The sequence below is a fragment of the Lissotriton helveticus genome, chromosome 9 (genome assembly GCF_964261635.1).
Source record: "Lissotriton helveticus chromosome 9, aLisHel1.1, whole genome shotgun sequence".
NCBI lineage: Eukaryota > Metazoa > Chordata > Amphibia > Caudata > Salamandridae > Lissotriton > Lissotriton helveticus.
In genome coordinates this window covers 307,409,467-307,481,555 of record NC_136070.1, presented here as the reverse complement: position 1 = coordinate 307,481,555, position 72,089 = coordinate 307,409,467, and positions in this window count along the sequence as shown.

Below are 72,089 nucleotides of genomic sequence, written 5' to 3'. Positions count from 1 at the left end.
CATACCATATACTCTTAAGTGCATTATGAACCTCGCGGTTAAATGCTATCTTTGGTTTGGCTTTATCAAAACATGTAGAGTAAGGTGTCATACGAATTGGAATACTACCCCCTCACCAGTTCTGGCGACGGGGGTAGCATTCCACCCTTCTAGAGGGACACGACATGTACCTAGCCTGAACCCCGGTTAAAGTTAAACAGAGCCTCAGCATCACAAAATAGATGCTGCCACCACAGACACAAGTCTGACCTCCTGCTGCTGGGAGTCCTTCCAGCGAGGGCAGCTTGGACAAAGGGTTTCCTGTCTTGGGAGGTGCTAGCACCACCCCAGACAGGATTTTGTGTATTGGGTAGGACAGGGCTGAATAGAATCAGACATGCCTGGGGCACACAAGGTGTCCCTGTGCATAGGCCAGTTCAAACCGGTGCTGGGGCTTTCCTGCCCCAGTCCTGGCGTGAAACTGGACAAAGGAAAGGGGGTGTAACCACTCCCCTTCCTGGTTCCACCCAGAGGAGGGACCTAGTAGGTGATCCGGCCCCCCAGATTCGAATAAGAGTGGGAGCTGTGTCCTGAGACTTCAGATCATCCTGAATCAACTTGAAATACAGAAGAAGACTGGACTTCGACATTCTGCTGCACAGAAGATGGAAGAGAATCTCCCTTGTGGCCAAGGAGTGACCACCCTGTGAACACAGGCACCAACCAGCAACTCGACGTCTGCTTTGCCGCCGCCTCCCGCCGGAGCCCGAGCCCAAAGCCTGACAAGACCCAGACTCCCAGACTTCTCACAGCCCGATCCACAGTCCCTGCAAAGAAGGGACCCGTGGAGGTACCGAGAGACGTGGGACCGGACCTCTTGGAAGACCCCTGAAACGCTGACTGCGCAGCATCAGAGGCACCCTCGACGCTGTGCTTTGGGGTTTGAGAAGCCCCAACCTCGAGCAGCCCTTGCACCGAAGATGAGCCCCCCACCATCTCCACGATCTGCGTGGGGCCCTTTTGCACTGTGCCACTCGACACGCCATCCCATCCACTTGCCACGTGGCTAGCGGCCATCTTGGTGACAAAACCTTCAACTTACACTGCGGGTCTGGTTGCTCCAGACTTGTCCTCACTCCTGTAAAAGGGAGCACCTGCTCTGACCTTGCTGGTCCGAGTAACAAGCCTTTTTCGATTCCTGTGTGGCTTGCATTAGCCAAGGCCTGTTTGCTCCAATCAAGTTGCCTACACCGCCAACAGCGAGAAGCCTGCGTGGAACAGCTCGTGATTGACTCCTGGACGTCCTCAACCCCTCGTGTCTACGTGGCTGCAGAGAGAAGCTACACCTCGACGCCTGTTTGCACCCGACATCGCCTATTTCCAGTCTGGTTCCACGGTAGTCACTGGCTAGTGACTTTGAACATTGTCCCCTCTGCTTTCAGGTCTTCACCTCTTCATATCCACCCTTGGATCCACCGGAACTCTTCACATCGAGCCGCCTGCAGCATCTTCAGCTCCAAGCACCATCGACCTGCGTGACGAAACCCGACACTACTTTGACCCTGTGCACCCGCTTCCTGTGGGTGAGGTAACTCAGCAACGCTGGTGTTCCCACACTGGTACACACCTCTAGTGTCTGTGTCTAAAGTTTCATCCTTCTAGGTCACTCGGAAGGTTCCTTAATAACTAACTTTGTAACTTTTACGCACCATTGACATTGCATTGGTAAAGCGTGCACTTTCCGCACTGCACCCGAGTCCCGCGGGCCTTTCCCGACTTCTTCACTGCTAGTCCCGAACAGCTCCAGCGATTCCCCAGGCCCTAGGCCTCTTCACTTTCCCCATAGTGGTGCTTATACCACTATTTTAGTATATGGTTGAGGTGGCCCCTAGGGCTCATCCATAATTGTGCAACTTTTGTGTATTTAAACTGTGTTTTGTTTTAACGCATGTGCTTCTGTGCTCATAAAGAGTATCAGGGTTATTTGTAGAAATAAATCTATATATATTTTCAATATATATCTGTGTGGTGTCCTTTCATTTGGTATTCAAGGGATTTTGTATGGTAAAACAGCTTGCTTCACATGCCTTTACAGAGTTTAGCCTAAGACTGCTTAGTCTATGCTACCCCTAGGATAGCTTGTCTATAAGGTTGACTTTACAACCTGCACCATAAGGGTTGCTTGGCATGGTACAAGGTGATCACTAGAACTACTGAGCATCATATACCAGGCCAACTTCTCACATTGGTATGGTACGGAATGGTACGCGGTTCCACGGTTGGACATTTCTACATCCCAAGCTAGTGCACTGCTACCTCAATACAGTTCGGTCACTTGGGATCCAATGACTTGGGCATCAGATGCTCTCTCAATTCCATGACCCAATGGGCTTTTCTATGCACTCAATCCAATCCCATGGATAGGCAAGGTCCTTCAAAAAGACCAGTCAGAGAATGTGAAGGGGATTCTAATTGCACCTTGGTGGCCATGTAGACCATGGCTTCCCCTGTTAAGGGCCAAGCAGGACATTCATTTTGCAAACTCCTGCTGGTTCATTTGCCCCTTCAACTCCCAGTCCTATCTCACAAACAACTGTCAAGTTTGCATCTGACAGCATGGAAGTTGAAAGGGCAGCATTGAGAAAGGGAGAATGTTCTACAGAAGTGGCACATGACATCCAAACTTCTAAAAAAGTTTGAACTGTTAAGGCATAGTCCAACTAATGGGCTCATTTTAGGAAACTGTGTCTTTGTAGAATATGAATCCACTATCCTGCGATCCAATTTAAATTCTTGAGTTTCTGAGAGATGGCTCTTTATTGGGTTTCGTTCCAGCGACCTTAGCAACACAGTGAACAGTGATCCGAGCCTTTAGAGAAGTGGAGTTGGATCACTGGTGACTAACCTTTAAAAGTGTTTTCAATAAAAGAAACCAGTGACCTCAGTAGCAGAATGGGATTTATCAGTTTTCTTAAGTGCTTGCAAAAATCACCCCTTGATCCTCTAGAAACTGCCAAATTAACATTCCTAATTGTGATAATTTTTGCTAGTACGTTGGAGGAATTTTTCTCTTTTGTGCTTGATTACCATCCAACTCAAGGTCCTTCCAGATCTAGTTGTTTTAAGACCTGACCCAAAATTTAGGCCAAAGTTCCAAATAAATGTTATCTGATTCAAGAAATAATTATGACAATCAGAGATGAGAATTCAACAGATTACATTCCCTTTAGATGAGAAACAGGCCTTACAAATGTATCTTTTGCGAACAAAGACTTTAAAGAGACCAATTCACGTTTTGTATTGCATGGAATGTTTAACAGAGGTAAAACAGTTACAGTAAAACTATTTAGTAGGTGGGTCAAGCAGGCTATATCCCAAGCCTATGTTTCAGGAGGTTCAGATGTCCCTGTTGGGATTAAGGGAGGTTCCACTAGCATTGTGGCTTACTCATGGGCTCAAGCAGTTGGGATGTCTGTCCAAGAAATTTGGAGAGCTGCTATGTGCTCTACTCCAAACACTTTTATTTCTCATTATCGTTTGGATTTATGTAATGATGAATCTGCTAATTTTGCTCTTGCTTTCCTTAAAGCAATAATGATGTAATTATAAGCTAACATAGGAACATTTGAATAAACTTCCGACTTAGCAGCATTTTGGTGCTGACTTTTTTTGTTGGGTATATCCTCACTCTGTAAAGACCGTGATGAGGAGAACATACGGGGGAAATTATATCATTACTTTCCGGTAAACTTCATTACCTCAAGTTCATGTGTTCCTCCACAAAGTCACATAATATTCTCCCTCCTAGATGGCACCAACAATATGCTTTAGCTTTTTTTTTAAATGCGTTTATTGAACAGCTTGTAAGATACAAAGACAAGCCCCGTGGTGCGGGACCTAAACAACAATCAGTATACATGAGTTGCACATGAAGTGTTTTTAAAGCAGTAAAGCATCACCCCTCAACTTCCCACCGCCCACAACCCGCCATCCCCCCATGGCACTGTAGATAGTACTTTGACCCCATAGCAACATATACTCAAATACGGGCAGATCACAACTGCAAACTAGTCCCACGATTAAATACAGCAGAAAAGTCAACTTATATCAATTATTGTGTATCAGGGTTACTTAAGAGATACAATGATATAGGGGCCCAGAAATCCTTAGGGCGTGAAGACTTGGGAAGCTCCTCAGCGTAAGCCTCCAATTGTTTTCTACAATATAATAAGTCCTGGATCCACATTTTTAGTGTAGGGGTAGATTTAGACCCCCAGCATTGCGCCACAGCCCTCTTAGCAAATAAGGTGGAGACAGCCACTAGTCTCCGGTTACAGGGTTTAAGATTGTTCACCCAACCTAATAAACAGACATAAGGGGAACACAACACAGGTTCAGATACAACCTTTGTAAGCACATCAGTATCTTTTGTCCTGAATTTGTATATTCCCGCACAGGTCCATGAAAGGTGCAGAAAATCAGCATCCCCTTGCCCACATCGCACACAACAGGCATTATCCTGCAGACCAAAACCCTTCAGCTGTAGTGGTGTGTAATATAACTGGTGCAAACATTTCAAGTGGATGATGCGGAGGTTACAGTTTGCCGTCAAGCCGCCAGTCAGGGAACAGCAGAACTTCCACACCTCCGGCGACATGGTGTTTCCCAATACCGCCACCAATTTAGTACATGAAGTGGAGTCAAGAGGTTCCCTTTCCCTATGGGAGGCATGGTACATTTTTGCGATCATGCCCTTGCATTCTACCCCTGCAAGCACTACACGCAGTGCCATCAGTGTCTTGGGTTCAGCTGGATAATTTGGGTAGATGGTACGAATCACCTGCCACAACCTCACATAAGTGAACCCCAACATGAACCCCTGGTTCTGTCCAGCCTGAACGTCAGAAAATGACCTGAAGTGACCGTGTTTATATAAGTCCTCCAAGTGTGTAGTGCCAGCCGCACCCAACGCCATCAGAGAAGCTGGTTCTCTTGATAGCAGAGATATCGGGATGTGCAGCAAGCAGAAGCGTTGGGGTATACAGATATGGCAACTGTGCATGGGCTGCAAGCATCTTCCACGCCCATGTTGTGCAAAGCGCGGGGTTGATTTCAGTCCTAGGACCCCCTCCCCCAACAGACAAGGTGGTCGCAGCCAGAGCTCGTGGAAGAACGGCATCCGCCTCAATTGCTACGTGTGGTTGGAACCGCTGAGGGAAGTACCAGAAGTGGGTAAACTGGGCCTGCGCACAAAGATAATAGAGCCACATATCAGGAGCTTTGAAACCACCCTTCTCGAATGGTAATGTCAGCACCTCCCAGCTAAATCTAGGTTTCTTACCCCCCACACAAAGTTCAGTTGTGCTGACTGATGCGAGTTAAACAACGCAAGATTAAGACGGATGGGAATATTAACAAAGAGATAGAGTAGTTTGGGCAGAATCAACATCTTGACTACAGCTATACGATATGCTAAGGAAAGCGGGAGCTTGGCCCATCTCGCTCTCTGGTCAGTAATCTTGGTGAGGTCACGCCCATAATTTTCGGAGATCACCACATCAGGATCTCTATGCAGCCAGACCTCTAAATATTTCACATGATCGGTTGACCATGTCAATGGGAAATCCAGATCAACTCTCTGCATACTGGCCGTCAGTGGAAACACCACTGACTTCGCCCAGTTAATGCCCAGCCCTGAATAATGCTCAAATTTGACATATTCATGAAGTAGTTCTGGGAGGAATGTTGTGGGCTCACGAACGTACAAAAGCATATAATAGGCATACAGCGAGACCACCAGTGGCCGCTGTCGAAAGCGCAATGCAGCCTGCGTGTGGCGCTGTCTAAGCTTACAGGCCAGAGACTCCAACACAAGTGCGAAAAGCATCGGCGACAGGAGGCAGCACTTCCGCTTTCAGCGTCTAATTGGAAAAGCGTCCGAAACTCAACCATTTACCCGTACACCCGCCGCAGGCGCCTCATTTAATAGTTGTTTCCATCGCATAAAAAAGGGTGGCAGCCCCATGTGAAGTAGGACAGTGAACATATATTGCCAGAGTAGGGAATCTGCATCGAGCAGCACAGTGACCGCCTAAAAATCGTCCTCAAAATAATGTAATGTGGAGAATATAGTACGTAAGTTATGTGCCGTTGTCCCGGCAGGTATGAAGCCCGATTGATCCGGGAGAACCAGATTAGGAATAAGGGGTTGGATCCTACTGGCTATCATTTTCGCCAAGATTTTGGCATCTATATTAATAATTGAGAGAGGCCGGTAAGAGTCACAGCGATTGGCAGCTTCATCTGGCTTGAGAAGCATAACTATGAGTGCCTCCTTCAACATGGGAGGGAGTGTTCCACTATCGTAAGCTTCGTCTAAGTATGCGTTAATGTCTGCGGCCGACACCTGCAAACGGTCCCCATAAAGTGCGGAGTAGAAGTCAAGCACCACCCTGCTAATTGCAGGGGTATCATGGTGTGCTATCCCTTCCTCATCCAATATCTCTGTGACGTAGTCCTGGCTTCTGGGAGCAGCCAGTTTCTGAGCAAGCGAGCGGCTAGGCTGGCCACCCTCCCATAGTAGTGAGCCGTGCATCATTTCCTGGTCAGCAGTTTCATTATGTTCGGTTACCAAGTTTCGGATAGCGGCGAGTTTATCCGGTTTTGGGCATATTCACGCTCTAGTGTTGCAATATCTCCAGCTAGCTTGTTAATGCAGTGGTGTAGATCCTTCAGGACACCCGCCTGCGCTCCCATACAGACTCCCCTGATAGTAACTTTAAATGCCTCCCATAGGACCCCTGCACTATCCACTGAGCCCTGATTTTATTTAAAGAAATTACTGATTGCTGCACCCACCGTGCACCTGAAAACCTGGTCAGTAAGCGAGGATGGCTGCAACCACCAATGGAAAAGGGGACGTTCACAAGCGGGGACCTGCATCATCAGAATCACAGGGGAGTGGTCTGACAATGTTTTGGCCAAGTGACGTACATCCACGGTCCAAGTTCATGCCATCGCCGAAAGGAGCCAATAGTCCAGGCGAGATGATGTGTCATGTAGCAGGCGCCAAATATCATGAATTGCTCCCACATCCAGTAGACCTAGCAAAGCATCAGTTGACTGTCTGTGTCGCGCTGCCCCACTACCCAGTCTGTACAGCTCCAACTTCCAAGCAGGTATTGAAATCACCCCCCAGATCAGTTCTGCAGGAGGAAAGGGCGATATGCGGCGCCAGACCTCAGCAAAAAAGAAACAGTTGTCAGCATTTGGGCCATAGACATTCACCATAAGGATTTCCACTCCACCAAGCTTACTGTGGATCAGCGCGAACCTGCCCTGTGTATACGTTTTGGTGGTAATTACAGTGAATGGTAGCACTCTTTTAACCAGAAGCATCACCCCCCTAGCATAGGAAGAGTAAGGGGAAGCCACCCTGAACCCAGCCCAACGGGCGCCTAATTGTTTTTGCGAGTTTTGAGTAAGATGTGTTTCTTACAAGAACGCCACCTGGTTGTCCAGCCTATCCAGATGTGCCAAAACAGACCATATTTTCTTGGGACTATTTAAGCCACGCACGTTCCAAGTGATGAACCTTATATCACCACCAAGGGAAAGGCAAAATCAAATTGAAGCAAATATAGAAGGTACAATTTTGAAAACAGGCCATGGGAGTAGATAACAGTACGACAAAATCAGTGGCCAGCAGCTCCAACCTGCCAAAGCCATTCCTCCCCTGAATGAAGAGCCCCAAAAAGAGATAACAAACAAGTCGCAACATGTGGGGTACACCCATTTGGGGAACGCCAGAGTGCTACTAGCCTCCTGCAGAGCAGGAGGTGGCTGGTCAGGTCTAAGAAACGTACAATAGAATGCTAAGCCATTAACTACAATCGCACAAGAAAATAGCCATGTAAAATAGAGCTATGCATCACAGGACATTGGCAGCACATACCCAAGACATTACCATGACTGACAAAAAGTGAACCGTAGTGGAAACAGATTAGGTAACATTGCACTACCCCCCAGGAGTCTACTGATCTTCATCTTCAGATGCGACCAATGATTCTCGACGTCTCTTCTTCAGTTTCTTCACATGCTCCATCGATGCTTTCGGAGTGGTAAAGATCTTACAGTTGCCCTCTTGGCCAATTCGAAAACGAGCAGGGCAGAGCATAGCATAAGGGACACCTTCAGATTGGAGGAATTTCTTGACAGCCTCAAACTCCCTGCGGGCTGCCTTGACAGCTACTATGAAGTACGGGAAAAAAGACAAGAGTTCTATGGTGATCTATAGTGCCCTTCTCGCGAGTCAGGCGTAAAATTCTCACATTATTTCTGCGAGACCGGGCCTCAATGTCTTCATTCTTTGCCTTGATTAACTCAAGGACCTTTTCCTTGTTGAGTGTTTAACTGGAGACTTCAGTAAGTCCATCCTCGATAGCCGAAACTTGCTGCTCCACCTCCCCCACCCTCGTATTCTGTTTTTTAAGTTGTGTGGACATGTGGTCCAATCATTAATTCAAGGCAGCCATTGTCCCTTCTATAGCTTGGAGGCTGCACTGCAGGGCCTGGAGAGCGGATTCCAGTGTAGAGTTGCCCTCCCAGGGGGATCCGCTTCTAAGTCCGAGGCCGCCTTTTGCTGGATCTTGTTGGATTTGCGGGCCTCAAACATGAGGCAAGGTTGTGATTTATCCATTCTACCCATATTGAGAACAGAGTGATGGAAGTTCGCACACAACGTGGAAGAGCAGGAGGTGTAGTGAATGATACCACTTCTATACCCGGCCAAAGGGTCCCAGACCGCAATTGAGTGCAAGTCCCAGGAGATAACAGCCAGACTGACCCACAACACTCACGACACTGCAGACTGAGGTCAAAGTCACATGTCACTTACAGGTGTTGTTCTGAGTAATCTGAGAAGGAATGCGCTATTGGCATCTAGCTCACGTACATGTGCAGGCTTGCAACACAAAGGAAAGGAAAGGAAATCACTTATCCCGCAGTAGATCACCAGTAGCAGGTATCGGTGGGCTTGAAGATGGGAGTCCACTCCACCCACGCCCGCACCACTAGGCATGAAGAACCCAAAAAGCAGCACCTGGCCCCCGCAGAGCTTGGCATAACAAGCACATGCCAATGATCCTGGCTCTTCCACACACAGTTATGAAGGGTAGAGGCGATGATGAAATGCACCCTCAGAGGCGCAGAAGTAGCATGCATGGTCACACAGAGCCAGCAGCCATGGGGTCCGCACAGCTGGATGTCAGTGCTAGGTAGGTGGCAGCCGTCAGTGTGTTGGTGACTCCCGCACTGGTAAGCCTCAGCACATATAGTGCAGACTAGGCCACTGCGCATGAAGACTAATGTGGAAAGCACCAATGCTTATTTCTCACACCAGCATCGTGCAAGCTGCAATGTTATAGAAAGGGCAGCAGTGTATCACAGCCTCCCCCGACCGGGAGGCCTTGCTCAGGTCAGTGTACACTGTCTTGACAGACTGCCACCAAACACGAGCCGCAGCTGCCACATGCGCACCCACCAGCCACAGCAAATCAGTCATTCTATATTACTATATTAGGAAAAGCTAATAATCTCCTCCAAAACTGCTCATTAGAAGAGAAAAGGAAACTCTCAGACTCTATAAATCTTAAAACATTGGGGGGTAAAAAGATACCCGACCGAACCTCCTCAGTTTCCGGATGCCTATTCACCGCCCTAATAGAAAGTTCTGGCATTTCCTGACGTAGGCGTATTTTACGCCGAAACGCACCCCGAAGACTTAACTACTGCCACATTCATGTTTTTATATGTATTTTTATGAAGAGATATGTTTTGAATAAATTCGAAATTATGAACTTTGATATGTGAAGATTAAATAATTTGAAATAATAATGCACATGTTCTAATTTGTCACACTGAGTTTAACACTATAGAGTGTTGTAATATCTGTTCAGTTGCCCAGGAGTTTATTTTCTACTGTATATTTACCCTGTCCTAGAAATTGTTTTATCATTTTTCTCAGGGGGTCCTTGTTATCCACACCTGCTCAGGTCAGTGTATAGTGTCTTGACGGGCTACCACCACACTCGAGCCGTGGCCGCCACACTCGCACCCACCAGCCACATCTCGCAGGTCACAGCACACAGCCTGGCCCGCTGCTACAGCTGCAGGCCACACTGAGGACGCACCCCCACTCACCACAACCAGTCAGACTACGCGACGGCCTCCGCCGCTATGCAGGCCCAGATCCAGCACCATAGGTCAGGTTTGCTCACTGTCTCGCGCCGCAGCTCCTTCCGGGGGCCTCTTCAGCTGCGCTCCCAGCTTTGGGCACTCAACAGCCAGGCAGATCACCGCACAGGGCACCAGAGGTGTTGAGGCAGCACAGGGTATCAATGCACTCACAGGTTATCGTCCGACGTCTCCCGCAGAGACTCTGACAGCATTTGAGACCAGCAGTGTACTACCGCGATCCGACAGCTGCCATCTTGTGCACAAGTTTGCCCGGGCCTCCTCAAATCCTCTCATCCGCGGCGTCGAGAGGCTCCAAAACACACCACACTGGACCCCAATACTCTGCCGTTATGATTCTTGGATCTTAGTGCAAAGATGCAGTGTATTTAGGGCAGATAATTGGTGGATTTGCGACCAGCCGGACCGAGCTGCACTAAGGCGCAGCCATCTTGTCAAGCGCCCTCTAGCGCCCTCCAATATGCTTTAGCTTGATAACTGACAGAAAGCTGTTGTTGTAGGTCTACTCTTTTACGGTTGCCCTAATGCTATTTTTTTTTTTATATATATATTTTTATAAATATATCATTATATAATTAAATTGGCATACCACCAGGTTAAACTGGATGAAAAATCCAAAATGTTAACCACATTCATCACTCCCCTGGGAGCGTTTAGATATGTTCGTCTACCTTTTGGATTGGCATCTTCTGCCAGTGTTTTTCAGAAGCTAATGGAGAACATGTTCGGCGGTATTGATGGAGTACAGAAGTTCCAGGACGACATATTGGTTCACGCATGTTCAGAAAGCAAGCACAACGAGATCTTGGATACAGTATTAAACAAGTTACAAGAGAGAGGTATGACAGTCTTGAGAGATAAATGTACATTTTTGAAAACAGATTGAGTATTTAGGTCACGTACTCAGTGCCGATGGCATCAAACCAAAGCTTAATCTCGTACAAGCAATAACTGATGCACCCAATCCTGATAGTAAGGACGCACTCAGGTCGTTCTTAGGACTTAGTGAGTACTACACTAGGTTCATCGAGAGTTATGCTAGAATGGTGGAACCATTAAGGGCACTTTTACGCAAAGGGCAACGTTTTAAATGGGAGGAGCAGCATGATGTTGCTTTCAAAGAGGTAAAAGAAGCGATTGTTAAAGCACCTACATTGAAACCTTTTGATTCACATGGTTATAATGTCATTACAGTTGACGCGAGTTCAGTGGGAATTGGCGCAGTATTCACCCAAAAAGTAGGTAAGCATACCCACACAGTTGCTTTCATATCTCGTAGATTAAATGATACCGAGAGGAACTACAGCACCATAGAGAGAGAGGCGCTAGCCTGTGTTTGGGCCGTTGAGAAGCTAAAAATGTACATTTGGGGCAAGGAATTCGAGTTAATCACAGACCACAAAACCCTCATATATTTGTTCGATGGTTACGGTAGGGGTAATGGGAGAGCATCTTCTAGGTTGGTGAGATTGTTGGCCAGACTACAGGAATATAATTTTTCTATTAAACATATTTCGGGCAGGTGCAACATCAGAGCGGACTTTCTTTCCCGTTTGCCTACAGAAAGTCAAGATAGTCAAATAAATGAGGAAACAGAGTGTGTGGTGTCTAATGTAGATGTTATACAACAGTGCAATATGACCATTTCGAACGAAGAGTGGGCAGAGGCCATGGGTAAGGATGTAGTTATGTCTAAGGTCAAGAAATATATGTCGCCTTCATGGCCCCCCATATGTAATCTTTCATCTGATCTCAGAACATTTGTGGAAGTGGCCAATGAATTGAATATTGTGAAAGGGTGTGTCAGAAGAGGTGATTTGCTTGTTCCTCCCACCAGTGTTAGGAACAGGATCATAGACATGGCGCATAAAACGCATTTGGGAGCCACCATGACTAAAAGACGTCTCAAAGAACATTACTGGCAGCCCCGCATGGACCTTGATGTGAACTTAATTGTGGAAAAGTGCGCTGCCTGCACAAAATCGGACAAACATTGGAAATTAAGAACTCATGAGATGCAATTAGTTTCCATCCGAAATTCAGCATGGTTTAAAATTGCTATTGATATGGCATGACCGTTCCAACGGCTTGGACAGGATGCTAAATTCATAATTGCAGCCAGTGACTACTATTCGAAGTGGATATACCACAAATTTGTTAGCACTATAGATTCTGACACAGTCATCGATTTTCTACGCATGTGTTTTTACATAGAAGGTAGTCCACGTATTATTGTTTCAGACAATGGGAAACAACTTACGTCAAGCAAAATTACAGATTTTTTCAAATCACATGGGATTACCCAGGAGAAAACTCCGTTGTATTCTCCTAAATCTAATTGACAAATTGAACGAGTCAACAGGTTCCTCAAGGAAGGTATTCAACTTGCCCTGGCATCAAACCTACCAGTGAAAGACTTTATAAGAGAAAGGGTGTTTACTTATAACATTACACACAACTCTGTAACAGGTTTTTCACCGTTCTTTTTGTTGAGGGGAAGGAGATGTGACCACGACATTACTCCCAAGTTTCTGTTGTCAGGGAACGAATTGCCTCCCTCTATCATTATAGATGATGATCAAATGCATGTTAAGAAAAGAATAACTGAGTGTCAATTGAAAAGTAAACAATATCATGACAAGGTGCATAGGGCTATCAACAAAGAGTTCCTTAAGGGAGATTGCGCGTTAGCCACCAAGCCAGGTCATCAAGTCAAGGGCGAGTCCAGATACTTTGCCCCTGAAGAAGTGGTGGAAGTCTCAGAAAGTGCTGTTTGCCTCAAGTATTCTGGGTGGCGCAATAGAAGTGATGTGATCAGAATTAACAAACAGCAAGCTGAAGTGTGGCATAGTAGTCAGGTTAATGAAAGAGGCTACAATGATGAATACTCATGGTTAAATATGTTTATTGGTAATGAAGAATGTATACCTACCACCAATGCATACAACTCAAGTACCAGAGGTGACTGTCAGCGTGAGAGTGAAAGTAGAATTGCCTACAGTTACAATGATATGTGTGATCTTTACAATGAACGAGTAAGTGACAAAGAAGATATTGAGCAAGTTGATTTCAGTGACAATGTAGTCAGTAATGCCCCTCCCTCTGTTGCAGCAGGATCTTCTGATGAAGTCCGCATACACGGAGGTTGGCAGGGAACATGTACCAGGTCTGGCAGGATTGCAAAACTGCCCAGTATGTACAAAGAGTATGATGTGAGTTAATACTTCCTTTAGAAAGGGAGATGTTGTAGGTCTAGTCTTTTACTGTTGCCCTCATGCTATTGGCCACAGGGCTCGTGCAGCTGTATACTGTTGATACTATTTAAGTGACGTCAGCGCCACAGCCGGCACTGACAGTTACCTCCGCTCACCCTGTCGGTCACCTGTCCCCTCCCCTCAAGCTCCGTTCGTATGAATAAACACCCCTTATTTACATGAGTTCCGTGAGTGTGATATCCTTCTTCACTACAGCTGTCATGGAGGGATAGGTTGTTTATACTAAAATAAAAAAAGGGCAAGAATGCTTGTAAAGGGGCTACTGGGGTGGCAGGCACATCACACTCTCTGTAATGACTAGGACGAAGAGCACCTGAACTCAGGGTAATGAAGTTTACCAGTAAGTAATGATATCATTTATTAGAATAAGAAAGTCTTCCCTTTCTGAACTTATGTCAACTTTTGTGTTAGGTTATCTAGCCCTGTTTCTTCTTTTTGCACTTTGGAACAAGTCGTATTGTGTTTCCCTATTTTAAATGATGGACTTCATATCTCAAAAGGTAGATTAAATATTAGGTCTCGATGTATGATTTACACCTATCCTTGAAGTACTTTACTCTCTGTCTACACCTTAATCCTTTTGGTGAGTGTGTTGGCTAATGGTCGACACTCGCTACCTTACCAGTGCATGGAATGACTATTGGCCAACATCGGGGAGGGGTAATTAGTATCCCCTGGTGCTTGCCCTGGAGGTTACCTTTTTATAAAGGAAAGAGCTGGAGAGACATGAAATTGCTTCCATGTCATCCTCCACTCACCCTCCACCCACCCTCCACCCCATCTGTGATGTCAGCGTGCCACAAGGCATGCTATTGTCACAAACTCCAACCGGAGCAGAGAGAAAGGCAGCAGGTAAGAGCTGCGTCCACATCTGGTGTTTCTGTTTGCATTTAGGATGCCTCCCCATGTTTGTAGGAGGCATCGTTGGACAGGGGAGAGTCTTCCCTTTGCAGAGATGCCACTCCCAAATGGATTCCTGCTCTGGATCATGGCACGCTGTGATACGCGAGCAGGAATCCCACAAGGCCCCAATAGCCACCTGGAACACCACTAAGGGGGAGGGGTCATCCCACCTGGTAACAGTCTGACCCCCCATCCGGGAAACTATATATATGTGTGTTTTTCCCCTGCGGGCATGATCGCGCCCGTTAGGGGACTATCAAATAATTTAAAAATTGGATAAATAACTTGAAAATTATCAGAGGGTTAGCCCTTATACATACGAGCTGACTCCTAGTGGGGATGCATTTTTTATACTTGTGTGGTTTCCCTCTGGGCCGCGATCAGCCCCCAGGGAAACCACACATGTATAAAAAAATTATCTATATAACTATACAAATATATATATGCTTGCTTCCCATGAAACCAGACTCCAGCATGCCCAGGCTCGCTGTTTAAAGTGTTTTTATTGCAACCACGCAACCAGGTAACGCGTTTCGACCGCGAATCGGTCTTTGTGAAACCTAAGGCTGCAGCCATCTTTGTGTGTTTTTATACATCAATAAAGTTGCAGGAACATTAAAGTGACAGTGCTTCTTAACCAAAGTAAAGTGACAGGTGCGATTTCTCTGTGAAGGTAGAGTGACTTATGCAATGTACAAAAACAGCTTCACTTTGAAGTGCAAAATTGCATTTTCCGCTCAAAGAATATAGCAGATATCACAAGCAATAGTGCTAAAAGTTGTGCCATCTCAATCACATCAATATTACTGATCAAGGGCCACTGCCCGACGCCACTTGGTACTGTAAACAACCCTTCACAGGTCAAGTACTCAAATCTTAAAGTGACCTATGCATTTTATCCTTCACAAACTAAAGTGACTTGTACATTGTGCAAAGAGCCCGATCAGGGTTCATGTGCCTGCATGTCTTCCCTTTCACAAACTTTAAACGGAATAACATTCTACTTCATTGCCTTTGCTGCATATCCCGCTACCCTGGGCTTGGTGTGTCTGACCAGTGTCCATTAGCCAGCTCTGTTTTTGATTTGTTGACTTTCATAAAACCAAATTCAACTAATGTGCTGTGTGAATTTAAAAATCTAAAATATGTGTATTTGATGATTTCCTAAATATCCAATGAAGTGCTTAAAAACATTCTATTTCATTTACTTTCTTGTTCTATCTCACAATCTTCACATCCCCGTTTAAAACACAGATACTTCTAATAGGTTCAACATCAAAGTGCATTTAAGGTTCAGTATTCCAACTCAGCTACAAATGCACAAATAGATCTTCTTCGGTGTTATGTCCATTCGGGATCTTGCAATTGAAGCGTATAATATGCCTTGATTCTAATTGTCTCAGGCACCTTTCACGATTACCCCCTCTCAATCTTTGTGGCACCTGATCCAATACAAAGTACACTAGATACTCCACTTTGTTATTGTGACATTTCTCGAAATGCCGAGCTGCTGGGTATGATTGATCCCTATTGTTAATTGCTCGGATGTGCTGTAAGATGCGTTGGTGGACTGGTAGAATCGTGCTACCTATATACAATTTTGAACAAGTTCATCTTAGGCCATATACCACATATTGGATCCTACAGTTTAGTGCTTTCATAATCTTCCATTGTTTGTCTGTGAAAAGTAGTGTTAACTCTGTCGTATTCTCACCAAATTTACAGGCCTTGACTTTTGGCATCTCCTGAATCCCTTACTTTCACTAAGCCATGTGTCCTGTTGTCTATTACCTGGACTATTCGTTACAACTGCCTGTCGTAATGAAAAAAAAGTCCAATTGGTTGCACACTGCTTGTCCTACCAGCGTGTTGCCCCAAAGCATTGTGGTCCATGAAGTAAGCATCAGCGGGTGCGCCTCTGCCAGAGTCTTGAGCAAAAATCACTGTCGCGTTGGCCATCCCTGGACACGTGTTTCGAGGTGGTTACCTCTCGTCAGCAGGGAATAGGCATATCTGTAGAGGTGCTGCGTAGGCTGCCAAAAAATATTCACAGGTCCGGTACCGCTCGTGGCACGCAGGTGCCTAACCCGGGGTCGTCAGCCCCACCAGCTCAAGAGAGCTTGTATATAAAAGAAAGTGCAAATGGTCGCACACTGCTTGTCCTACCAGCGTGTTGCCCCAAAGCATTGTGGTCCATGAAGTAAGCATCAGCGGGTGCGCCTCTGCCGGAGTCTTGAGCAAAAATCACTGTCTCATTGGCCATCCCTGGACACGTGTTTCGAGGTGGTTGCCTCTCGTCAGTAGGGAATAGGCATATCTGTAGGGGTGCTGCGTAGGCTGCCAAAAAATATTCACAGGTCCGGTACCGCTGTGGGACACAGGTGCGTAACCCGGGCTCGTCAGCCCCACCAGCTCAAGAGAGCTTGAATATAAAAGAAAGTCCAATTGGTCGCACACTGCTTGTCCTACCAGCGTGTTGACCCAAAGCATTGTGGTCCATGAAGTAAGCATCAGCGGGTGCGCCTCTGCCAGAGTCTTGAGCAAAAATCACTGTCGCCGTGTTTCGAGGTGGTTACCTCTCGTCAGCAGGGAATAGGCATATCTGTAGGGGTGCTGCGTAGGCTGCCAAAAAATATTCACAGGTCCGGTACCGCTCGTGGCACGCAGGTGCACAACCCGGGCTCGTCAGCCCCACCAGCTCAAGAGAGCTTGAATATAAAAGAAAGTCCAATTGGTCGCACACTGCTTGTCCTACCAGCGTGTTGCCCCAAAGCATTGTGGTCCATGAAGTAAGCAACAGCGGGTGCGCCTCAGCCAGAGTCTTGAGCAAAAATCACTGTCGCGTTGGCCATCCCTGGACACGTGTTTCGAGGTGGTTACCTCTCGTCAGCAGGGAATAGGCTTATCTGTAGGGGTGCTGCGTAGGCTGCCAAAAAATATTCACAGGTCCGGTACCGCTCGTGGCACGCAGGTGCGTAACCCGGGCCCGTCAGCCCCACCAGCTCAAGAGAGCTTGAATATAAAAGAAAGTCCAATTGGTCGCACACTGCTTGTCCTGCCAGCATGTTGCCCCAAAGCATTGTGGTCCATGAAGTAAGCATCAGCGGGTGCGCCTCTGCCAGAGTCTTGAGCAAAAATCACTGTCGCGTTGGCCATCCCTCGACACGTGTTTCGAGGTGGTTACCTCTCGTCAGTAGGGAATAGGCATATCTGTAGGGGTGCTGCGTAGGCTGCCAAAAAATATTCACAGGTCCGGTACCACTCGTGGCACGCAAGTGCGTAACCCGGGCTCGTCAGCCCCACCAGCTCAAAAGAGCTTGAATATAAAAGAAAGTCCAATTGGTCGCACACTGCTTATCCTACCAGCGTGTTGCCCCAAAGCATTGTGGTCCATGAAGTAAGCATCAGCGAGTGCGCCTCTGCCAGAGTCTTGAGCAAAAATCACTGTCGCGTTGGCCGTCCCTGGACACGTGTTTCGAGGTGGTGACCTCTTGTCAGCAGGGAATAGGCATATCTGTAGGGGTGCTGCGTAGGCTGGCATAAAATATTCACAGGTCCGGTACCGCTCGTGGCATGCAGGTGCGTAACCCGGGCTCGTCAGCCCCACCAGCTCAAGAGAGCTTACGCAGCACCCCTACATATATGCCTATTCTCTGCTGATGAAAGGTAACAACCTCGAAACACGTGTCCAGGGATGGCCAACGCGACAGTGATTTTTTGCTCAAGACCCTGGCGGAGGCGCACCCGCTGATGCTTACTTCATGGACCACAATGCTTTGGGGCAACACGCTGATAGGACAAGCAGTGTGCGACCAATTGGACTTTCTTTTGTATTCAAGCTCCCATGAGCTGGTGGGGCTGACGAGCCCGGGTTACGCACCTGCGTGCCATGAGTGGTACTGGACCTGAGGATATTTTTTGGCAGCCTACGCAGCACCCCTACATATATGCCTATTCCCTGCTGACGAGAGGTAACAACCTCAAAACACGTGTTCAGGGATGGCCAACGCGACAGTGATGTTTTGCTCAAGACCCTGGCAGAGGCGCACCCACTGATGCTTACTTCATGGACCACAATGCTTTGGGGCAACACGCTGATAGGACAAGCAGTGTGCGACCAATTGGACTTTCTTTTGTATTTAAGCTCCCTTGAGCTGGTGGGGCTGACGAGCCCAAGTTACGCACCTGCGTGCCATGAGTGGTACCGGACCTGAGGATATTTTTTGGCAGCCTACGCAGCACCCCTACATATATGCCTATTCCCTGCTGACGAGAGGTAACAACCTCGAAACACGTGTCCACGGATGGCCAACGCGACAGTGATTTTTGCTCAAGACTCTGGCAGAGGCGCACCCGCTGATGCTTACTTCAATGCTTTGGGGCAACACGCTGATAGGACAAGCAGTGTGCGACCAATTGGACTTTCTTTTGTATTCAAGCTCCCTTGAGCTGGTGGGGCTGACGAGCCCAGGTTACGCACCTGCGTGCCATGAGTGGTACCGGACCTGAGGATATTTTTTGGCAGCCTACGCAGCACCCCTACATATATGCCTATTCCCTGCTGACGAGAGGTAACAACCTCGAAACACGTGTCCAGAGATGGCCAACGCGACAGTGATGTTTTGCTCAAGACCCTGGCAGAGGCGCACCCACTGATGCTTACTTCATGGACCACAATGCTTTGGGGCAACACGCTGATAGGACAAGCAGTGTGTGACCAATTGGACTTTCTGTTGTATTCAAGCTCCCATGAGCTGGTGGGGCTGACGAGCACGGGTTACGCACCTGCGTGCCATGAGTGGTACCGGACCTGAGGATATTTTTTGGCAGCCTACGCAGCACCCCTACATATATGCCTATTCCCTGCTGACGAGAGGTAACAACCTCGAATCACGTGTCCAGTGATGGCCAACGCGACAGTGATTTTTTGCTCAAGACCCTGGCAGAGGCGCACCCGCTGATGCTTACCTCATGGACCACAATGCTTTGGGGCAACACGCTGATAGGACAAGCAGTGTGCGACCAATTGGACTTTCTTTTGTATTCAAGCTCCCTTGAGCTGGTGGGGCTGACGAGCCCGGGTTACGCACCTGCGTGCCATGAGTGGTACCGGACCTGAGGATATTTTTTGGCAGCCTACGCAGCACCCCTACATATATGCCTATTCCCTGCTGACGAGAGGTAACAACCTCGAAACACGTGTACAGGGACGGCCAACGCAACAGTGATTTTTTGCTCAAGACCTTGGCAGAGGCGCACCCACTGATGCTTACTTCATGGACCACAATGCTTTGGGGCAACACGCTGATAGAACAAGCAGTGTGCGACCAATTGGACTTTCTTTTGTATTTAAGCTCCCTTGAGCTGGTGGGGCTGACGAGCCGGGGTTACGCAGCTGCGTGCCATGAGTGGTACCGGACCTGAGGATATTTTTTGGCAGCCTACGCAGCACCCCTACATATATGCCTATTCCCTGCTGACGAGAGGTAACAACCTCGAAACACGTGTCCAGGGATGGCCAACGCGACAGTGATTTTTGCTCAAGACTCTGGCAGAGGCGCACCCGCTGATGCTTACTTCAATGCTTTGGGGCAACACGCTGATAGGACAAGCAGTGTGCGACCAATTGGACTTTCTTTTGTATTCAAGCTCCCTTGAGCTGGTGGGGCTGACGAGCCCGGGTTACGCACCTGCGTGCCATGAGTGGTACCGGACCTGAGGATATTTTTTGGCAGCCTATGCAGCACCCCTACATATATGCCTATTCCCTGCTGACGAGAGGTAACAACCTCGAAACACGTGTCCAGGGATGGCCAACACGACAGTGATTTTTTGCTCAAGACCCTGGCAGAGGTGCACCCGCTGATGCTTACTTCATGGACCACAATGCTTTGGGGCAACACGCTGATAGGACAAGCAGTGTGCGACCAATTGGACTTTCTTTTGTATTTAAGCTCCCTTGAGCTGATGGGGCTGACGAGCCCGGGTTACGCACCTGCGTGCCATGAGTGGTACCGGACCTGAGGATATTTTTTGGCAACCTACGCAGCACCCCTACATATATGCCTATTCCCTGCTGACGAGAGGTAACAACCTCGAAACACGTGTCCAGGGATGGCCAACGCAACAGTGATTTTTTGCTCAAGACCCTGGCAGAGGCGCACCCGCTGATGCTTACTTCATGGACCACAATGCTTTGGGGCAACACGCTGATAGGACAAGCAGTGTGCGACCAATTGGACTTTCTTTTGTATTCAAGCTCCCTTGAGCTGGTGGGGCTGACGAGCCCGGGTTACGCACCTGCGTGCCATGAGTGGTACCGGACCTGAGGATATTTTTTGGCAGCCTACGCAGCACCCCTACATATATGCCTATTCCCTGCTGACGAGAGGTAACAACCTCGAAACACGTGTCCAGGGATGGCCAACGCGACAGTGATTTTTTGCTCAAGACCTTGGCAGAGGCGCACCCGCTGATGCTTGCTTCATGGACCACAATGCTTTGTGGCAACACGTTGATAGGACAAGCAGTGTGCGACCAATTGGACTTGCCTGTCGTAATGATCTCGCCTTACGAAATGTGATTAGAAGCCCATTTCTTGACTTCTGTTTCAGAATGGGGTTACCTCGTAACACGTGCCAGTGTCTCTGCATTGGGGCTTTAATATATCAATGTTGTTTGCTGTACCCCCTGATAAAATGGAATTTGGACTCAGTTTTTACATTGGATGTATTTGTGATTGAGTTACTGGCAAAGATCAGTTGTTCTCTAGGTTTCGGATGGCCTTTTTTCTAGCTGCATCTAGCACAGTTGTACTATATCCTCTCTGCTCAAAGCATCTACTGAGCTCCTCCGGTGCCTGAAACAATTGTCTTGGATAACTACAATTTCTCCTCATGTGCAGATTTTCTGCATATGGGATGCTGTTCACTAGTTTAGGAGGATGGAAGCAGCAGTTTCTTTCCGGTAAGTTTTACTGTTAATCTCTCCATTGTCGATGTACACTGTAAGGTCTAAAAATTGGATCTCTTTCTCGCTTATGTATGAAGTGAAATGCAGATTTAAGTCATTTACGTTTAAGTTCCTGATAAACGACTCTACAGATGCAACATCACCCCACCAAATGATGAACAGGTCATCAATGTATAGGGTCCAAAGGACCACGTTCTCAGACATTTCCCTGGCTTATTGCGAATTGAGCACCAGCTCCTCCCACCAGCCCATGCAAATTAGCATAGCTGGGGGGGGAAGCAGGTGCCCATCGCAGTCCCCCTGATCTGTTGGTACAGGTCCTTGCCGAACAGAAAAATATTGTTTTTTAGACACCAACCTACCATGTCTAATAGCATATCTGTATGTCGATATAAAGTAACTGGTCATGTGCTCAGAGAGTACTGCACCGCCCTTATCCCATAAGTGTGCTAGATTCTAGTATGGAGGGTGGAGACGTCTACGGTCAACATAATAAAACCTCCTCCCAGTTGATGCCATAAATCTTTCTGAGGAAGTCTTCCGTGTCCTTGGTGTATGAATTCAGGGTTTTAACATATTCTTGCAAGAAAAATTCAAAGAACCTTGAGGTGTTCTCGAATAAGCTTCCTATTGCAGATATTAACGGATGCCCAGGAGGGACATTTGTAATTTTGTCTACCTTCGATATGAGATATAAAACCGGAGTCACTGGCTGATCAACCTTGAGAAACTTATACTCTGCCTTTGTAATGAGACCCTTTGATCTCCATTGGGACAATTCTCAGTGGTGGATACCAGAATTTCTTTATCCACCCTCTGGTAACATTGTCTGTCCTTGAGTTGCAGCATTGCCTCTGAGTGATACATGGCCAGCGGCCAAAGGACAATATTGCCTCCCTTGCCTGCCTGTTTCACCACTATGTCTGGTCTAGATTGTAGTTTTTTCACCAGTTTCTTGTACCCTATGTCTACTGCTGGTGTTAGGCTTTAGGCCTGCTGATTCGCATATAAATATTTCAAATCATGAACGATTAGCTATGTAAAGCAATCAATTGAGTCTTTTGGTACCAAGGAATACTGATCGTGGTTTGAAGGCGTGTGAGGTTTGCCATATACACGCAGCCCCCCCTGCAGCCCTGGGGACTGCCACCTCCCCAGAGAGACTTCTAAAATCAAAGTGTGGGGGGCTCAAGCCCCCCACACTGCCCCAGGACCATCACCCCCGGTGCATAAATTATGCAAATACGGGTGTCCATTGTTGACCCCCGAGCCCTGGGGACCACCACCCCCCCGGGGCTTTAAAGAGTTGGGAGGGGACACACGGCCCCCTCCAGGAGCCTTCCTTGGCCCTGGAGACCGCCACCCCCAGGGCTAGCTCCTGTAATGTCCCGGGGTGCCTACCCCGGGACATTGCTGTTTGCTATGGTAGGGCGGGAGCACGACTCCCGCCCTGCCTTGGCAAACACTGCTTTGCTTAGTTGAAGCGAGAGCAGGAAACCTGCTCTCACTCATAGGTTTCACAAACGTTATAGTTAGGAATTAGCATTTAAAAAACCTTGCAAATTCACTGAAAAAACCATAGGTTTCACACACGTTATAGTTAGGAATTAGCATTTAAAAAAACGTTGCCATTCACTGAAAAAACCATAGGTTTCACACCAGTTATAGTTAGCTGGACATTTTACTCATACAAAATCATTGAAATTCCCCGTTATAGTTAGTTGTACTCACTATAAGTCGCGCGCCCGCAATCCACTGCTGATGATGTCACATATTACATCATTCATGGCATGGTCAGTGACATCACTGATGACATCACTGATGACATCTCAAATGACATCACTGATGACATCATCCAGTGAATGTGGTTTGCTTTGATATTTAAATATGTATTATAAATACACTACTTTGCATTGAAGAATGAGTGGATATATAAATATAAATATGTGAATGGGGGATTTAGTAACAGTGTCATTGATTGTTTCCTTGACTAATTTGTAGAGTCTCACTATATATAATGTGTAGTTACAAACTGTGTGAAAGTCTTTATTGCTTTGTCTTAATTGCTATGTTAAAGACTATATTTGTTATTGGTTTCTTAACTGAGTATTTGTATGGGTAAATGAATGTCTAAGTGGTTTGGTGGGGGGTGTGTGATTGCTCAAAAATGTGTGAATAGTTCATTCAGTAGGTATATGAGTTTAAGACTACATGTTATAACAGTTTTTTCAGTGAGTGTATATGTTTATGGGTGAGGTGGTGATGAAATATTTCTCTCAACGGTACATCTCCATTAAACTTGAAAAAAAAGGCAGTGTATGTGACAGTTATATCTAATTAAGTGTGCTTAAGACTTAGTAATTGTATGAGTCACTATATGGATAACTGTATACTTGTAATAGTGATTTTATAACACACTAAGTGTGAGTTACTATTTATATAAATAGATGAAGTGGTGTTTGTATAAGTGTGTAGATGAGTAAATGTAAGTATAACCAATTGTTTGCATAAGTCAGAAGGTTGTCTTTATAAGTGAATGCAATGTGTGCTGGTGTATAATGTTGAAATAGACGTATAAATATATTTGATAGTGTTCTATTAACTATTCACTGCATATAACTCTGAATCTATAGGTGAGTGATTAGATGTGTGTATAGATCTATGAATCACTGAGTGGGTGTTTAGAAATTACTATTGGTGTGTCAATGGTTTGAAATATGGCACTTTCTATTTTACAGGGAGTGATGAAATATTATACTAGTGTGTGATGAGGTGTATTTCATTGTCACATGGATGATGTCATCAGTGATGTCTTCAGTGATGTATTAACAACAAAGGGGAGTTCGAAGGGCAATGTTTTATGGGGTCCAGTGTATCAGCCCGTAGACCATAGCTACAAACAAAAAGGATACACTGTTCCCCAGGAGGGATGAGAGTTCGGAGTGACCAAGCGGAAAAGGAGTGGGGAAGGGGGGAATCCCCCTTTCGGAACTAAAACCCTCACACACCCAGCAATCTAGGTGTCATGCTTCATCATCTGGGTTCTGCTCCTCGTCAGACTGGCGCTGCAATGTCTGACGGGCACCCGTAAAGGGGCTCTTTACCGGAAATCTTTTGTTCCTGCCAGTTGGTGCATGTGTGTAAGAGGGCTTTAGGTGGGGTGTGGACGTGAAGTGGTGCAAGATTAAAAAAGGTTGATGAGTCCACGACAATTTTATTGGTGTGGTACACTACCTTAATAAAAACAGTGAGGTGACGGAACACGCTGGTGCGAAGATCCAGTAGTGTCTATCTTACCTAAAGGTCGACATGGACATGTTTCATGCTATTAAAGCAATTCGTCAGGACCTACAATAAAATTAGAAAGATGTTCTACACAGTAGGGAAGGGGAATACTACCTTCCTCTGGAAGTGGGACTACAGGCCAGATGGTCCTGCTCAGTCCAAATGGGACCTAAGAAAAGGGCGACAAAAGGGGAAGCAGTGAACCCACAGGAATGCACTTGTGGAAAACTTAGGTCATAACCGCCTGGTATACACTATCTATCAATCAAAGTAGGGTTTTTTTTATTTGTGGATACCCCAAACTATGCCATGACATATATAGAAGTAAAAGGATTGATAAAAACAATGCTATACAACAATGGGAGACTAAGGCAGAGGCTAACGAATCTTACTACAGATAACCGTGTCACAAGAGTGCACTAGGATGTAGCAACTGTGCAAACAGAAAAGAATGGAAGTTAGAATTAAGCATCCTGTGTTACAATGCCTCACCCTATTGAGACCGACAGTGGCTTCTCCGGTCTTCTCTGGCGGATATGGCACCAGTAGTTGATACGCTGGAGTAAAAGGGAAGACAAAGTCAGGACGAGCAGTCAAGGGGGTCCACACATTAATTAGCAGGGCCCCTGGATCAAGGGACAAAATGTGAGACCATTACCGCGGCTCAATTATTTTCACAAGCCGCTAGTCATGAGACTGATGGGTCACTCGCCCGCCATGTGCACCCGGGAGCCGCGGGCAGCCACCGTGCACCCGCGCCACACATCCTCACCGAACTAAAAAGTTCAGTGAACCGGCGGCGCCGGGTGCACCGCGAGCCGCACAGCCCCCCAGGCACATCACAAGAGACGCTGATTCCCTGGTCATGCGGTATGGAGGGAACAAAGGAGGTCCGGTAGATGGAAACACTCAGAAAGGCACCCAGGATGCTGAGAGCCTGCGATTGGAAAAGACCCTCGAGTGAGATCAGTCATAGTGGAGCCTCTTACCTGTCCGTAGAACGGATCGCGCAGTTACACCTACCCACAACGTCGGGGTCAGAGAGAAGCCGGGACACCGATGTGTGTGAGACCGGTGCTTTTAAGTGCATGGTGTCGGTTGTCTCAAAATTACCCGCGTGACGTGGGGGGTGGGGTCACAGGGGTCGCGTTAACGTGTGGGTATGGTTCACGTATGTGTTACTCTTAGAGGACTTCTATGGGAAGTTCGCCTTACTACGGCAGCCATCTTCTAGTGTATGGCCGAGATATCGGAAGTTGGCCATACTGTCTTAAGTAACGTCAAACACAGGTAAAGGGTGCACTGGAAAATAAGCTGGATGTGGAAGGAGTGGTTTTTGACAGGACAGTAGGGGGTCTAAGTCCTAGTCAGGCTTCCCCAAGGAATAGAATCGTTTAGGCCATTAGTATAAGTGCCCAACCGATGTACCCACCTCTGTTCTATCCTAAACAGTGCCTGTTGGGTAATCTATTGGTGTGCTTCCAGAATTGTCCACCTTAGACTTTCTGCTGGGTGATTCATTTCCATGAAATGACTGTACAGTCTGATGTGTGTCTTATGGCATCTGATGTTACTCCTGTGTTCAGTAATGCGCAACGTAATCTGCCTCATGGTCATCTCAATATACTTCTTCCCGCAAGGGCAGGTGAGAAGGTAGATGCATCTGGCAGTGTTGTAGTTCGTATGGCGCTTTTGTTTCCATGTGAAGGTTTCAGTGAGCTTCAGCTCTTTGCTAGGGCTAGTCTGACTGCATATCGCGCATCCACCACAGGGAAAATGGCCCATAACTGGGGGGAGATTCCAGAGGGTCCTCTGAGTGATTGCCTCTTTATTCCTGGGCCTGGTGTGTATCAGGCCGATCTTTGAGATTAGCGGTGCGCTTAAAGGCGAACCTAGGCCGAGGGATGGAGAGGTCCCCAGAATTGATTATACCCCAATGTTTGATTATCGTTCTCTTGATATGTGTTGAATTTCTCGTGAATGAAGTCACGCATGTGATTATTTCAGACTGTTCCTTAATCCTTGTCTCTAAGAGAGCCTCTCTGGGATTGTTCAACGCCCTTTTGTAAGAATTGTTAATCTGTTTCTTAGGATAACCCCTGTCCAGGAGCTTGTGCTTGAGTGATCTGGCTTCAGTCTTGTAATCAGTCACGGACTAACAGTTTCTCCGGACCCGGAGAAACTGCCCGAATGGCAAATTATCCCTCAAGGATTGTGGGTGGTGGCTATTGTAAAGGAGGAGACTATTTCTGTCCGTCTCTTTTCTGTATAGGTTGGTGCTCAACCCACTATCCGAAAGCCAGATTCTCAGGTCTAGGAATGGGATGTCAGTTTGTGAAATGGTACTGGTGAACCTCAGAAAAGGGTTCTGTGCATTAAGCCAGTTACAAAAAGCTTGACATGTAGTGGCGTCCCCCTTCCACAGTATCAGGATATCGTCTATGTATCTACGCCAGATGGTGAGGTTTTCTTTATATGGGTTTTGGTCGCCCCAGATTATGGACTCCTCAAAAACTACCATGTAAATAGAGGCCAGGCTAGGAGCGAAGGTGATACTCATCGAGGTACCCTGTATTTAATGGTAAATCTGGATTTCGTATTCAAAGAAATTTTGAGTCAGCGCGATCGTAGCGCATTCCATGATGAAAGAGATTGGTGTCGGAGAGCGCCAGTTCTCCTTACGTAGGGTCATCTCCACAGCTTCTAAGGTGGCTTGTTGAGGGATACTGGTATACTGTGCTTCCACGTCAAGGGTGACAAGCAAGTCCACCCCCTCTCTACCCTCGATGCTGTCAATCAGGCACAGGACATCTCTAGTGTCCTGTAGGAAAGATGGAATTTTCTTGACCAAAGGTTGTAAGAATTTGTCAACAAACTTAGACAAGGGTTCGAGCAAAGATCCAATTCCTTAGACAATAGGTCTCCCAGGTACAGGTGTTGTTCCCTTATGGATCTTTGGTAAGGTGTAGAAGTAAGGGGTCCGTGGCTTATCGGACACCAAGAATGCAGCCTCATTTTTGCTGATCCATCCATTCGTCTCCCCTTCCATCACTAGTGATGTGATGAGGGCATTGATTCTGGGAGTGGGATCATTAGCGAGGGGCATATAGTGCTGTGTGTTGGAAAGTTGACATTTGCATTCAGTGTCATAATCAACAACTCTTTAGATCACGGTAGCTCCCCCCTTATCCGCCTGTTTTATGATAATGGTGGGGTCATTTGAGAGTGAGTCAATCGCTTCTCTCTCAATTTTGCTCAGGTTGTGGAAAGTGAAGGTTCTAGGTCTGTCATTCAGACCCTTTAGTACAGCACCCTCAAATGCCAGTATTTCCGGTGGTACCATGTTGTTGGTCGGTGTAAAGGTGGACGGTTTTCGTAACCCTGTGTCATCATTCTCAAATTCTGGTGAGTCTTGAAAAAATGCTTTGAGACGAACCTTTCTGAAGAATTGTTTCAGTTCACAGGTCTAAGTAAATTCATCTGGTGTGGGAGTAGGGACAAACCCCAGACCCTTCTCCAGGACAGTTTTTTCAGTTTCAGACAAGGTTCTGTCGGACAGGTTGACCTTTAGGCTTTCTTTCCCCTGGTTGCACTCCGAGTTTCCACTGTGGGAGTGGTGGACTGGTCCTGCCATTGTACGCCCTTCTGTCCTCCTCTTCTGAGCCCTCTTCCTCTGCCCCAGCCTATGCCTAAAAAAGGGGGGTTGTTTGAGATGTCATTTCAGATGTCATCAGTGATGTCACTGACCATGTCATGAATGATGTAATATGTGACATCATCAGCAGTGGATTGCGGGCGCGCAAGTTGTAGTGAGTACAACTAACTATAACGGGGGAATTTCAATGGTTTTGTATGAGTAAAATGTCCAGCTAACTATAACTGGTGGGAAACCTATGGTTTTTTCAGTGAATTTCAAAGGTTTTTTAAATGCTAATTCCTAACTATAACGTGTGTGAAACCTATGTTTTTTTCAGTGAATTTGCAAGGTTTTTTAAATGCTAATTCCTAACTATAACGTGTGTGAAACCTACGTTTTTTTCTGTGAATTTGCAAGGTTTTTTAAATGCTAATTCCTAACTATAACATGTGTAAACCTATGGTTTTTTAAGTGAATTTCAAAGGTTTTGTAAATGATAATTATTAAATGTATTAATTGTTATATTTTTTTATACCGATTTACTACATTATTTTAAACTATTTATTTTTAGATATTTTATTTTTTAAATTACATTACCTATTTTTAATATAAATTGAAAAAAAATGATTTTAAAGATATTTAAATTGTAATATATATATTTTAATGTATTTTTTTTAATTTATATATATTTTATATAGCAGGCAATGATATTCTATGGAAGGAAATTCAAGTTACTGGTAAGTACAGTAAAATGTACTTTTCAGGAATAGTAGTGAGCTAGATTGGAGAATTAATTCCTCTTCAATCCTGAGGTCCCCTGTGAGCCAACTAGCCGACCAGGTACCTCCAGTATGCGCCAGGCAGCTGTGTTGTAGAGAGGTGTTCAAAGGGCACGCCCCCTTTTTACAACACTCTGCAACACAGCTCCGTGGCGCTTACTGGAGATACCTGTTGGACTAGTTGCCACCTAGGGGACCTCTGGATTGAACAGGAATTAACGCGCATCAGGGCATGTTTGCACTCACATCACCTCAAGCCCCGCCCCCTACCTTCACCACTGTGCTAACGCACCCTGTAGAGTGTTCTAAGTTGGGGGATTAAGTCCCCTTACATACTGGGGGTCCCTGGGGGCCAACTAGACCACCGGGAACCTCCGGTATTTGCCAGGAGGCTACGTTGCGGAGAGGTGTAATGAGGCCACGCCCCTTTTTACACCTCACTGCAACGCAGCCCCAGGGCATGTTTGCAGAGGGGGAACTCATTCCCCTTGCATACTGGGGGTCCCTGGGGGCCAACTAACCCACCAGGAATCTCCAGTAGGCGCCAGGGGACTGCTTTGCAGAGAGGTGTAATGAGACCATGCCCCTTTTTACACCTCTCTGCAACGCAGCCCCCTAGCGCGTTTGCAGAGGAGGAACCAATTCCCCTTGGAACCTCCAGTATGCGCCAGGGGGCTGCGTTACTTTGCCCCGGGGGGTGGCGGACCCCGGGGCACTGTGGGGGAGGGTTGGGCCCCCCCCACACTTCTTTTTCACTATGCCCCCGGGATTTGGTCCCCCGGGGGGTAATTTGAAAAAAGCAGACCGGGTTTTTTAAATTTGGGACCATGTGGGACCCCCTGAGCAGGCCTAGGGGGTCAGGGTGTTTCTACCCTGCTCCCTTTTTTGCATTCTACACGTTTATTTTTCTGCTTTCTTGTTCCTTGGTCTTCCGAGCACAAGATGGCTGCCAACACTTCCTGGTTTGGAGTGTTGAAAGCCAATGACCTCGAAAAGGTACGCCAACAATTTCTGGCTAGGAGTGTTGACAGACAGTTGACAGCCAATCAGCATGCAGCTCGTGCTCGGGATATATATATTTTTTTTCTTTTGATTTTCTCAGGAACTACTGGAGGGATTTACACCATTTGAGCAAACGCGTAATCTGCGAATCAGACTCTACCATTTTGCCAAATTTCTTGTAATTCCATTCAGCAGTTCGGGCTGCAGCCGTGTCTAATCGTCCTATGGAAAATAACATGGGGAAAACACGTTTTGGGCCCCCCTTTTTTCTCTGCTCCCACTTGACGAATCCCCCCAAAACTTTCAGGGAAGGAGCAGAGCGGAGCTGGCCATCTTCTCCGAGAAATTCGCGAAGATTTATCAACTGGCGCCAAAGTTATTCCCAATAGAATGTTGCGGATTTCCTATGGAAACTAGGTCCTAACTATAAACTACCTACTGGCGACCGCCAGTAGGTAATATATATACATATATATATAGATATATATCACTTTTTATACATGGATGGTTTCCCTGGAGGCCACAATTGTGTTGTGTGCTATCATTACGTTTGGCTCACAGTAGCTCACTAAACGGGATGCTTCACTTCCGTTTTTGCAGTTGGTGGCTCTGAGCATCCAGTATACTGTTACCTGCAGCCTTCTTTCTGTAAAATCAAGTTTGTATAGAATTGTTCTGAACCCTGACTCATATGTCCAGGAAATCCATCTCTGCCTAATGGGTCTTATGGGTAAAGCATACATTGAGATTATTCGTGGAATATATGTGTGAGGAATCTGTCCAGTTCCTGCTTAGGCCCTTCCCAGATCACAAACAGGTCATCAATATATCTTGTCAAAAAAATTACCTGTTTGGTAATGTGCTCGTTCTCATTTGCCCATACATGTCGCTGCTCCCACCCCTGAAAACTGAAGTGGAGCATTCTGTTTGGTGAGCTACTGTGAGCCACATGTAATAAAGTTCTTGGAGCAGCCAGTACCAAAGTGGTTAACCTCCTCAGGGACAGCCTCTTGGTTAAGTGAAAAAGGACAAAACTACGGGCAACAAACTGAGCATGACAACCACCTACAGTACGTAGTCCTCATCCATTATGCACATGCTAAATAGACACTGGTATTTGGTCTAAAATGGCCCAGTAATAGGGAGGGCAGGTTACCCCCATCCCCTGGTGACTTACCATAAATGTAGATCTTTGAGGGACATGCTTGTAAGGAGCTACATAGGTAAACAAAGAAAGGAGGGGTGGTTGCACGGACAACAAGGCTACTACAAATGTGGGCATTGCAAAGCATGTAGGTTGAGTAAGAACAGGAAGAACAGGAAGGCACTTACCTGTTACCCATGGGCAACACAGGTAACATTCTGGAATGTATCTATTGTAAAGTGACTACTGTGCTTACATTTTGTTGTGTCCCTGTGGTCAGCAGTTTATGGGAAGCGCGATCTTTCCGGTCAAGAAGAGAATTCTGGAGCATCTGAGGGCTATTAAGAATGGCGATTTTAATTACTTTACGGCAAAACACTAGAGTAATTTTCATGATACAGATCCTGACACTGTGACACTGTGATTTTCTTTGGTATTGACTAGATTGCCTTGACATTGAGGATCTTCAAGTCTGAATATATTATTCTCCTCAACAGCAAATCTCCACAGAGTTTGAACGAGGACGAAGAACTTTTTGTCCATATAGGATGAGTACTAATTACTTTGTCTGATCCTGACCCTTCCAAATGATCCTTGCTTTTTTACTGCTCTTACTGTTTTTTGGTTAGGACTCACTCTCTGTTTCCTCTCCAGTTATAGTACCTCCAGTAAAAATATTCATTGGAAGTCCATCACGTGTGGCCTGTACTGCCTATATATTTTTTTTATATTATTTATTTTTGTGCTTTTCGTTTGCAGTGAACCCCCCGTTTTCTACATCCCCTTCCCGAACACATGCACAGTGCCCCCACTTACATCTTAGTTACATTGCATACGCAGTATTAAGAATGAGCATGTTGGTTGTACTCAGACAGGGACTGTTCTGGTCTCTTCCTCTGCTAGGGTGCTATTGAATCATTGTGAGGATACATAGGGGCATATTATCAAGGGGCTTTATCTCCGCTTTTTTGGCTTTAAAAGCCAAGAAAGCGGAGATAAAATTATCTCCCTATTACCAAGCTGTCGCTAACACCAGTTAGCGACAGCTAATAGGAGATAGTGACCATCTTGGGCCCCGCTTTGCATGTTAGTGATATTTATCACTAATGACATGCAAAGTGGGCGTGCCAAGATGTTAGCGACTGAAAACAGTCGCTAACATCGCTATCTCCTATTACCAACTTTTGGAGATATTCGCGCTAAGCGCCAATATCTCCAAAAGCTAACACTTGCCCAGGAGCAGTTCTTAGCCATGTTATCCAATGGGAGGTGGATAACATGGCTAAGAGCATTTGCTCGATAATGCATGAATATCGCGGACTTTTCAGCGATATTCATGCATTGCGGCTGTTTTTTATCGCATTTGCGATAAACCTTGCTAATAGCAAGGTTTATCTGCGATAAAAATCGCCGATTTGCGGCGATAATTTTTGTCTCTAAACAAGTTAGAGACAAAAATTATCTCTATTGGTTGGTAATATGCCCCACAATGTTTTGGTATTTTGACAATATTTTGATGTAATGAGCTTTTACTATCTATTTCATTTTTTCTATTTTGATTTGATACTGTTATGTTCAAAATAGCCATTTGACTAGTGACAACAAGGGGCTAAGAACAGCACGTTTTGAAGTGAATTGGTTATTGGTCACTTGACAATTTTTTTTTTTTTATTTGACTATTGTGGTGTAAACATAAACATGGGAGCGAGTTAGACCCTTTGAAGATAGTTGTTGACCATTTATTTTGATTTAATTTCTCCAGTCACACAATTTTGATGCAAGTACATATTTGTATCCGAGATATTTTGTTAAATTGTGGTATCTATAGTACCAAGTCATACTGTGAATGAATCTCTATGGTCACTTGACCTGAATTATTTTGTGATGATTGTGGTTGACACATGAGATTCAATTTGTGGATACCCCCTTTTTCTACTTTGTCATGCATTCCTGTAATTTCTTTATTTTACCTTTCTAATTCACATGTCTTTGTATGAAGATTTATTTGCATTCAAGGTATATCGCCGTTTGTGTGACTGAAAAGTGATTTGTAAGGATGCTTTCTACAATGTTCACACTAAATATTTTTTGGGATTGGGGATTTTGGGATTCTCAATTCGTTAATAAAACATTGCTCATTCCAAACTGTAATTTAAAGTGAAATGATTGGTCATAAACCCTCTTTCTTGGTTAAACTAAGTCAGAACCTAATGCTTGAGAGCCATATGTACCTGCGGGCTAAGTGACAGTTCGCTGGTGCAGTCTAGAGGTACCAATCCCAAGCCCCTCGAAGATTAGGACCATTTTGAAGATGGTGAAACGAGATGGAAGAGAAGACACAACTAGGCTTACTTGAGGACTAGCTGCCTTGTGAGCCTCTCCAGCACACAAGATGTGACAAAATGCTAGTGATCGGTGGAATAATCCTGCCACCAAAGTAAAGGGTACCCCAACTGGACCTACCTCCCAAAGAAGCAAGAGATGAATGGGCTAGAGACTTATGCTACCTGTGAACATGGGTTCTAACTCCTTGTAAGAGAGGGTTCCAGAATCTGCTTACCTTGTGGAGATCATGAAGAGTAGAAAAGACTGGGTGTCTGGGCATAGTTGGGATAGGAGAGTCACTCTGCTAGGCAGAGTTTATAAGTATCACTGGGTGGAGAGGTGCACCAATCCCACAACTGGACAGCCTCTGCACCGTAGAGCCAAGTCAGGCAGAAAGGTACCACTGGGAGTTGGAGGTCAGAGGCCCCAAAAAAGAAGAGTAATTACTCGCGAGGCAGCAGAACAACCTGGGAGACCTCTCAGGCTGTGAAAAAGACCAAAGAAATGAGAATACCACTCAGCCAAACCCATTGTCAAGCCTCGATCCTTTCTTTGGTTGCACACATAATGTCATAGATTTAAAAACAAGACATAAAGAGACAGATGTAGAGCTGGTACAGGACACTAGCAGATGCTAATGATTCCATCTTAAAATTAGACATGCTCCAAAAAACCTAAATCTTTGCCTCACATAAAAAACCTACCCGGACATTCATACAAGAGTTGATCATTTTCACATAAATGAAAAAGTGGTGATAGCTACAAAAAACAAAGGCTTCTGCCTGGCGGGAAAGAAGGTCTGCTTCTTTCAAATCACCGGAGATGTCTCCCTGCAGAAATGAAGAGCCAACTGCTAGGTTCCCGAGTTTCTCACAGTGTTTAACACCACATACAGAGGGAGACTCACTGATGCATCTCCACAGAAGGTAATTTATTCAAACCAAACTCAAGGAAGAATTGATGAAGATATTGATCTTATACTAGGCAAAGCAGACCATGGAAAATGATTCTAATTCGTAACTTCAAGAGCAGCCGCAGCCCGTGGAGGTAGTTGAGGTGGGGCAGGCAGGCGGGGCGGGGGAGGGGCAGGGTGGGGGGTGATAAACACCGAAATCAGGATGATTGCAGGTAAGCAAACATTTAAATTATTAAAACGAATTTCATAGATGATTTAAGGAAATGGTAAAGCATGAGACTAAATGTGTAGCATATTGTCAAAGAACGTAATGGAGTCATTGACTAACTAAGAAAAGCGGGAAGTGCCTCTTTTTAAGAGAGTCTGCAATGAGCCGTGGCCTCAGATGTGGAAAAAGACTGATTTAGAAATGTGTTCTAACACAGGCACTCTCTGCTTAGGTTCGCTTTCTCCTAGGTCATATTGATATAGGTAGAATAGTGTGGGGGGGGGATAGATTGGTGGCTTATTATTATGTCCATGGACACAGATTAACCTCTGTTTTTTGGAAGTTAGGTTTGGCAGCCTCAGAAGCTTGGTCCTAATGGTCTTAGATAACACAGGCAATACTACTAATAAATCCCGTCTGCCTGAAGCTGGAGGGAATGAGTGTTAGAAAAATTACATTGCTGACTAAACTTGAGCAGAAACCTCACATACATCTCTTTTGACATATGTAGGCAAAATGCCCCAGTGAGAAAATATCTTTATTCCACGCTATAGAGTGCACCAAGGGGGATTCTTGCTTCCATCAAGAGACCCAGTTGCTCTCAAAAGACACTTGGTGGCTCTGTTCTTAAACTGATTGATTGATTGATTGAATAAAATTTATACCGCGCAGACAATAACCCGAAGGCATCAAGGCGCCTAACAAAACAGATCATAAATGTCATCACAACACCACTACAGATACGCTTGCACAAAGAGATGTGTTTTCAGAGCACTTCTGAATGCCTGAAGAGTGGGTAGAGATCTTATTTTCAGCGGGAGGGCATTCCACCACTTGGGCGCAAAAGTGGAGAAAGCCCTGCCACCCCATTTCACTCTCCTGAAACGGGGGGCAGATAGGAGAAGTCTGCCAGAGGATCGCAGATCCCTGGAAGGAGTGTAGCGAGACAGGATGGATCCTACACCGGTGGGACTGTTTTTAGCTAAAGCCCTGTATGTAATACATAGGGTCTTAAAGTGAATGCGGTCCTCAACAGGAAACCAATGCAACCGTTTTCTGGCCGCTGTAGCTGAGGCCCGTTTAGAGAGATCCAGGACAAACCTGGCAGCGGCATTCTGGACTACCTGCAAGCGCTGCAGTAGACTCTTATTCATTCCTGCATACAGCGCATTGCAGTAGTCCAGCCGGGAGCCAATGAGGGCAACAGCAAGCTGTTTCCTTGCTTGAAGGGATAGGTAATGCCTGATCCTCCTCAAGACATGGACAATGCCCCAACAGGTGGAGATGGTTCTGCTGACCTGTTTACCCATGTTAAGGGCAGGATCAATCATGACCCCAAGATTTTTTGCAGAGGAGGTAGGGGTGGGATAGGCTCCTAATGAGTCTGGCCACCAGCAGGATGACCATACGTCATCATTCCCTCCAAACACCATTACCTCCGTCTTCTCTCCATTTAATTTCAGCGAATTAAGGATCATCCATTGACCGACTGCCTCCATACAAGATCTAAAATTGGAGGCAGTCGGGACGCTAGGCTGGGAGAGAGAGACAAGGATCTGGGTGTCATCCGCATAGGAAACTATCTCCATCCCAAAAGATCTAATAAGCCTGGCAAGTGGGGTCACATAGATGTTAAATAGGATCGGGCTAAGAGCCGACCCCTGAGGGACCCCACATTGCACAGGGAGGGATGGAGATAGGTACTCCCCCAACTTCACTCTTTGCACTTGATGATTGAGGAAAGAAGTGAGTAGATCTAGAGCTGCATCTTGCACCCTAATCTCCCTCAGCCGAGATGTTAATACTGAGGGAGAAAGGGTATCAAAAGCCGCCGTCAGATCCAACAGGATCAGAAGGGTTGTCTGGCCCTCATCAACGCGTGTACGGATATTATCCAACACTATGGTGAGGGCCGACTCAGTACTGTGTTCCCTCCTGAAACCATGTTGAGAGGAGTCAAGACAGGCCGAGCTCTCTACAAAAGCAGCAAAATGCGTGTTGAGATGTGCTTCTAACATCTTTGCTGGCGCTGGAAGTAGTGAAATGGGCCGGAAGTTTTTTAAAATCGACGGATCCAGGGAGGTCTTTTTAAAAGAGGTTTTACAACTGCACTTTTCCATTGGGAGGGGGAAAAGGCCGTCTCTCATAGCTCTATTCATAATATCCACCAGAGGAGGCAGGAGAGTTTCCCTGCATTGTTTAAGGATCCTGAGGGGGCACACATCCAGGGGAGAGCCCGATTTAGTTTTATTAAGGAGGCTGTCCAGATCCTCTAAGGAAAGTGGGGGGAAGGAATCTAAAATTCCCAAAGGAAGAGTTTCAGCCGGGGCGTGGTCCATAGCCCCTAAAGCAGGGGGCCCACTCATAATAGATTTTTGTAGCTCCAAGGCAGAATAGATATCTAATATTTTTGCCTGGAAGAAAGAGGCAATGTTGTTGCAAAGCTCTTGGGAAGCTACTACAGGATCTGGGGTTTGGAGGGTTATAAGTGAATCTACAACCCTAAAGAGCTCTCTTGGGGAGGACAATGAAGTTGTCAAGGCCGTGAAATGCTCTTATTTGGCTTTTATAATTTCAGCCTTATACTTCCTCAACAAGATCTTGTGAGCTTCCTTATCTTTTAGGTCCCATCCAGAGTGCCAGAGGCGCTCCCGCCTCCTTACCTCCTGTCTCAGGAGTCTAAGGTGTTCTGAAAACCAGGGGGCTGAGGGCCTTTTTCTGGCATGGCGGCCGGACTGAAACGGGGCTAATTCGTCTAGTGCTTCAGTCATGATTCTTTCAAAGTGCATGACAGCTGTAGAAACACTTTCTTCTTGAGATAAACACAAATTGGGAGCCCAAGGGGAGAAGGAGCTATTTGAGATATCCTTAAAGTTCCTACGAAGTTCTTGCTTGCTGGGTGTATTTATGGGCGCATAGATGAGCGGACAGATTAGCTCAAATGGGACGGCCAGATGATCAGACCATGACAGAGGAATAGGGTCCTTGATCATCAGCCTCTCGTCATTGGAAAAGATTCCATCGAGCGTATGCCCAGCTCGATGAGTGGCCCCTTTGACCAGCTGGTCAAAGCCACAGGCTAACATGACATCCAACAAGGAGATGGTATCCTTGATGTCGTGCCTCTCTAAATGGAAATTAAAATCTCCTAGAATCGGAAAGTCTTTTTGACCAAAATAGGGTTCTAGGACGTGGAGCAGCCGTTGGCCAAAATTAGTTTGTGGGCCAGGAGGGCGGTATACCAAGATTCCATTAAGGAGGACTCTGTGGCCACTTTTTATGGAAAAGGAAAGTGCTTGAAAGCTATCCTTTGGGTCAGAAATAGCAGCAGTGTGGCAGTGGAAATGATCCCTATAAAGAATTGCTAGCCCTCCTCCCACCCGGCCCAGTCTATCTTGCCGAGCCAAGCAGTATCCATCCGGGATTGCTTCAATGAGATCTGGACCGGAAGAGTCCTTTGCCCAGGTTTCAGTAACTAAAACCAGGGAAGACTTCCTATCTGATATAAATTCCCTGAACAAAATGTTGTTTTTAATGAGCGAGCGGGCATTGAGGAGAATACAAACTTCCTTCCCTGCCCTAGCTCCAGGAATAGTGAGTTGTTTGGGCCTATGCCTGGATGGAAGGGGGGTGGGGCTTACCATGTTAGATGTCCAGCAACCACATAATAGAGGGCGTAAAAGATCGTCAGGAGAGCAGGTATGCGAACATGTACGCCTCAGGGGTTTAAACTCGAGCAGAGTCTGAGAGATATATCTATAATGAGGGGAGTCAGAGATATCAATACCGGACGTCCAGCTGTCCAGCCCGTCCTCAGCGCGGATGGGCGCAGACGGGCTGGACTCTGGCGTGACTCCGGCGTGGCAGCGGCGTACACGCAGCGCGCACATGCTGCGCGCCATAATGCCCGGTTTAAGTGGGGCTCTAGTCAGTCCACCTGACTGCTAGAGCGCCGTTCAATGCAGCGCTTCCCCAACCCCCACCCAAGATGGCGCCCACCTAAGTCTGAAAGGCGAGGGACCGGCCCGCCAGAGTAGCGGTGAGGGTACAATTAGTGTGAGGCAATGCGGGCAGTGTCAATGCGGGATTAAAACCAGGGGAAAGCTAAGTGCAACCGAAAATTAAAACAAAGGACCAAAACGGGGAATTTTAAAATACACGAGCGTCCTAGTGCAGGCGTAAGTAGAGCGGCAAAGAGCCTGAGCAGGAAGAGCCTACCTTCTGCCTTCTTTAAATAGAGCCCGGAACAGCCTCTAGCCAGTCCACCTGACTGCTAGAGCGCCGTTCAATGCAGCGCTTCCCCAACCCCCACCCAAGATGGCGCCCACCTAAGTCTGAAAGGCGAGGGACCGGCCCGCCAGAGTAGCGGTGAGGGTACAATTAGTGTGAGGCAATGCGGGCAGTGTCAATGCGGGATTAAAACCAGGGGAAAGCTAAGTGCAACCGAAAATTAAAACTCTGATCCAAAATTATAGCTTTAGCCACAGACAAAGAAAGAAGGGTAGGGATAACTATTGCTTTGCATGCCTGATTTTCTATCCAACATCTGCTTCCAATAAGAAATAGTGGTCATTTACTCCTAATTGTGAATTAAAAATTAAAGCAACCTTCTTTGCAGTAGTATACGCTCTGTCAAGTCTGCAGCTACTTTCATAAACACACAACAGGATATGTTTGCACCATATTGATAGGCCTCCTTAATATGGGAGGATATGGAGCCAATGATAAATCAGGGCATGTATCAGGGAATAAGACAATAGTGGCCTATGAGGGAAATAAGTGAGTTTTAGATACAGTCTTGCTGGATTCATGGGTGACCCCTATCTCCAGAAGAAATACATTATTTCCCACTAATCAGTGGCAAGCAAAATCATATGCTATGTTTGATATGATATTTATTGATGAGAATTTGAGTATTTGTGTGACCATATACTAATCTCTGAAGGTGGGGGTAGTACAATGGGTGTGGGAACAAATGAAAAATATATAACATGAAGGTATGATACTAATTGCTGAAAGAAGACCTGATTAATAAAGAGGTGGAAGCCCCACAGACTAATGAGTATTTTTAATTCAGTGACACAGGGGAACAGAGTTTGCCAATGGAGCATAACTCCCTTAAAGTGGTAGTCAATTGAATATGTGTAACAGAGGCAGCCAGACTGATAAGGATTCAAGAAATTGCAATTGCTCAGCACACACCCTCTGTTTTGGTGGAACTCTACCACAATCGGAAACGACGGAATACACCTCAAGGTTGCCATATATGATCTGTATGAGGCAAAATACATGCGGTAGTTAATGACCTCATCTTCAGCTTCATAAACAGTATCATTGAAAAACTGCAAGATCAGGTTTGTAAGAAACTGGAGTAACAGTTGAGAGGTTTGACAACCCACTTCACTCGTTGTTAGGGTGAACTACAAAAGTCACGAAATAAACCTGTGCTTAACAGTCCAATAGCTTGGCACAAAATTGTCAAGCTTAATTTAGAGTCAATGTGTAAATATGTGTGCAGTACTCAAACAGAGATAAAATGAAACCCCAACCCAAGAACAATCCCAAAAATTAGAACAAAAGAGAATATTTGAATAAATAAAAAACAAAAAACAACTAAAATCAAATCAGTAGTACCAGAGTTATGAGCGTTTAATTTAAGGTAAAAATAGCTCTAAAAGGGCATGAAGCACCAATCTGGTCGCACTGAACCAGGACAAAGTCTAAAGTTCTGCCAGCCTATGATGGAGGATTTATCAGCAATGGGACCTGGTGTGATCCACTGGGAGTTGTACCTTTTGTCCTTGTTGCGGGATGTACACCTTGCAGCGACGCAAGGCCCTGCATTCCACCGGGTCCATTGAGGCGTTGATTAGGAGCTGCAAGATGCTGCGATGCAAGGACTTGAGTCATTGTGCACTGTGCTACATCAGAAATGAAAACCATCAATGGAGCAGGAAAGACAACACTTTCATTCCAGCCAAGAGTCGAGGAACTTGAGGACAGCACTTGGGGCGATCAGGACTCACTGCCAAAGAGGACAGTAGAAACGACCAGGCCAGATCCAGGTGGGTCTGGTCAGCTGAAAAGCAGGAGAAGCCTCCGGAAGCTTCCTCTGTCTCTGTGGCTTAAACAGGAGGTCAGCCTACTGATCCAGCACCCCTACTAAAATTCTGCATAAATGACTCTACCTACTACTACCAAACTTACCATACAATACTAGGCACATATCAACAACAGAGCGACTGAATCATGAGGCGATTAGATCTAAATATGTTGTTTAAACTATCTACAATAAACAAGACCAGCTTGTCATTTAGTAAGTTTATTTAAACATATTCATGAAAACTTAGGTTTGGAACTTATTTAAACAAGCATTAGAAAATGTCATAAAGAAATATTTATTCAGCAATTATAAAGAGAGCTTAATTCAAGAAATATTATTCATTAGTAGAAATAAGTGAAAATAAGCATTTCCAAATCCTAACTATTTTCCTGTCTCTACCCTCATCGCCTGAAAACAAAGTTTTTATCAAAGACTCCTTTCCTTACGTGCATTCGTCCATCAGCAGAACACGACCCTCTGGAATCAAAAAGCGTAAGCCAAAAGTCTGCTCTTTGAGCAAATTCTTATACCCTAAAACTAAGCTAAACTAACTATTTTCACATTCCAATAGCTGAATTCTGGCTCTCCATTGGCTGAGCCACCTCATGCCACATTAAATTGTGACATCTTCTAGCTCATGACCGGGCTTTTTCACTAAGCCATTGTTCATGCACAGAGTCTTGGTGACACTTCCTTAAGCTGCTACATTTTGTAGCAAAGATGTTCAAGTAATGTACAAAAATGTCACGACTGTTCCTTTCAACCTTGAGCTTGTCCGTTCTGAACTTCTCGTGGCACAATAGCAAACCTCTCCACAGAGTGCCTTTGGAAGTTCTTTTTAAAACCTTTCAAAATAAAAGTTCATAGGCTTCTCATCTTTTTCAAAATAAATTTTCTCTTGTGGCTTTTTATTAATAGGCCTCTTTTCAGAAAGTGTCAATTTTCTGCGCCACTTCTTCTTGTGTCACTTTTTAAGTGCATTATTTTTCTGCAGCCAACTCTAAGCTTCATTTGAAGAACTATTATTTAAACAAACATAAAACATGAATTAATTTAAGAATTGACATTTGTTCTGTTACCCACCCACCTAGCAGAAGCAAATAAAGCAACAAAAAATATTCATGCAACATTTAAGACAGGAAAAACAAAACGTGAGCACACAGAAATAAGCACATGCTATTAATAAACAGCCGCATTTAGTTTCTGACAATCACAATAGACAGGATTAGTTAATTATTTCTCACATGCAAGCACTTTGCACAAAATGCACATATATGAGCACACATGTTAGTTTCCCGCGTGTTGTGATCTGTAAGTTTAAATCTAGGTTGATTAGTACATTTCACTGCACACCTTGTTAATATTATTATTCGTTATGGAAGTGTAACTTTGCGAGTTGAAACAAATTTATTTCAAAATCTCGCTCCATCACTACTGACACTTGAAGTCACTTCCAGGGTCATGGGTTCAATGCAAGTGGGTCCAGTCTTCCTTCTTCAGGCAGGAGGGTAACCCTTATTCTGAATATTCTTAGGTACAGGAGTGTTCAGGAGAGAGGTTATGGGGTTGCCACTTTTATGCCTAGTGCCAGATGGTGGGAGGGGGACACTCCCTTTGACTAACCATAAACTGACTCAGTTCTTCCCTTTTCCCCTGGGTCTGACTCCAGCTGGTCTAGTGAAACAAAAGGCAAGCAGGCTCAGGTGTGAGCTGCATTTGCTAGTGACAGGGAAGGCATCCACTGAAGTCGGGAAGAGGCTGGTTGCAGCTTTCAGGCTACCCTTTAAGGATCTGGAGGGGGATGGGTACCACTCCCTGGGCCAGCCTGCTCAGCAGAGGAACAGCCTTCCCCAGACTATGTTACCCTGTCTGAAAGGAATACACATCAAATCACATGAGAGCCATTAACAGTCATGTGAACATGGACAATGGCAGAAAAGCACATTAGATTTAGGCAGAAAAAATGGCAACTTTCTAAAAGTGGTATTTTCAAAATAGTAATATCAAATCTGACTTTACCATTAAAGATGGTTTTACATTGCAATTAAAATGAACAGACACAGTATTTTGGAGCCTTTCTAAAGCTGAAGTTATCACTTATTAAATGTAACAAGGTACCCCAGTGTTGGAGATTTTTTACTGCCAGGGCATGTAAAACTTTAAATATACATTTCTTACTTTTCTAATACCATTCACCCTGCCCCATGAGCCTTTAGGGCCTACTTTAGTGGAACTTATAAGTATTATAAACAAAGGTTTAGACTTGGAAAAAGGTGTATTTTTCCAGGTCGATTTGCCCGTTTTAATACTGCACTACAGGCTGCAGTGGCAGGCAGGAGACATGTTTTACAGTCCTACTTTAGTAGGTAGCAAAATGAGCGCTGCTGCTCAAGTGTAGCATTTCATTTACAGGCCCTGACCTCATGTAGTACCATTTACTTTGGGATTATACGTAAAAATATGTGTAAGTTTGGTAATATCAATTTTACCATGTTTGGAAGGGGGAGCACACACTATTTACCACAGGTTAGCAAGAATAAAGTGCCTAGAGTCCTAAAGCCACCACAAATGGGTTCAGCAAAAACAATAGGGTAATGAAGGCAAATATCTGGGGGATACCACACAAATGATAGCCATTTCAAACAACATTAACACTAACAATCTCCTGCACAAATCTCAGTCTGCTCAGATTGTATCACGTAGATCGCTAGCATTCACGTCATAGATGATGCTCTTCTGACCACAAATTAAGATAACCCCTGCCTCCTGACTGCCTTTGACATAGATGCCCATCCCACCCTCCTACACACCCCTGATTCTTGAATGGAATTCAATGGCAATGCTCTCCATCACTGGTCCTGCTCCTGCTTTCCAGCCAATATCAGTTGTTCACATGGGCACTGTCAGGTCCCAAAACACCCCTATCACCTTCAGAGTCCATACTCTCTCAAGTCATCCATATATCTCTTTATGGCACTACTTGGTGCTCTGTTCACAGATTATAGCATCAAGATTCACCAATATGCCAATGATACACAACTCTACTTGACAGTGTCCTCTGTTTCAGAAATCCAACAACTCAAACACACATCATCCAGACCTGGATGTCCAGCGCCTACCTAAAGCTTAAACGAACCAAAACAGATTTCCTGTTATTTGCCAAGATCAGGAAACAGTACAAACATGGCTCTTTAACATGAATCTTGACTACTAAAAACACAACTTTCACCGATTGCCAACTCACATAAATTCACCCTGAGCATCTTCCTCATCCTATTGGAATACATAGGCAAAAATACAACGAGAACCTTTCTTCTAACTAAAGTGAAAGTACTCCAGTTCAACCCTTGCACATAGATGTTGGTAATTCTATGTTCCATGGCTTCTCAGGCTCCAAGCTTGCACCCTATAAGGACATTCAGCATCCACATCGCAAATAATCCAGGGCCTGAAGAAATATCACATCACCCCCTTTATACCCCTTTTATAATGGGACTCGATTGGCTCCCCTTATTGTCTTGCAGTATCTTCAAAACCAGCTGCATCATTTACAAAGCTATCACAACCTGCACACCTGCTTACTTTACGTACAATCTCACTATCTTTGGTGATTCTTGGCACAAAACCCAATAGCTAGAACACAATCAGACTATAACAGAAGGAATGTAAAAAAGAATAAATGTATGCACTCAGGATTTGAAACAACATCCCCATATCCATCAGCTCCACCCCAAAAGTACTCCAAAATAGGAAATAGTTAAAGACGCACCTCTTTAAAGAATTCTACATCACAATGTAAAACTGCCCACAAACAAGCTACCATTTACACAGCTAGTGGGAAATCCCAAATGTAGTCCCAGATTTCATAGTGAGGTTTTGTGAAATAGGATCACAGAGGAATGTGCAATGATACTTCACAATGTTGAGATGGGTCTAGAATTTTTTTAAGGAGATTAAGCAAGATTTTTGATAAACTGAAAGAAATATAGATATACACACATTCTATATTGGATTATACACACTGCAATCAGGCTTGGGACATTCAAGGCCTTTACCCCATTGAGAAAGTAATGCAGAATGTGACAGTCAATAATCACATTTAAATACACAAAATACTGCAGGAGGTATATGAGGCCCAGAAATAATGATTTAAGAAGGCATGGAAGGAGAAATTAGGTGTCTCCTTATCAGTAGAAAAATGGAACATACTGAGTAACTACTGGATGGGATCACACAGACTCTGAGTATACAATCAGTAATTAAAATAACTTTGACATTTGACTCCCCTATGATTGATTACAGTGGATGGCAATAGGTCATATATCTCTCTGGTGTGAAAGGAATGATAACTCATGTTCGCTTGGAATGTGATGCTATACGTGGAAATTGGAAGGGAGTATTGTCTGTTATCGAGGACATTGGATACACAATATCTGTGGACCCAATACGTTTTCTCTTAAGAGAGTAAAACATTTCCATTAGCTAATATGGTGCTACTTACTGCTAAACATATGCTTTTGGCCAGGTCAGGGACAACATGCATTCTCAAAATGCTTGGTATAGTCCACAATGGTATGTTTTTCGAATAGAGAAGCTGACCCCCAACATTCATGAACAATCTTCTGCTAAAAATTGTGGTGCCCCTTGCTGAATTGTACCTCTGTTGATCAGAGAGAAGCTATAGCATTGAGGACATTATAGGAGCTGTAGTTCTTGCCACTGCAATTCTTACTTGTTTGCACAATTCTTGCTCCAATTGTTTAGTCCTGGTATCATATTTGTTAAACCACGTGGCTGGCAATGCTAGAAGAGGGTGGGAAGTTGATTACCTAATATTTCATTTCTGGAAACTTTAATAAATGCTTTTTTAAACTTAAAACGAAATAATTATGAATCTGATATTTACTAAATAGCTATGACCACTCAGGAGTACTATGCGTATCCAAAAATATGCACCATACAAATTCGGTCAAGCAATTCGGTCTATAGAAATCTATTAATGTGTGACTTTACATAATGTACCTTCAGGGGCCGTATTTTGGTAATTGTTCCTTTTCACAGTTTGCACAGGGCACACAGTTAAAAAGGTACACCGGCACAAACAGTGAAAGTGCACCCTATTACAATTAATGCGCTGCCCCCAGGGCAGCTGCAAATTCATGCTACCCTGGTGGCAGCATATTCCTGTGAAAAAGGGATCAGTTGCTTTACAGCCGTTCCATGTTTCCACTGTACAAACGGCAACCCGCCTGCACTTTTGAAGGGGATTAGAGATCCCCTTACAGGTGAGTGCAGTAACCCCCCTGCAAGGGGATGTTTGGGAGGTCCATGGGAACCCCTTTCTCCCCTCCAGAGGACTGCCATCAGAGGCGCAATGACAGTGCACCTCCTGTAGCTTCTTTGCCTCCGTGCTCATGTGGGTAATACGGCGCGGGTGCAAAGGCAAAGGAATTCCCTCATTTCCATGGGAGACGCCCCCATGCAAATGAGGGAACGCCCCCTGCAGACAGCGCTGGCACTTTATGTGCATCAGCGCAATCGGTATTACCGAAGGGGACGCTCAAGCACCTGCAGCACCTTCTGTTATACCATAGTGCCCAGGGGCGCGCAAAATGGAAGCAAACGTACATTGCACCCCCGGGTCCAGATGCATCACAATTCACATGGCCAAACAACGACAGAGAAGGGTAGCATCGAAAAACATAGCGCTGTGTCGGTTCCTGAGTCCTCCTGGAAGCGATGCATCAGTTCTGCTGCACACAGGAGAAGTATTGCGTCAAATCTAGACTGTAAGGGTAAGTGATGCGTTGATTTCAAGATGATTCTGGTCTACGACTGAGGTGTCAGAAAACTTGCCACCCTGGTGCGATGCTTGTAAACCTGGATGTGCTGGAGGTCGATGCAGCAGCGGCAAAACAGGAGCTGCGTCAATTTCTTTTAGATGCAGTCCCATGATGCGTCAATTCTTTCAGCCACAGAGCAAGGCCTGCATTGGAGTCAGTGCAGTGATCTTGGACTTTGGAGGTTGGTGCACTGGACTTGGAGTGCAGTGGATTTTTCAGCCGCTGACAGGTGCTGCGTCAATTCTTTTGCTGCGGTGTTGGAAAAACAGGCACTGGACGGGCGATGCACCAATTCTCAGGTTTCTTTAGTTCTTTGCTGCAGGAACAACCTCCAAGGGCTCAGAATGTGAGTTGGCACCACAAGGCAGGTCAGAAATCCAAGCTGTGGAGTTAAAGGGTACTGCAGGTGAAGTTTTTGTGTCCCTGAGACTTTAGAACTGGAGGCAAGCTCTATATCAAGCCCTTGGAGATCTTCTTAAGGCAGGATACCACAGCAGGTCAAAAGTTTCAGACCTTTTCTCTGCTGACAGACAGAAGCATCAACTGCAGGCCAAACCAACAAAGCAACACACAGCAAAGGGGCAGTACTCCTCCTGACAGGTCCTCAGCTATTCTTCTTGGCAAGGTCCTCATTGTTCCAGAAGTGATCCTAAGTTTTGGGGCTTTAGGTCCAATACTTATACCCCAGTTTCTCTCTGTAGTCTTTGTTTCCAGAGTCTCTGAGCTCAGTAAATAGCAGTTTTGTCCGCCTTGCTCCAGCTTCACTATAGGAGGTGGAGAGCAGACACACCCTATTCAAATGCTATTGAAAACTTCTCCCACCGCTCTAAATACAGAAAGGTCTATTCAGTCTGGCTATGAGTCACCCTGGAAAGGCAGGTGACTGTCTAGAGTGAATGCACATCCCCAGCTTCTGTCACTCCAGACGATGAATGCACAAATAGGCAGAGGTACACAGAATGGTGAAACAAGAAAATGGCCACTTCCTAAAAGTGGCATTTTCAACCAAACAATTTAAAAAACACCTTTATTAAATGAAGAGTTATTAAATTCTGAGTTCAGAGAGCCTATACTCCAAGGACCATATGTAGATGGCAGAAATACTGGACGGAAACTGTGAAATTCGGTAGATTCCACCAATACCGACCTGTAAATAGGCATGCGCGATGTAGGTAAGGATTCGGTAATTAGGAATTGGTAAATACCGATTCCCTATTACCGATTTCTAAATTAACGGATCTGAATGACCGATTCCTAGTTTACAGAATCTGTAAATAAGAAACGGTAAAAATGATAAAAGAGATATAGGCAAAATCGATAATACCGAATTTCATTAAATTCAGTATTTAGGAGTCGGTAATTAACACTGACTGAAAGCAAGTGGTAATCAGCTGCAGTGTATATAAGCAGTCCCAAGATGCAACAGTGTGATCACTATGGCGGCTTTCTATGTGATTGCAAGGCGGCTACAGCTACAGGCAGCAGGAGTAAGGATCTGGAGACGGGAGGAGCGCATTTACAGACAGCGCATCACACTCTTCCAACTGACTGAGGCTGAGATCCATGAAAGGTACAGGCTACACCCCCACACCATCCTGGACTTGATAAGAGACCTGCACCCACTCCTGGAGCACCCAACACCAAGGGCGCATGCCATACCACCACATGTGCAGGTGCTCTGTAGCCTGCACCTACTTGCATCTAGCAGTTACCAGGGTTTGATAGCTGCGGTAGGCGGGGTGTCACAGAGTTTCCTGTCCCGTTTCCTTAAGAAGTTCCTGGATGCCATGATGCAGAGAATGCATCACTACATTAGCTTTCCAAACACACAGGCAGAACTGCTGAAAACCAAGACAGACTTTTACCAAATGGTACAGTTCTCACATGTCATAGTGTGTTGATGGCACACACATTCCAATCTGCCCACCTGCAGCCACTGCGTATATCTACAGGAACACAAAGTCCACCCACTCCATAAATGTGCAGGTAATCTGCGATGCTGCCAACATAATCACCGACATTGTGGCCGAATTTCCTGGGAGCACCCACGACTTATACATCTTCCAGAACAGTGGGATCTACACATGCCTGGCTGCGGGAGAATTTGGAGAAGGATACCTGCTAGGTAAATCACTGTGACACACCCTGATAGATACTGCAGATGAATGTGTTTTGGTGTATGTAATTGATGGCACTCTCTTTCTCACCTTGGAGATAGCGTATATGCCGTGCGGTCATTTATCCTTACTCCCTACCTAAACCCATCAACCTCGAGTGAGAGACGATACATTGTGGCACACAAATCAACACGCAACGTTGTTGAGTGCACGTTTGGACTATTGAAAAGCAGGTTCCGCTGCCTCCACAAAAGCAGAGGCGCCCGTCAGTACACACCCATCATCTGCTGCAAAATCATTGCAACTTGTGCTATGCTTCACAACATTGCCACTAAGAAAGGAACAGAAGTTGAATTAACTGACTCTGAGGGACGATGATGATGAATTTGCACAGCCAGAGCCCAACGCAGCAGGAGTGACGCCAGCACCAGATGGGAGACAAAGACAGGCAGAGATCACACACAACTATTTTTAAGTAAGTAAGGAGACACAGCCAGTTGTTATATGTAAATGACGTAGCTTTAATAATAGGGCACCACACCACTACACAAAGGGCTCAACCAGCTAATTCAAATTGTAACAACCCCAAGAGGATGTCATGGGCTACTTCACCCAATTAAGTGCACAAAGTGTGGGCTGCATCAGCGTCTGCGGCCACGCACAACATTGCTGGATGCCATCAGCTGACTGTCTTCACTGGCTGTGGATCAAGTGTCAGCCCCATGCCGTATGCTGCTCCTCCGGGTGTCAGTTGCAGGTGGGGGTAATGCTACTGCGACTGGTCATCTCCTCACTGTCCCCCACATCCACAGCACCAGTACTGGCAGACTGATTTGTCGGCAGCACTTCAAGTGCAGGGAAGTGGCAGTTGCTAGGCGGTTCACTGTCTTTGTATGGTGTTCCAACCTCTGCCTCTCCCTGCGCTGTGCTATCCTGTCCTCATCCAGTTTGCTGCACAGCAGCATCACTGACTGGGACATGTCCACATGCCCTCAGCCATCTCCTTCATGCCCTCAGCCAGCATGGAGTTCATAGTGCTGATGCCCTTCTCAATGTTCCCCATGTTGTTGTTGAGGTGCTTCATTTGCCAGTGTACAGACTGAATTGCCTTGCCTTGCAGGCGCTGCACCTTCACCATGTTTGCCTTCAGCCCTGCGAAGCCACCATGATCCTCACCCTGTAAAGGTGGACTGCTTTCCTGGGCCCTGCGGCGTCTGGCACCTCTGAGTGCTCTCTCAGAGGTGGACTGCAAACCAGCATTACTGCCATCCACTGGCACAGTTGATGTTTCCCCCGGCCTTGTGTCTTCTGAGGACGACTCCATCTCCTGGAGCGTGGCAACAGCATGCCTCCTGGGTCTTACTACTGAAGGTGGGGTTGCTGCTGGTGAGGCTAGCAGTAGTAGTGAAGCTGGCAGTGGTGGTGAGGCTAGCAGTAGTGGTGACGCTGGCAGTGGTGGTGAAGCTGGCAGTGGTGGCGAGGCTGGCAGTGGTGGTGATGCCGGTGGTGGTGGTGTGGTGTGCCCTGCACTTGCATTGGCCTCCTCTGCTCTTTCCTTCCGAGATGCCCTTCCTGCCTTGTCTTGAGCAGACCTGCGCGATGTCTCGCCTGTGGACAGAAATTGTACATTAGCTCAGTAGTCCGGCAGCCCTGCATAGCTATAATAAATTTACATTTCTGGCACACTTTCTCTATGTCCTCTGCTTGCTTATCACTGATGTGTGTCTCACATGCCTTGTTGTTCAGTGTTATTACTGTCATGATAGGTGTTTCACTGACTTCATCTCCCATAATGCATTGCTGGTCTTTACAAAAACCTGTACTGGAGTGGGATTCACACAGCCTAATTGGGGAATTGGGATAGGGAAGGTGGGGTGCACATTGCTGTGCATGCTTCTTACCTTGTTTGGTAGCAGCTCTGGCTGAGCTGTCTGCATCCCCGATTCCACAGACACTTTCTGGCTCAATGGTGGACTCCACAAGCGGCTCAAGTGCAGTCAGGACAGGTGCCCTGTTCCTTCCTCCTCCTGTCTAGCTGCCTTGTTTTTTGTTCTCCGCCATCTTCTTTTTGGTGATGCTCCTGATGTCATACCACCTTTTCTTGAGCACTTCAATGTCCTGGGGGGTCACTCCTATGGCATTCACCTGTGCCTGAATTCGCAGCCAGATCTTCCTTTTTTCTGAATCAGCCACTTCCAGGGACTGCTTCCCAAACAACTTGGTATGTTGTTTTACCACCTCCTCAACCAGCACATGCAGCTCCATTTGGCTGAATTTCAGCTTCCTCTTCCGTTCACCTCCTTCTCTTTCTGTGTCCTGGCTAGCCACAGTGCAAGTTTTGCAGGTAAAGTTCACCCAGTGGCTCAGTTGCTCTCCTCTGCACTCCCAGCTTCTCCAGAAGGTTCTGACTGAGTGCACCTGCATGGGTGTGGCCACTTCCTGGTTGGGAGGGTTGGTGGATGCACAGGATTGGCTGATTCCTCAATTGCTGGTGTTTTGAATTTCCGATTCGGTATTTACCGATTCGGTATTTACCGATTTGGTAATATTTACTGATTCGGTAATACAGATTCGGAAATACCGATCGGTATTGAGGATTCGGTAATTTTTATCCAATTTTTACGGTTTCGGTAAATATTACCAAATTTTTACGTACATCGGAAATACCGAATTCTTAATACAGAATCGGTAAAATTCGGTATTTGGAATTTACCTACATATGGCCCCAAATCTCTTTCTGTTCCCAATTCAAAGTTACACATGTAAAATGTTACAAGGAAGCTCCAATGATAGCCTTTGGGAGATTAGTCCTTGCACTAGTGAAAAACTAAATGCACTGTAATTCACAATCAGGAAATGTAACACACACCAGTACATACCCTACCTTTCACATACACTGCACTCTGCCCATGGGGATACCTTGGGCCTACCTTAGGGGTGACTAACATATAGTAGAAGGGAAATGTTAGGCCCAGCAAGTGGGTACACTTGCCAGGTTGACATGGCAGTTAAAACTGTGCACAGACACTGCAGTGACAGGACTGAGTCACATTGAAAAATTCTACTTGGGTGGGTTGCCCAACAAGTGCTGTGGGCCCATAAGTAGCAATTGAGTTACAGGCCCTGGCACCCTCAGTGTACTTTACTAGGGACTTACCAGTAAATTAAATATATCAATCATGGATAACCAATCATAGCCGCAATTTACACAGAGAGGATATGCACTTTAGCACTGATCAGCAGTGGTAAGGTGCCCAGAGTCCTAAAGCCAACAAACAAAGTTCCGCAAAAATACAAAGCAAAAAGCAAAATGTCTTGGGACATCCTACAAAAAGTGCCAAGTCCAACATAGTGTCATCATATCATGAAAGCAGTTTGGTGTACTGTGGTAATGGGCAAGGAGAATATTATGAATATATTGCATATGTGATGACTTCTGTTGTTTCTTGTACTGTAATATTTCTGTACTACATTATTGCATTGTGATGTTCTATGCTTGTTGTTGTGTGTTCTCTTTTGACTGGTTTATTATGTTGTGCCCGGTTATGTTTATGTTTTTTTGTTATTTTGCTTCGTGTTACTTTATTTTGTTGTGTTCTGCAATAACTTTCGAGGCGCCAACAAATGCTGCTCCATTTCCTACAAAAAGCAACACTTTTTTAATAGGGTTCAAGTGACAAGCTACCTTTTACCACTGTCTAAGATGTAAAATACCACAGCCCTGCTCTTCAGCTATTCAATGCACCTGTCAGCTTAAAAACATGGCTGATCCCAGTCTTAAATTAGCACTCTCACTGGGGAATCATCGTTTATAATGCATGCAATACATCGCATGCCATTACAACGCTGTTGTTACAATGCCTTGCTGTAGGGGGCAGAAGGTGTTGGATTTAAAATCCAACACCTTCCCTAGTGTCCTATTCCTTTTGCTGATCTCTTTATGTGATTGGACCACTAATGATCTGTCATAGTGGGGTTAAATAAAGGCAAGCCTTTCTCCCTCTTACATTGATTAGTGTGGCATTAAATTGATTATTAGTAACAGTGAATGGTACAGTTCTTAGACATGGCAGATGTATACTACATGGGGCGGTATGAAGGCTATATAAAAAGTTGGTAAAAAGTGGGTACCCATTAAGACTTTATTCAATCAGTATGTCGTTTGAACATTTCTACTGTGATGCTGTTCCCATTAAGTTCAGATGCATGTAAATAACTTCTTCCCCATTGTGCGAGTGGAGGTGTGCCCAAGTATTCCAAATAATATCACTCTATTATAGAACGAAATGACAAATCAGTTAGCCCTTAACTAGTCATAAATGTACATATTTATTTTTTAGAAGGGCAGTACATGTTTACCACAATCGCCAAACCCGTTATCTTCCTTAAACGGACCTAAATTTGCCATTGGAAGCGTTCTTTTTATTTTTTGAAGTATTCCTTTTTTATTATTATATTACCTTTTCTAACTGATGAACTCATCTTGTAAAAAGGCAGAAGAGAAGTAATATAAAGTGTGCAAAACGTTTTATAGTGTGTCTTTAGTTTGTTTCTGATAATCGGTCAAATGTGGTCTTCATATGGAACCTCCACAGGTTATATTTCTTCATTTTCCTCCTTTTAGCTTTTGAGCTATTTTTTATTCCCTATTTTAGAGGTAAGTATTGCCAATGCTGCTGGATAACACCAGCCGCTCAACCGTCCTATATTGAGTCTTGCTGAAAATTTCCAATTTTGAAAAATATGCCCTCTGGCTACTGGGTGAGAACATATCTTCATAAATAACATTGTTCAATTTTTTCCTTGAGAAGATATTTTCAACTATCCTCGGGAATTGCAATTTTAACCAACTAAAGAACACTTTTCTACTAAGGTCACATAATCATCCATAGCTCAAATATGGAAACTAAATGCATTACAAGTAAAACAAGGAGGCATGGTATAACAAATGTTTTACTTTTAGAAAACATCTAGGTGCGGAACAATCTTGCAACAGCATGTTTCAATAGGAAGTCTTTTAGTCTTATTAACAATTAACACGTTTTCAATTATGGGCCATTAATGAGCTGTGCTTATATCATAACACTCCAGTTGTTCCTAATTAACTAACGCACTAACACTTTATTGCATGCTGTAAAGGTATTTTGCAATTAAAATTTTCACCTCCATTTTAAGTGTGAGATAAAGCATATGTGCATCTAACTTTTTTTTGTGACCATTTGGAAATCATGTATTGAGATACACCGATCTCTTTAACTAGGCAGCAATACACTTTAGTGTGCATGGGTGCACATTTAGTCTAGCATTTTTTGGACCAGTGGTTGGTGACAAATTCTGCATGAAAGCTTTTAAAAGATTTGTGAATGCCCAATTACGACTTAAGAGCCTTCACCAGCATTTCAATGGCTTCTTCTTGCCCCCCCAATGGAAAGAACCATGGGCCATATTATCAAGAAAGAGCGATACATTATCAGCACTTTTATCGGCAGGAAACTGCAGCTAAAGCGGCGATAATGGGCTTCATAATATGCCCTGGTGAATTCCCATAGAAGCCCAGGTTAACACCAGAACCTGGGCTTCTATGGGAATTCACAAGGGCATATTATCAAGCCCATTATCGCCACTTTAGCAGCAGTTTTCTGCCGATAAAAGCGCTGATTATGTATCGCCCTTTCTTGATAATATAGCCCCATGTGCCCCCACTAAATATAGGTGTTACAGTTACCCAATGTAATGACATTCGGAGTTCACAAAGGTGATGCCTGTAAAATATTTGCCTGGGTTTTAACTTAATGCAATTGAGCCAGCATGCTATCTAATCAAGCACTGACCACTTATTATCTGAATCTCCACCTAAAATCCCACTACTACCTTCTAAATAAAAGACCCCCGCAAAGTTCCCTAAACTGTCTGCTGAGCACCATCATCACCCGGCTAAATAACAGGGCTCTTTTACCCTGCTTTGTAGCACTTTTAGGCAAAAACAATATTGTCTGTCGCTTTCTCATGAATTCATGCACAACACTCTGAATTGATGAAAGGTGTTTGTTTAACAGAATTTAAAACACTATTCTCTAGTGTATGCTGCCTCATGAGACGATTATGCTTTAGTGTAGCTAAACATATATGGCCCTACTTTGATGTTGGTCAGAAAACCTACGACATCTTTGGTTTCACTTTTGCACGCCGCATTACATTGCCGACGGTCGAAAATGAAACTGCCCGGTCATTCGGGCTGGATTCCGACAGGCTCCAGGAGCCCGTAGACCAGTCGGGCGCCCCACAGTAGTCACTGAGGGTGGAGTTTCTGCCGTTAGAATTACAATGTCGGTTTCTGACAGGCTTTCCATGTTGGGCTTTCCGATAAAGAAAGCCTGTCGCATCTATACTAATATGATGCTACATATGCAACCTGCACTAAAGCCTTCTCCTAATATTTAGCTGTGAACATATGGGAGAAGACGTTATCTAATAGCAAGAGCCTTTGGAACAGCGTCACCAGATTTGTATATTATTCTCAGCTCAACATTTTGTAATTATGGGCAAATCAACTTTCCGAGCAGCAAAAAAATGTAAAAAAAAGCAACAGAATGTATAAAATAAATAGATGTGCAACCAACCTGGATATGTTGTGAAGGGTTCTCATGACCTCTGGTCAAGTTTGCGCTGTATAAAAAAAATCAACCTCTTACAGTATTCCCATAGCAGTGGTCTAATTTGGGTGTATAACTTGACATTCAGGATCTCATTTTTGGGCCCACTGAAGCCATTCTTTGTGTAATGACTTTGTACTTAAATGCAAAAACAGTTTATAGATCTGTATTGAAAAAGTGATTTGGGATTCTTCTCAGCCTCTAAGTTCCTGCAGTGGCATCATTCTACATGTGGCTCTAGGTAAGTTTCCTCACTCATTAATCGATCCACATTGCTATGTAGGGTACAAAAAAAAAAACAACTTCAGTTGTTTAGCAAGAGTTTATGAGGAATTCATATCCAGAGTTGGTAGAGCAAGAGCAATTGGTAGAGAGCAAAGGAGAAATAAGGAAAGCAAAAAAGATGCTGCACGTTAATTTTGAATGACATTAAATATTTTTCAATTTGCCTCTTGTTTAATGGTTTTTAAACTATACCAATTTGCTCACAGAGTACTTACTCTGAACATTTGCTCAGTAAACTTAGCAGTGATCATATGAGAAAAGCGTGAACTGTAAAATTAAAGCAAAATATAATAGAAAGGCAGGGTGAAAATTAGAGCAAGATTTTATGGAAAGGGAAGACCCGGTAATGAAAATGTCTCTGGTAGAACCATAAGTGCACCCCATTGCCTTCACACTTGAAAAAAACATACACCCATGAATATGTATTCGCTGATATGTGTATATATATGAATTTCACAAACACGATTGCCATTTTCAAATAATGGGTGAGGATGAAGGTCTTCTCCCCATTTTTGGGTCTCGCTTAGCGTTGCAGCACATGCGCTGCCCGCTTTGCGAGGCATGCAGTATACAGTATAGCGGGGGAAGCTCCGCTCACTTACCACCCATCCTTTTGATTGGCTTAAATCCTAAATGCTGCATTGTGATTGATTTTTGGCTTGTTAGTCCCGCCTCCTGACGGCCATGTTGTCATTTTTGTCTTTGGCTATCGGCTCCTTTACTTTAAAAATAGTTTTGCTCCCCTGCCTCTCTCCATTCCCTCCCTTCTTGGATCACTACCACCTCCTCCCCTTTGTGCCTTCTTTGACGCCCGCACTTCCGTTTAAAATGCAATAGGTCTTGGGTAAATACAAGTCCTATTGCATTTTCAATGCTTGTGTGTCGGTTGATTGGTGGGTGAATTTGCACTCTTTGTCTCGCATGCGCGCGATGCCTTACATCGTACGCATGCGTGACAAAACAATGGCATTTCCAAAATTCACAGCGGGAGGCATAGACAACACAAGCAGTGAGGCCGGATAAGGTGAAGAGCGGTGGGTTCCAATCCCTCTTCCTCACCCACAGATCACCCGCCTGACTACTCTTTTTCGGTCTGCAGGTGGGGGGGCATTGTGCTGCAGCTCCCATGTCTCGTTGCTACATCCAGTGCAGCAGGAAATCGGTAAATCAGGAAGTAGCAAGCAACGCCGCCATTAGTGGGCGCCCGCAGATAGAGTGAGACCTCTGCAGCAATTAGGTTTGGGTGCGGCCTGAAATCGTGCACTCTGTGCCCCGCTTGCCCCCCATTGGCACCTCTCCCCAGTACCGCTCCCTTCTACCAGGCTCTTCCATCATCATCATCTGCCACCAAGCAACAACGGACACTGGCGAGATGGCAGGAGCGAGGATCCTGAGGAGAGGCAATAAGGAAGTATTGGGCGCACAAGACCTGTTGACCCTGCAAACATTGCATTGAACCAAGGCTGGTGTCCTCCGCGTCCCTGGAGCATAGAACTTGTCCTGGAACTATTCTCCCCTCTGGAGACCGGTGAGTGTGAGTGTATATCCCGAGGGGTGTGGAGCTGAACAGGGTGAGGAGTGGTAAGAGCTGCATCACCGGGGCAAGCGGAAGAGGCATACAATCATGTTTTTGCCTGTCTGTGCCCCGGATGTCTGCCCCTTTGTCCAACGCTCCCCGTCCCATTAAACAATATTTCAAACTCACTGTTTGCCCCTCAAACTAACTTTCTCTATCTCACAAGCAGTCCCTTTAAACCCTGCGTCTTTCCCTCCACCCCAAAACTCTGCCTCTCTCTGTTCTTTAAACTCTTTCTCCCCCACATGCCTGCTCGCCCCCTATCCTCCCACCCAAAACTCTGTCCCTATCTTTTTTCTAGTTTTCTTCAGATGCAAATTTCCCAAGTGCTCACTCCTGTCATTTCTTCATGATAGCAGCGGTATTGTGCGCAGTAGATTCTTCATGACCTCTAATATTCCAACATCTTATGTCACCTCAGAGGAACTTGTTAGAAGTCAAGATTTATGCTGGACAACTTCTGACTCGACTCTCAGCTTTTTATGTGAAATGTAGGCGTTCCAAAAATCCTCCTGCTGGGGTAACCCTCAGACCAACAATTGTGGGATCACGGTCAGCGGATTATTTATGGTTGCAGATGGAAAGTACGACAACAGACATATTCTGCCAGTAGGTCATATTTCGCACAGTAGTAAAATTAGCTGTAGGGCTGGGGCGTGGATCCTCCCAAGGGGGGAAGAGGAGGTCTATGGTCACTGAGAAGGCAAAGAAAAGTGCAATTTTTCCAACAAGACCATAAAAATGTTTAAATCAGTAATGAACATTTTCACTAATGTTAAAGTTATGGGTTGTCTAATATGAAGGAGTAAGTGTTGTGGTGGATACTTACATAATGTCTGTTTGGTGGGGCTCTGACCCAAATTATACCCATTGTTAGTGAGACTGCCTACTGGCCCATCAACTCAGGTTATACTTTGACAGGTACTAGTAGCAGTAGACTAATATTGCATGGGCAAAATACTTTCAATCTGTGTTATTGTGGCAATACTGGCTATTGGCTCTCCAGAGCCCCAGTGTCTTGCCTTCATCATGTCTGGAAACCCAAATGTGTGGTTTATTGATACTCAGTAAATGGTGGGATATATTTGATCCCAAGTGCATGCTGCACAAGTTGATGGTCCTGCAGCAGTAGGCTTTCCTAGTAATTGGAGATGATGCTAGTAAGCACACAGTGCTTCTCAAGCCCACCTACCTGAAACCAGTTGTAGTTGGTGGATGAGGAGAAAGCTGCCAATGCCTCTATCTGTGCTCAGTCTATTCCGTTGTATGTCTGTCTATAGGTGAATGCATCCGTACAATCTTCAAAAACACCCATTGTTTGACAAGAAATAGGAACAAGGCACAGGACAAGAACATGATTTGCCTAGGAACACACATTGTGGGTCACGTAGGACAGCTGACCACACTTGTGCATTAGCAGACCCAACAGCTCTGGCTAAACACTTACAAGGTACCAAAGGCGAGGCCGATTGCATTGCAAATGCTTGTTTTCTTTTGTCCCTGATGCTCCCCTGTATCTTTTATAAGTCCTCAATGTGTGTGCCTCTTATCTAGTTAACTCTCATGTCTCAACTTGGGTGCTCTCGATGGACAATCATGATATACCCTCGACAAGAAAGGCCCTAAACTGCATTTCCATTACAACTGTTTCAATTACTTAATCTCCGTGATCCTTTACCTTAGTTTTTTGCTGCTGGCAGCAGTTGCAAAGTTTTTGGGTGCAGAAGCTGCTCCCAGTAGTCATGTTTACTCTTGGTCCTATTTAAAGGCATTTCAGTGACTTTTTAGTAACCGAGACCACCTTGTTTTTGATTACTTTTTTAATGAAGTTTAATGTAGACAATCATTTTCAGGATTCAGATTGTTGGTAAACATCCAACATAGGTAGGAAGGAAGAATGATTGTCAACCCCTTCGGTGCCCCTGTTGCAAAGTTTACCTTTAGATGAGCACAAGCATCTCTTAATGCAAGTAGAAGGATATCTGCACCCCGAAAAGAAACAGCTCGGGCAGTTCATCTTCTCGTCCCAGTGACTTCTTGCCACAAAAGAGATCTTTGGGGAGTGCAATTATCTGGCATAAGCAACACTCACAATGTATTTTGCCAGCAGTAAGCCAGCCTACTAACTGAGCAGTAATAACCTGTACTACTATACTGGTTGAATAGCAAAGATTCACACCAGCTGATTGTCAGTGGGCTGATGATCAACTGCCCTGGACTGTAACTAATAGCTAGAACCTCACTCCAATACTTGCAAGAGCTCCATCGACCTAGACTTGGATAGACCTGCTGTAGTCCTTCCTGCTTGATTTAAGTACAAATGTTGTGCCATAGGTCTCCTGGCTGGTGCTGCAGCTACTTCTGCTATTTTCTGAATGGATGTTCCCAGCCAGTCAAAGATGTATAAAAGATTTCACCTAGAGTGACAAGGCGTTCTCTCCACCCATCACAAGTGATGAAGATAGTGGTCTCCAAGCTCACCTTACAAATGCATATGAACTAACCTTTGACTTTTGGGCAAGCTCACTATCTTTCTGTGCACTTTAATACTATTTTCCACCAGCACCACTACTTTCATTCTGACATGACATGGTGTACAAGTCTATGATCACTGTCATATAATGCCTCTTTTTTGTATGATCACACTGTCAAATGTTTTTGACTAATGCCTCTGGATTTGTGACTCTGAAGTGCTCTGGCCTGCATGCACCCTAACCCATAAAATGTGTGTGCAATTGGCTAATACCTCTTTAGTATATTTAACATACCAATAATTCCCTAGTATATGGCACAAATTATCCCCAGGGCTTGTAAGTTAAATGTCACTAGTGGCCTGCCACAGTTATTGTGTCATTACTGCAGTGACCAAGTGAAAATACTACTCTAGACTTGCCACTGCAGCTATTAAATTCAAAATCACCCCTTTTTGCCAAGTCCATACTTCCTTTTTTTAATACTCCGAAGTCACCCCTTAATTTTCTTTTATTACTCCCAAGTCACCCCCTTAAATGCCCACAAGGCAGGGTGCTGAATATTAAAATTAAGTACATGTGTAATTTATGTTGTACATGTCCTGACAGTGAAAACTCACTGTTGTCATTTTCATTGTGGAAAGGCTGGTAGTCCCATTGGCTAACAGAGGGTTACATTGTCTCACCCACTAAGTGCTAGCTTCCATGTGGGACCACCAGATATAGTACTGGCAGACAGTCTGGTATCTCTTCTAGAGGGAGAAACCCTGTTGCAGAAGCAGTATTCTAGGAACATTATACTGGACATACCTCAGGGGTGTGCCCATAGCTCTGACCAAGGAAGGAAGGCTCTGACATCTTGGATTTGGGCACTGTGACATGCACTGTGTGAATGTTTTGTGCCAATCCCCTAAGAAGTGATGTAGAAGTGGGTAGTGTTGCCCATTGGAATTTTACCTTCATTGGTTAGGGAGTCCATCCCACCAACAAACTCGAAACTGGCATTAAAATGACACTCCAGGGTACCAGCCTCAGAACACTACTGGACTCAGAAACAGAAGGACTGCACCTGGTGAACCTGTGAACCTCAGAAAGAAGGGCTGTACCAAAAAAGATTGCACCTGCTTAATCAAGACAGGACTTCACAAGGAGAGGCCTGCTTCCACTAATTAAGCTGTGAAGAGAGACCCCAAGGGTTCGACCTATGAATCTCAGAACTGCTGCAGTTTAAATCTCAAGTTCTAACTTCAAAAATAAGCTTTTTTAAGGGGAAAAGCCTGCCTTTCAAATATTAATGAGTGTCATCCTATGTAGGCTTTGGAGCACAGAGGTAGGGTGAAGGGTATTTAAAAGTAAGACACATATAAATGTAATGTAATGTTACCATTTCCCTTCAATGCCAAGGCTACAAATGATATCTTTACTGGGAAGCGCTCTTGATATTCTGTAAGGAAAACAAGGCCAGATGAAAATATTGAGGCCAGCTAGAAAATGTGTTCACCCACTGTTCTTAATATTTATTAAAACCCCAGTTTAATGGTTACGTTGAATTTGTAATTAATAGTTAGGAAAAGTACATTTTATTTTTTCACTGGTTAAAGCTCTTGGAAATTAACTTGCATTCGCTCTCCAGCACCTGCTCAGCCACCAGTGGTTAGTCTTAATGATTTGTGAAAATTACTTCCAGAGCAGGAATGATGGCCTGGATGTTGTGAGGTGTTTGTTCCCCTTGCAGGAAGACAAGTTAGAGTCAATTAAGTAATTTCATTAACTTGTAATAGGGTCTGCCCTTTCACAAGTAAATATAGGGTGCAACCATGAGAAGACAAGCCTTTGTTCCCCTAGTCGGGCTGACACCATACATAGTGGGAGGGGAGCTACACCAGAACTTGTTGAGTGACCACAACGGAGGCTCATTTTCCTTGCAACACTGCTGAGTAGTAACACAGGATCTAAACAAGGCCAGAAGTGTTCTCCCATTTTGGAGTAAGGTGTCCCTTGGGATTGCTTACAGTAGCACAAACTAGAATGTGCATAAATTGGTAGGTTTGCCTCTTCGAACCTTTACTCAATTTGTTAGCGAGGAGCCAGGATAACCACAACCCTCTTACTGGGGGTAACAAGAAATGAAGTATCCTAAGGCACCCTCCTTGGAAAGCTTTCTGGATCTGTGTAAGAACAGAAGAAGGAGTGCATATGCTGTTTGCAAACTGTGGGGAGAACTGAAGGGCTGGAGAAGCTCCAACTTGTACTCAGGACAAAGAAATGGGCCCAAATGGTCAGATGACTGAACTCCTGTATGGCAACAGTGACCCAATAAGCTGCAAAAGTTCTTTACCCTGAGGTGCTCAACCGACAAGTATCAACTGTATGGTAATCGATTCTTCTGGTGGTCTTTGTTGCAATGAGTCTTGACCCCCAGGTCATGTTCCTGAGGTCAAGGGGCCTTTGGGGCAGAAGGCCTAATGGAATTCATTGGCAGATAAAATTGCAACCTTACCTCTCTGGAGGATTCTGAGTTCCTAAAAAATTCTAGTTTTCCCACCAAAGCTAACCGCTTCAGCAAGACCTCGTCCAACAGCTATCCAACTTTGAGAGGCTTACTTCAATACAGCCTTCAAACTTGCCCAGTTGGAGGATTTTGACATCCATTTCGAAAAGACTAAGGGATCGATGTATCTGTTAGCAGGTGCCCATTTCCCTGGCAGAGCGACGTAGTAATTCTGTCACCATGATGGAGGTGCCGCTCACCAAATTTAGAAATGTCCGCAGGTCCAACAGATAGTTCTAACAATGGCAGGAACCGCAGTCACGGTGGTTACTGCCAACACATTGTTAATCTAAAGAGGGATTTTCCTTTTGAAAAAAAGAGGAAAAACTCCCCTTAATCGCCAGCTTTTCCTAGTGGTGGTGGTGATGGACATTGAAAATTGGTGTATGTCTGCCTATCTAAAATTTATGAACAACTCCTCCTTTCAATATGCATTGCTGCCTCATGGAATCTATAGGTAATTTCTCTAGACTGTTTTGAGGGGCGAATCAAATCAGTGACATACATCAACAACAAATTGCAATTATACTAGACGAGTGCTATTGTTCAAATCACAAAGCACAACATAATACTGCATGTTAGAAAGTACTCAGTGCTTTATTCAAGGGAGGCGTACATCTGATTTTTTATTACAATTTTTCCAAACAGATCCCCTCCAGTGTCCAATGCCTGGGAGTGTGACAACATATCGATGTAAGCATGCTTATTTTTTCAAGTCCCTCAACCAGTCTAACATTAACTGAGCAGTTTGAGCCTTACATGCTATAGCAATGAACCATTTTGTATGTACCAGTACCAAGTCCGCAAAAACAGATACATGGTTTTTCTTTTTTGTGGTGTTCGAAAACCCAAGAGTCAAACTGCCAGTCATCTCTCACACACCTCCCAGTCCCACTACCTCCTCCCAGAGTTGGAATATCTTGAGACACTGCCATACCATGTGGTAAAGCCAGCTTCTGCCTGAGGGCATCTTTGACATGCACTTGAGGCCCCACAATACATATGCCCCATACAGTTCAGGGTTCAATAAGTGTGGTGTATATAGTTGAATTTGCTATATTTCAACAGGGAGTTCTTCAAGATTGATTTTACACAGCCCATGCATTTCAACCATGTGCTATCAGGCACATTTTTGTTCAAGTGACTCTCCCACCGTTCTTTAAGCGGTTGCATTTCGTAATCCGGAGAGGAATGTAGTGTGCAGATTTGTGATTGCCCATCTGCCACACACATATGATAACAGTACCTGTAGCACATGTGATGTGCCAGGTGCCTTATGTACAGTATCCCATGTTTGGGTCATGTAATGTGTGAGTGCTTATATAACAGGAAATTACCAGGTCCCAAATTACATATCTCCCTTAATCATCAAACAAGCCCAATGCCCCTTTGTCAAAGAGATTACACCATACCATATGCCCACTTCAAACCAAGGACGAATATTATGGTCAACTTTCAAGCATGCACAGCCAGTAACGACCACAATGGAAGCTCCAGTGTAAAAGGGAACAGTTGCCTTCCAACACCATTTTCCACCTTCATAAGCATGTGTCAGGGTTGGGTCCCCACTGTCGTATCCAATAGCTAGTCTAATGTATAAGTCTCACCCGTTCCAGGCTAGACATGCCAAATAACCAACTCATCGGCCATTAGAGCTATGAAGGTCGAAGCATAGTAAAGCTTGTAATTTGGAGAGCCTAAGATAGACATGCATTCAGTGCCTCCTTGTATGTGTAGTCATATGCCTCACATTGCAGGCCAGTACGGTACATTTACCAGATGTCTTATCTATGATTATGTTTTGTGATATTGAGTGAGAAGACCTCAAACCTGGAACCTGCCCCTGGTCTGATACTTTTGAGCCCCCATATTGTCCTGAGGACACCAATATTAATGGACTGTCTTGGTTCAAACACAAAAAACTCCCAGCCCCCACTCCCTGACCAAGGTGTGCATGAAGCCTCAGCCAACAACTGAGCACTATAAGCTTTTGCAATGTATGCTTCTGTCTCAGAACCTGGGGGATGCCAATGAGGAATAAGTGCATACAAGCTTATAGACTGATGCTGACCCACAGCCCAGCGAATTTGCTGACCACCACTGGTAATTACATTTCTTCCGTTTTTGCTCTCTCTTGCAACACTCCCACGACCACCATATCTATGTGAAATAAAAAAGAATATGTATAGATGATCTTATAATTGAACAGCACACACTGGGGTGAGGTCTGCGGAAGACCCTCAGTACCAGGACCATGTCATCAAATGTTAGCCTGTCCAAAGCAGATTTAGAAAAGCCCTTAGCAGAGTCGTTTCAGTTCTGTCTATGTTAGAGCCCTCTCCCTGGCTGCCTGTGTTTTTGTGGGTATACCCTGAATTTACATGCTTCTATTTTGTCCAGTCGACCACCCTTCGCCAATGTCCCATACATCTGCAAGAGCAATTTCTCCCTTTGACTCTAGCCACATCCAGGCATCTTCTGGGGTCAAAAAGAACCTTGCTGTGTCCCTATCCAAGACCTTCAACTTGGATAGAAACATCACAGCATATTTGAAGTCGATTCTTCAGAGTCGTGTCTTCTCCTCCAGAAATAACCTTCTTCTTTTCTGCACTGCACTGCGCTGTATAGTCTGGACTTGTATTAACTTTACTCATCTCCACCAGCCAGGGTAACCTTTTTTCTTATGACCTGTCGAATGTATTCCTTGTCTCAATACATAAATAGCCTGGCTCAATAAGATTGCTTGCTCCACTTGGGAGTTCCCTGACCTGGAGCTTTTGGGTTTCACCATGTTTAAGTCATGATCAGTGGCACGTCGACACCTTATTCAGCAAGAACAATACCAAGACACAGAAGTATTTTTTTTCAATAAAGGCCAAGTGAGCCGATCCCATGTCAATAGCTCTCATAGGTCATCTCTCTTGCCACCTATGGAATCAGAAGTCTTATCAGAGTACCACCCCCTGAGAGAGTTCTATAGGGCAACTAGGAAGCCATAACATGCACGGTTTTTTTCTGCAGAAGAGTCCAAAAAGAAGCAGGAGTACCCTAGTTGTTAAGTTCTCAGACAAGTTGAGGCACACTCTCCATGGCCCAAATGCACTAATTCATGCATAAAGTCTTACTGTATTTAGACCATGGACATTGTCCACATAATTAAGCTCTGTCACTATTATGTCCTCCAGCACCAATAAATGGTACTCATCGTAGGCTAAGGGGGAAAAAGAGGGATGGGGGAAGCAAAAGGCGACCAGTCTGCCCACTCTAATCACAGGCTTTGTGTTCCTCCAATTGAGGCCCATGGATCTCCCCCATCGCAATACGCTTAAACCTTCAGTTGCGCCTGACTGGCATGCACCACAAGATGCCACCCAGTTCTGTACACCAGGAGTGTGCCTCAGGAGCTGCTCTGTAGGTACCAAGCATCTTCTCCAGTTAGAGCACATCAGCGAGGAGGATTCCCACCCCCTCTCTAGGTACTAAGCAACCACTCACTTACTCCAGCTCCAGCTACACATGGCCCTCTGTGCCCTGGAGTGCAGCGATATGCTACGATCACACTCTTCGCCGGTTTGGCTTTTACTGAAGTCAGCGACACCCGCACCCCTATCCTCGAGGCAGCATGTTCAAAGCTGCCCATCCAGGCTCCTTTATTCCTCTGGAGCACCTATAATCTTCTGCACCACTGACCGGAGAGGCCACCCCTGGGATTATAGCTTCTGGGGGTGTCTATCAATGTGTAGGCTAACAGTTGTTGGTGGTCGGGCCGGAGCTAAGAAGAGACTTGCTCTGTGGCTATCTTGGCCATTCGATTTTCGACGAATCTGCATGATGGATGACAGGCATTACCCAGTATGAAAGTTTTGATATTGGTATCAAGCTTCAGTCTCCATATTGATATGGTAGCCATGCTTAATAACATAACACTGTTGTTCACTATACTACGTCTTCAAGTTTAACAGATCAATAATAGTGCTTGAAAGTGAAAACTTTATTACAGTTACTTGTTTCCCATGGGTAAAACCGGAAATAAAAACATCTTCAAGCAAAGTACCCTTTGCCCCTGCTAGACAGTATGTTTATGTACTCACTTTTCACTTCTGCTTTAAAATATACAGGGGTGTTGCACCGTTTTTATTTTATTTGATTGAAACATAGTCTTGTTGAAATGCACATTACTATTATTATTATTATTATTACTGATAAGAATACTTACAGTAGGAGGACCAGTAATAATAATATTGCTCTACTCGTTGTGCAAGTTCCCAGTTTTTCCCATGCCTTGTATAGCTTTCCCCTGCAAAGTTGCAATATTTTCTCACAAGTGCCAATGCCTCCTCATGAGTCTTAGTTGGTGGAGGTGGGCTATTGTCTCCCGCACATTAAATCTAAAACCATTGGCAGTGGATGGATGTGGACCATCTTTTTTTCACTCAAAACACCTTAAAAGAGATACACTAGTCCCCACTTCAATATGAATGCAGAAAACTTCAGAAACTATGAGGCTGATGCATAAAAGCACCTATGAGTACGTTAAGTAGTTACCATCAGATGAAACCAGGCAGTAAGTATAAGGGAAAACAATGAGCAAGTGCAAGGTGTACTCAGCCCTTGAAAAGGGTTTGTGCTAAAATACGGGGGCGTCCTGAATGACCACCTATATGTACAAAAATAACAGTACATTGATGTGCGGCCAAATTGCAATGAGCAGTCATCGTGGTTTCAGTAACTAAAGACAGTGAGAGTGGTATTCTGTATGTCGAACTTTGGAACCTGCAATTTCTTTTATCACTTCCTGGAGATAGCTTTACAATACTGCAGTTGTAAAAGTATCGGTTGTGTAAACAAACTAATGAGCCTGCCATTAAAGAGATTGTTAAAGTTAAAAGAACTGCAGCCGCAAACATGGCCAAGGCCATGTAGCCCACAGTTGGAGAAATAAAAAAAGAAACAGTTCGTAAAAAGCAGACACTTAGGAGGCAGGATGGAAACTCATTAACTAAAAGATAATATAGAAAGGGAAATAACATCTCACAGCTGCTCAACTAAAACCTCTAACCCTGTAACCTCATAAGAATGCACCTTTTATACTACGCTGCACCATGTACTTCCCAGAAGAACATATGCTAAGTTCCAACTATTTGGTGGGTCAGGGTCAAAAAAATAAATATGAGCAAAATGTGCCTCAGCTTGTGTGGCAAGGTGGCCAGAGTCACAACGAATATGAATACTTTTGTACTCCCTTCTGTGGCATGATCACATTTGGACATTGTGTTATTGTGTTAGCAGCACATCAGAACTTTAAAGGCACCACTTTTAGTTAATACTCATTATAATTGGAATACTAACCGGATCAGAACATTTTTAGGATTTTTTAATTTATTACAATTATATGTAGGATACTTACTTATAGGGGCTTACAGACAGTGCTCTTTATCCATGTGTTTGTTTATTTATTTATTTATTTATTTATTTATTTATTTATCTAAGCTTATAAAGCGCACAGCTACCCACAGTGGGTTTCCCGGCGCTAAGGTACAGACTAAAGAAGAAGAACTAGTATGCTGATTATGCTGAAAGGAAGCTCCAATTACTGTTGAAAGAGCCAAGTTTTAAGTCCTCTACGGAAGCGAAAAAGATTGGTTTCTGTTTTTAGGGTCATCGGAAGAACATTCCAAAGTTTAGGACCCAAATAGGCAAAAGAGCGGCCTCCCATTTTTGCTAGCCTAAATCTGGGAACGGAAAAGTCACCATTCCCGGAGGATCTCAAGGTTCGATTTGGCTTATAGGCCTGGATGAGGCCCTGGAGATATTTAGGAGCTGAGCCTTGTTTAATTTTAAAAACATGACAAAGGGCTTTGAATTTGATTCTATTTGGGATTCTGAGCCAGTGCAGGTCATGGAGTGCTGGAGAGGCAGATATTCTCCTAGGGACATTGCGACGCAGCCGAGCAGCTGCGTTCTGAACAACCTGAAGTTTTTTTATGGATGCCAGATCAGCTCCAAGGTAAAGAACGTTACCGTAGTCCAGGCGGTAAACAACCAACGCCTGGACTACCGTTCCTTGTGTGGAGGGGGGCAGCATCCACAGGATTTTTTGAAGCCATCTCAAGGTGGCGAAACAGATAGAGGCTACCTTTACAGCCTGCTGTCTCATTGTGAGTTTCTCATCGATGAGGAACCCGAGGTTGCGTACTACTGTTGCAGGCTGAGGGGTAGGTCCCATATTATTGGGCCAATGGTGGGGGCCCCAGAGATCCTTACTCCTGCCTAGTATCACAACCTCGGTCTTGTCATCGTTAAGTTTCAAGAAATTGTTCCTCATCCACTTGGAGACACGAATCAGACCTTCTCTCAAAACAGAGGTATCAGTGCCCTCTGTATAAGAGAGAGAAAAAATTATTTGTGTGTCGTCGGCGTAAGAGTATAAGGTAAGACCGGCTTCCTCCACAATAGCGGCCAGGGGTCTTACGTAGATATTGAATAGTAGGGGACTAAGTATAGACCCCTGGGGCACGCCGTATGCCGATGGACAGATTGTTGAGGAAGCAGAGGCAGAAAAAACCTGAAAGGTACGGTCTCTTAGAAAAGAAGCTATCCAGGCTAAAGCAGCACCCTCTACACCCAGGGACCGGAGAGTCGTAAGGAGGATGGAGTGAGACACAGTGTCGAACGCCGCGCTTAGATCCAGAAGAATAAGAGCAGATGTTTCTCCGCGATCGACACTGTGTCTCAGACTCTCGGTAACTCCTAGGAGTGTAGTTTCGGTCGAATGATGCGCTCTAAAGCCTGACTGGGATGGATGTAAAAATCCCGTGCTTTCCACAAAATGAGTTAGTTGCGTGTTAATATGCCTTTCCAGGAATTTTGACAGAATGGGAAGCAATGAGATTGGTCTGAAATTTGACAAGTTGGCAACATCAGCTCCAGACTTTTTTAGTAGAGGAACAATCATTGCATGCTTCCACTCCTGTGGAACAAGAGACTCAGATAATGAAGAGTTGAGAAGTCGCATTAACACACGGCGTGGGCCAGATTCAAGTAGTTTTAAAATTTTGGCCGGTACCGGATCCCGTAGGGAGCCAGATTTAATGCTATTCAGGCAGGAAGAGAAGGAGTCATCATCAAAGGGTAGCCAATTTGCAAGTTTATTTAATGCAAAAGGCAGATGATCTGGAATCAATGTTGGTTCAAGTACAGATGCATCATTAGATGTAGAAAGATTTAATGAGTCGTAGATACGCTCTACTTTAGATATAAAGAATTTTGCAATAGAATTGAATTGAGTCACATCTAGAGCAGGGGGAGCCGGTACTACATCTGCCCCTGTTAATTTTTTCACAACCGAAAAAAGAGTGCGAGGACAATTTTGGGCATTGGTAACCGTATTGGAAACATAGGCGGCTCTGGCCATTTTACATTGATGGTGATAGTCCCTGAGGGCTTCCTTATAGACCACTTTGCGAGAGGCAGAATAAGAGCGCCTCCACTTCCTTTCGAAGTTCTTACAATTGGATCTCATACGCTTTAGGTCCTCAGAAAACCAGGGTGCAGGGGGGCGATGGGACATAGAATTTTGGGATGTTAAAGGGAGGAGTTCATCAATAGCAGTGCTCAACCATTTAGATACTTCAGAGTTCAACGCGGAAGTGGACATATCGGTGTTAGGGAGGGTGTCCATCAAGCGCCTGTTGAAATCAGTAGTGTCAAGCTTGTTCAATTGACGTATAAACACGTCCTTACTGCTATTGTCACTAGTCGGGGTTTTGGTCCGAGATAGGGAGAAATGTACAGCATAATGATCCGACCATTCCAGAGGACGAGCAGGGGAAGAACATTCAAATGATAGATTGGAGAAAACAGGGTCCAATAAGTGCCCTGCAGAATGTGTTGGCCCTGAGTTGCATAACAAGATGTTTAGAGCTTCCAGATCAGATAAAAACAGTTTGCTAACATTACACTGATCATCTTCCAGATGGAGGTTAAGGTCACCAAGAGTGGTGTTGTGTCATTCACATTTTCTTTCACCCACTACAGCAGTCAGCATAGGGAGCTGAGTCAGCTCACTTCAGTAATAGTAGGTGTGGCTAGACTCACACCTGCTCAGCAGTAGGACACACTCCCGAGTGATAGTGCATGCTACAAATATGCATAATATAACAGGGGGCTTTTACAGACAGGCTTTAAGTGCTATCAAACTTCAAGATTACAATCCAACATTATACTTCAACCTTCAAGAAGCAGTCAGTGCCACAGATGGTTCTTTTGTCAATGCACTATTTAACCGGTGGCCTATTGGTAGGCATTCCTGGAGGAGTTAACAAAATCAAACTTTGGGATGACAGATTAAAGCCAACCTTAAGAATAAAATACGGTTAAGTGTTACCATCATATGAAGAGGTGTAGTTGTGATCAGTGTCCATGATTCAGGGTTATTCAACACATTTGGCCCAGAAACTTCAAAATGTAATTCAGTAAAAAATATGTACATTAAAACTTTAATGACATTTTGGGATCAGAGATTAGAACCTTCATGGCCATTTTGGAGAAAAAAAGAGTACCTCGAGTCTGTTTTGGCAAATACTGGTACAGTGTGGGATCTGCACATGGTGTGAATAACATTACACACAATCTGTGTGCTGTACGTGTAAAGTGCTATTGGAGCTTATGTGCAATTGCATTCCCAGGATCAGGAAGAAGTCTAATCTGCACCAGTATCATCCACCCCTAATTCCATGAGCCAAGACAAGCGACAGAGAAAAGTGTAATTTTCCTTCCAGGAGTGGTTTGTGCTATATGAGTGTTGTCCAAGAAGATCTTTTGCTTTCAGCAATTTATGCTCAAGACTCCTACAAAAGTGCGCACATGGCCGTGGGAAGTAGTAGAGGGCAAAGTGAATGTAGTCTCCACCTATCTCTGAGAGGTGGACTACACATAGAAATAAGATGAAGCAACTTGCTAAGGAAGACCAAGGAGAGAGTATTACAGCACAAAACTGAAAGTCAGGGTCCATAAGGAGGACTCCCTGCTGAAGTACAACTCAGATCCTTCATATGTCAAACTTTAAATAATGATGAGTCAGATGTGGATGAGGGACCGACACTTATCTAACATCTATATTGAAAGTACCTGACACCTCTACATCTACAACTACTTGCATCCCTTGCAATGACTGAAGCCACAGATTACAGAAGAGCAGAGCTCTTCAATACCCCCTTTGCAACATCAGGCATATTAGCATTCTGCAACAGCTAACACCCCTGTTGCAGACACAGCTTGCACTTTTGATTGCATTTTTGACTCCTCTTCCTGGACCCTTGGAAGAAGAGATCATCCATTTAATAATTTATGGCATAGATGATGGTCATGTTTTTTTATCTTGGGGGAATCTGTAGACAGTGAGGCATGAAGACCCTCCCTCACACGAGGACACAAGTGAGACTGTAGCTGTTAATATGCAGCCTGCTGTTACCAGGAGGATCAGCATGAGGGAGGCAGGGCAAGCTTTTTCCCTCGAGACCTACAAAGACACCTCCAATTCATTGTCATCCCTGAATAACATCAAGGATACTCTGATGAACTATCTCTGCTTGGCCAACTCAGCCCAGTGACTTTGGGTGAAACAGACAATTATGGTAATTCTCTGCTTTACAGTCTGGAACACAGCCACACTCTCAATTGTTTTATCTATCCACCAATCCAAATCCTCCCACATCTCCAAATATACACTTAGGTGGAGATAATCCATGCAACCCATCACGGCCAAGAGAACGTTTGCCCAAAAAGATTTTTGCATATTGTTTTGTTTAGG